Source organism: Oryzias latipes, chromosome 15 (assembly GCF_053564925.1).
Source record: "Oryzias latipes strain Hd-rR chromosome 15, Olatipes_Hd-rR_3.1".
NCBI lineage: Eukaryota > Metazoa > Chordata > Actinopteri > Beloniformes > Adrianichthyidae > Oryzias > Oryzias latipes.
The window spans coordinates 30838181-30909648 of record NC_136251.1 but is presented as its reverse complement, the minus strand read 5'-3'; the positions used below and the strand labels follow the sequence as shown (position 1 = coordinate 30909648).

General features: G+C 42.2%; 3 protein-coding genes and 1 long non-coding RNA gene across 18 annotated transcripts in view; 1 reads left to right on the top strand and 3 right to left on the bottom strand.

The window, feature by feature from the left end:
* Positions 1 to 13127: 13127 nt before the first annotated feature.
* Positions 13128 to 13975, bottom strand: LOC144984080 (uncharacterized). Of its 2 annotated transcripts, XR_013647718.1 has the most exons (4): positions 13884 to 13970; positions 13659 to 13761; positions 13346 to 13459; positions 13128 to 13265 (listed from the first exon to the last, which is right to left on the bottom strand). It is a non-coding gene; the product is annotated as an uncharacterized LOC144984080 (long non-coding RNA). The 2 variants fall into 2 exon arrangements; XR_013647717.1 differs by lacking the exon at positions 13659 to 13761 and having other exon boundaries at positions 13884 to 13975.
* Positions 13976 to 23771: 9796 nt separating this feature from the next.
* npas4l (neuronal PAS domain protein 4 like) lies at positions 23772 to 27711 on the bottom strand. Of its 4 annotated transcripts, none has more exons than XM_078931563.1 (9): positions 27446 to 27710; positions 26839 to 27002; positions 26610 to 26755; positions 26440 to 26539; positions 26108 to 26357; positions 25924 to 26033; positions 25627 to 25762; positions 24489 to 25561; positions 23772 to 24401 (listed from the first exon to the last, which is right to left on the bottom strand). In XM_078931563.1, the coding sequence occupies exons 1-9, from the start codon at positions 27604 to 27606 to the stop codon at positions 24373 to 24375; spliced, it is 2169 nt and encodes a 722-aa protein (XP_078787689.1). In that variant the 5' UTR covers positions 27607 to 27710; the 3' UTR covers positions 23772 to 24372. The 4 variants fall into 4 exon arrangements, with proteins under 4 accessions (XP_078787689.1, XP_078787688.1, XP_004077618.1 ...); XM_078931562.1 differs by having other exon boundaries at positions 23772 to 24404; positions 27446 to 27709; XM_004077570.5 differs by lacking the exon at positions 27446 to 27710 and having other exon boundaries at positions 23772 to 24404; positions 26839 to 27246.
* Positions 27712 to 31787: 4076 nt separating this feature from the next.
* klhdc3 (kelch domain containing 3) lies at positions 31788 to 56590 on the bottom strand. 5 transcript variants are annotated; one of them, XR_002291894.3, is made up of 12 exons: positions 56456 to 56590; positions 52518 to 52759; positions 51769 to 51945; positions 51521 to 51636; positions 51368 to 51439; positions 49907 to 50120; positions 49735 to 49821; positions 47789 to 47897; positions 38774 to 38838; positions 35995 to 36068; positions 35320 to 35398; positions 31788 to 33517 (listed from the first exon to the last, which is right to left on the bottom strand). XR_002291894.3 is itself a non-coding variant. In XM_004077487.5 (11 exons), exons 2-11 carry the CDS (start codon positions 52669 to 52671, stop codon positions 33451 to 33453), a joined length of 1149 nt encoding a protein of 382 aa, XP_004077535.1. In that variant the 5' UTR covers positions 52672 to 52759; positions 56456 to 56590; the 3' UTR covers positions 31788 to 33450. The 5 variants fall into 5 exon arrangements, 3 of the variants coding, with proteins under 3 accessions (XP_004077535.1, XP_011483024.1, XP_020565435.1); XM_004077487.5 differs by lacking the exon at positions 38774 to 38838; XM_011484722.4 differs by lacking the exon at positions 38774 to 38838 and having other exon boundaries at positions 52518 to 52779; positions 56456 to 56587.
* A 14681-nt stretch (positions 56591 to 71271) lies between these two features.
* The window catches only part of mymx (myomixer), a 30517-nt gene continuing 30320 nt past the window's right edge, over positions 71272 to 71468 (top strand). For all 7 annotated transcript variants that reach the window (XM_078931555.1, XM_078931558.1, XM_078931553.1 and 4 more), the window contains exon 1: positions 71272 to 71468. This exon is cut by the window's right edge and continues 1153 nt beyond it. The gene's annotated coding sequence lies outside the window, so the exon portion shown is untranslated.

Genomic DNA, 71468 nt, shown 5'->3' with positions numbered 1-71468 from the left:
AAAAGGGAAAGAATTTTAAGAGGGCGAAGAGGAAATGAACACTCAGATCAATGTTTATTTCTATAAATGTCTTTGGTATTTGAGGATTACCTTTTTTATAACACAAACGCCCTCCAGTTCAGATGTAATGTGTTCCCAGATTCATGGAATAACCAAAAGATCACAGGGATCCCATCATTGTGCGAGTAGACGGCCACCAGGCCCCGGGAGCCCACACCCAAAGGAGTCATGGATGGAGGGATAGAGGATGAGGATGCCACCCACAGTTTTTTGGAATGACTGATTTTAGAATATGGGAAGTGTGTGGACGCTTCCTGTTTGCTGGGATGTCCAATCACCCCCACCACCACCAAACCATCCAAGATGGATTTGAGAAACAACCCAAAGAAAACAGAAGAACTGGAGGAGGAACCTAAAGTGCGCAGGAGGAACAAGTCTCCAATGGGAAACCAAAGCCTTCCTAAGTCACATGCACCCATACCAGGAGATGACCCAAGCAGGTTTTGCAGGTTCTTTGGTTGTCCGGGTCTGTGGAGCGTCATACAGGAGCGGCTGTGTCTTGCAAGCTTGAACAACCATCCGTGCACCATTGTCCTGCCTGTGATAAATGTATCATGAAGTATTTGTGAGGATAATGGAAGTTGAACGCACTTATGACGATTACTTTACGTGCTTTATAAGTATTCACTGCGACCTGTTGCTTGCACCATCCCCGTAAAAAAAAGGGGCATGAACATTTTCTCTCTATGGATTGAAAGCGGTGTACCACCTTGACATTTTGTGGAGGTCAAATGTAAGTCCTGCACAAGTTTGACCCTTTTTCAGCTGCAGACAGCCTGTATCCACCCACAAGGGCATCCAAACAGGTACAATTCCAAACCCAAAGACAAATTGTGTATAAAAAAACAAATAAAAGGCAAGAAGACGCGAAAGCATTTTAGGATTACATGTGAGGAAAAACTACAAGGAAGTGTCAGAGGAGCAGAGGATCACACATTTCAGACCAGACGAGAGAAATGAACGATGGCGAAAGGGGAAGGGAGAATGGCATATCCTGAATAACAGAAGCTGCTGGAGGTCTGGCAGCACAGCAATGTCCAAGTGTGTCATGGCCGACCCCCTCCACCAACACCTAATGAAATGTCAACTAGGGGGCAACGTCCAGGCAGTCCCCAGTTTTGGAGAGTTTATTTTTCTTCAACAATCTTTGCTTTAAGACATTTTTAGTTATCCAGGATTTTTTCTCTGTTGGCCTCCAACATTCCTTCTGATGAAACCTCACCAAGATGTTTTAGTGACTCCAGATTTTTGCCATAGAAACAAGTAACAATTTGTATTTTCTTTCAGAAGGAATGACATTTTTTACACTCCGGCAACTTGGCAGCAAACAAAAACTATCAATAGAATCCTGGAGGTTTGTTACTCTAACCTGGCACAGCACAGATAACCTCCATAGGTACACATGGAACAAATGCACTTCTGGTCATTGGGGGTTATTGAGCGATGAATCTAAAAACCAAACAAAAAACATGAATATCAGGCAAAAAGCTCAACACTTTGATTATAATTATTCTGATAAAAACGGGCTGAACAAAATCTTCTGAGCTAAATGTCTGCACGAAACATTTTTTCTAAATAATCGTCTGTTATTGTGTTGGAGTACGCCCGCTTTTTGTTTGAAAGGTCACTGATTCCAGTGGCATTTGTAGGAGGTTTTGTAATGTGGCCAGCAGATGCACAGCAAGCTGCAGAAACACAGCATGGTACATGTCTGCTAATTGACCTGCCCCCCCTCCCTCCATCATGCCCTGCACTTCTATCCAATCAGGTTTTGTTTTTGGTCTTCGGCTGCACACCTCATTTTTTAAATGTTAGTAAAAAAATAAAATGCTTCAACATCATCAGGAGTTTTCCATGCTTTTAATCAATCTTTTGATTTGATTCTGGCTTCATCATCTGTCTAACACTTTGGGATTTTGAGCATCCACACAGACTAGAGGTTGTATGTCTTTAGATACCATCCTTTAAGGTTACAGATCCACTGAAGTTCTGAAATTACCTTTACAGTGAAGCTAATATCGGCCAGTCTGTTATTCTTAATTTCCTGCCAAATAAAAGGCAGGAAATTCATTCATTTGAGACAAAGGAGCTTTTATCTGTAGAGCATTCTTCATGCTCAGAAACAACTGAAAATGTTTTACTGAGGAGGAAACACACGAGTGCGGCCAAGCAGCACTGCAGCCTGAAACACGTGAAGACAGAAATACGAACAATTGAAACAAAGGTGGCTGGTTTTAGGGTTTAATGCAGATACATTTGGAGGGATTAGAGTTTATGATGAAGTTGGTTCTGTTTGACCATTTTCTGCAGATTTTACTGCCTTTAAAATCTGGTGGCTGCCAAATCAATCCTTACAGATGTCCTTCTTTCACAGTCTTTGATATTTTTCAAAGAACAAAAATAAAACAAATTCTTTCTGAATCCTAGTTTCTCCTGCAGAAGTCCCGGTTTGGGAATTTTTCCCTGTTTGTTTTTTCTTTGTTGGTTTGTTCATAAAACCACACAGATAAAGTGTTCCCGGCACACATTCACAGACAGAAATTACAGTCAAAACTAAGCATTTCCCAAAGTGAAGCCTTTTAAACAGGTGGCTGTGATGAGTGAAAACACCTGAGCTCATTAGAAGACTGATCACACCTGTAAGGATTAAGGAAAACTCTTGTCTTCATGAGAAAACTTGAACGTTCTGCTGAGGAATTATGTTTATCTACAAAGTTTTTTTAAGTTTATGATGTAAAGAGAAAGTTATGTGTCTTTATGATTTTAAATGCACCATTTTACCTTTAAATGTTCTAAAAGTTAGAGAAAAACAGTCAATCTACTGAAATTAACTCTGGATTTTATTTATAAATTATTTAAACCGAAGTAAATATAGTTTTATAAAAAAGGAAAAACACTTTTTAACCTGTTCTGACTTTCTGTAAATGCTTTTGAGTTCTAAATTAGGTTTATATTTGACATGCTTTGGGGTATATATATTTTTATATACATAAAAAAGACATATATATATATATATATATAGATAGATAGATAGATAGATAGATAGATAGATAGATAGATAGATAGATAGATAGATAAAGATATATATATATATATATATATATATATATACATATATATATATATATATGTATATATATATATATATACACATATATATATATATGTATATATATACACACACATATACAAATATACACACACACACACACACACACACACATATATATATATATATATATATATATATATATATATATATATATATATATATATATATATATATATATATATATATATATATATATATATATATATATATATGACCAGACGATCTGGCAATCTGGCAGTCTTGTGCAGCATAGATGCTGCACAAGACTGATGATACTGATACTGAGAAGAATACGAAGAAGCCAGAACATAATACTTGCTGTACTACTCATAAAACAAGAGCAACGCACACAAGAAGAGAGAAGAAGAAGTTGTTGGGTAAGGCCGTGGTTGCAGTGCAGAGTAATGCTCTGACTGTATATAGAGAGTTTATATATCCCTGGGCGACCATCCATATCAAGTGCCACCGGCCACCGTCCGAGATGTTTACACATTGTCCAATCAGAGCTTCCATCCGGCTGCCACCACCACGATTCGTGCCACCAGACCTATTGTGCAGTGGCAGTTACATTTGTGACTGTAGTATTAGTAGCTGGTAAATATATTTGGAATGTATGATTATTAATCTGACAGAGCCTCACTGCATGCTACGAGTTCATGTATTTCTACTCTTTTACAAAACCACCTGGATTTTGGTCTTCAAATGAGAGTCGTTGTCCTTTCAGTGTGAATGAACAGCAGAAACTTGTCCTGAGGTATTTCTTTTCTACTGTGTTGGTCCAAGGAAGAAGATTTGACATCTAAATGTTTTTAGCAAACACATTTTTAGGGTGGTGATTAACAAAACCTTCCTAAGGCTAATGACATGATGGTGAAACTTCTTCAGACAAAAAATCTAAATCTATATTTACGCCCTGCAATCAGCACTTATTAGGACTCATAAGGTCCTGATTTGAGCTGTTTGACAATAAAAGTGTCATTCTTCAGTTGGGTTTCTTTAGAGTTTAGACCATGTGTAGTTTCCGTTTCAGTGTTTTTTTCTCTCGTTACACAAGAGCAGAGAATCTGTGTTGTACAGTACGAGTTTTTGTCGGGTCTGCTGCAGTCTGTTCTTGTTTGTGCATCAATTTAAGATTTGACAATGTATGATGCCTGTGGTGACAAACAATTCATTTAGTTCTAAAACAATCTGTACCTCACGACCAAACAGTGGTGATGTGTACAGTATGTGGCATTTACTTGAACAGCACCTTTCTACCTTCCTTTAAGGCCCAAAGCACTTCACAGTCACTGTCCCATTCACACACTGATGGCGGCCCCACTGACTAACACTGGCGCCAACATAAAACCACCAGAAGCAACGTGGGGTTCGGTGTCTTGCCCAAGGACCCTTTGACACATGGGCAGGAAAGAAAGGAACCAAACCTTTAGATCTTCTGATCAGAGGTTGACCGCTCTACCGCTGCACCTCAGCCATGTCTGTAACTATCAGAGTTTGAGTTCACAGGGTTTTCTTTGGCTTCGCTTACTGTTTGTGGGGCCTTCTGACACAGCGTGTTTTAGTAATGACACGGTCTTCGAAGTGAACCACTTCACACTCGAATGAAATTGACCCGATCATTGAACAGCTATCAACATTAGAAGAAACAGATCCATCAATCATTGTGGATTTCTGAGAAACTCCAACCGTTTATGAGCCATGATGTTTGATTTCATAGCTGGACACTTAAACTTTGGATGGACTTTTGACAAGTCCATGTTAGGGCATCGATTAAGGACGAGGAGGTCGTTGGACCTCGCGCATGAACAGACACATCATCATTATCTCATAAGTGACTGAGCTGTGCCCTCATCATCACCCAGCTCACCTCGTTTGCATTCTGGGAGCGGGATTTTCCTATTAGGGAAAGTTAATAACTAGCTAATACGCTGAAATTTCAACCTCAGCAAAAAACGGCAGCTCAGCACTTTAAACGCACCAACATGCCATGAAGGAAGCCCGAGTGCACCCGTCTAATTCCTCACCCTTTCTAAATCCCTCCCTAATCTGCAACGTTTTGATTAAACGTAATTAATACTTGATTCTTTTTGCCAAGTGAAGGGTGCAGAGTAATTGCATCAATTTTACCACAAGGACCAGGGTGAAGTGTCTTCCTTCCTCAATGGAGCAGTTCACTTGGTGGATGTCACTTCTGGTGCGTAGTGACTCACCGCCCATAGTGGAGCCCAAAGAGATGAATAAAGTGCTGCAGCTGAACACCCAGAGCACTGTAACCAGGCTTTATTGCATATAAGTAGCATTTTTCTGTCCATCAACGGTGACAGCAGAGATAAAGAAAGAGCCCGTGACCTTTCATGTGGACAGACACGGTCTAACTGCTGCTGATCAATAGCAAAGCAGAAAGCACGGACCGCTGCACAACTTGCTCGGGGAAGCACACACACACACACACACATCTTTACCACCCACTAAAGCTGTCAGTCATGTTGGGTCTCATCCAGTCGTGGTGCTGAGACTGAAAGGCCATGCGCTGCAGGAGAGCACGAGTCCGCTCAGATTCGGAGGGAGATGTCTACATTATGGCTCAAATAAAATGACATCACGCTCAGAGAAGAAACGCGAGACGCGAAATAAAATCCAGAAACGTAATTAGTTTCACTTAAGCAGAAGTTCGAATGAGGGCGTTTTAAACCAATCATGCTCTGTAGTTAACTCAAATTAAAACTTTTCTCATAAAGCTCATTAGATCTTTATCACTTTACATGAAACTAGAAAGCAGCAGTACTTAACAACCCAATGATAACACAAACAGAGTGACACAGACACACAAATGCGTCACAAAAGACATTACAGGTAAGAGCAGAGAAAATACTGTCACTCTGATGTAAACTTGAACAATTTTCATTAGGCCTGTGTATTGGTCTGTACATAACACAATACATATTTCACGATGTGATATAAATCCAGATAAATCCCACGACAGTAACAGAGACAATATATACAACTTTTTGAAAGAGCATGGAACTATGACTATGAAAACACTTTGAATATATTTCACATGAATAAAACGGTATGACATACATTAGGGGTGTAATGATAAATCGATAAGTCAATGAATTGATTTATGTTCTATGAGCCGACCAGATCAATCTGCCAGAATCAATTGCTAATTGAATCAAATCAACATAAACCATGAAATAAATCGTTCCAAAGAAAAGATTTATCCAAACTAGATAAATCAATGATCGATTTTGGAAGATACTATTTGGATTGGGGTAAGGTAGGTGTATTTTACTATCAGATAAAAAGGACCAAGTGCATCAGCGGACAACACGCATGTGATGTCAGTCCATCATTCCAGTCCAATGTGTGGACAGACTTTGAATAAAGTCATGTGACCATCCAGTGTTGGATGTGGAAAAACAACAGTGGTGATCTTTAGGAAACTAAGATGTGAATGGATTTGACATTCATTCTAGTTAACTTGTTGGTTTGGACACAGATTTCATTTAACTTGATGATCTGGAAGAAATCCAAGAATCTGGAAAACTGTTCAGTAGCAGGAATTTCTCACTGCTGGAAGTTTGGATGAAGAGGATCTGGATCCACTTTAGCTCAGAGAATCGGTTCAAATCATTGTAAAAACAAGTTTTTACACCCCAAAACACATTTTATTTAATTATCTTAATGTTAAGCACTATCACTGTATGTCACATTAAATTTGCTTTCACCAAAATAATTCCCAAAGGTTTTTGTTTGGATAAATGTGAATATTTTCTGATAGTCTGCAGTGCTGCATCTCTGTTTTCACACACGCTAAACTAGACACGTCGTTCACCGCTCATCACCTTGACGGCGGTCTGTCTTTGGGTGGTCTTTCTTCTGAGCGTTGCTCTGATCCATCAGCTGAATTCGAATCTTTTCCTGTGAAGTTCAGACTTCAGCTTTGCCTTTTTGACTGAAGCACCGCTCAACGTTAAGGCCACACCCATTCATATATGAGCCCGCCTACAATCGCTGGAAGGGTGAAATGTTTGCACAGCAGAACCAAATACAGTACAAGTGCATGATATGTCTGTAATGAAGCACTGAAATCTGTGTTCTTATACGGTACCAGTAGTTCTGTACCACCGCAAAAGTACCAACTTGGCACAGAGTTTCGGTACACATTCCTGGTTAAAACTGAGTCATTAGCTCAACAAACATGTTGAAGTGCAACACAAACACAAGATGCTAAATATATCTTATCAATAATGTAATAATAAATCATTTTTGCAACATTTGAATCGATACAAACATTCACAAATGAAAGATTGCAATATTTCACTGAATACATTTTTTCCTAGTGAAAAACACAAAACAAGCTGGAATTTAAGCTAAATGTGAATAGATTAACATATAATTCACATAATAAATGATAATAAGTTAGTTTATTGTAAAATGCATTCATTCAAAAATGACTTTTTAAGTAGGGCCATGCAATCAATTGTGTCAAGTGAAGTATCAGCAAAAAATTGTAGTTATGTAGCAAACACTTTTCTACAGATAGCTTTAATATAACCCACAGCTGAAAGGGATAACGGTTTAGATGCCTTGCCAAAGGACCCAATGGTAGTCAAGGCTGAAATCCTGACTTAGTTGCTCTAAAACAGCATTTGTAATATTATGTGAGAATAAGATTTTACAATCTAAGGAAAAAATTTAAATCAATGTGTTGTTTATCGTTTTTTCAAAAAAATGCAATGGAAAAGGATTTTTAACAGGAAATAACGTCATTGACGCTCCTCCTGAAAGAAGAAACTCGATGCTTTGCATTACTAGAGCTTTGTTATATTTTCATTTGGACCTTTTTTTCCAATAAAAATGTTACTATTCATAGAAAGAAAGAGAGAAAATGTTTGAGTAGACAAACAGTTTATGGTCATTATTTGTGTTTACTTGTTTTTACCGTCATTGAGGGATTTCTGTTTGTTCACTATTCAGCGATCAAACCCTAATTTATTTTTATATATAAATATATATATATATATATGGTTGGTGCACAAAAGACCACAAACAAAAAAGAGAATCTATTGTGTGGAAATGAAATGGAATCTTAGTTTTATGTATTTTAGTTGGTTTTCTCGGTTCTTCATGCTCCGTTTTCAGGCTTTGTGTTCTTCCTCTAACAGTCACTGCGGTTCAGGTTCTAATCATCCACAGCTGTCTGTCATTACTCAGTGATCCACAGTACATTTAAGAGTCTGGTCTTCACTTCTGCTTTGTTAGGTCATCTGTGTTTTGGCCCCTTTGCTGCGCCTGTAGTTCAAGATGATTTGTGTTAAATTGTCTGCTTGCCCCCCCCCCATATCAAATGTCAATGTCAAATATTTCTTTTACCAGCCTTCACTAATTGAGCAGCAGACGTTTTATTTTACATAATCTTTCCTAAAGGTTTTTGAAGGTTTGGCATTTTGTCCCAACTGATCTAGCAGAATTCAATTCCATTTTAAAATGACTTTTATTTGAAATTTTTAGGTTAAATGTCCCGTTTGATCAGCAGAACTGTCAACCTGAAATCACCTCCTTAATGCTGGGGCATTGCAGAGCGAGACATGGGAATGACGACCTCCAATGACAAATATTGTGTTTAATCAGTGGAGTTCCTCAACTTGGTTGCCTGTAATGTTGTTTTCGGTCCAGCAGGAGTCAGGATTGAGTGACACAGTATCGATTCAGTTTGGGCAACATGCCGAAATGCTTCACGAGGCTTCATCTTCCCATCACTGGTGTTTGGCTTTTCTTTTCTTCCTTTCTTTTGGTATCCAAATCTACAACTCTAATGCCCTGAAAATCTCCCAGAAGTCTCTGCAAAAACCAAAATTCATCACTAGATGCAAATGTAGACCACAATGCATTGCATTTGAAAAATGTATCATTTGAAAGTAATTGAACAATTTTTTTTTTTTAATCACCTTTGGTTTCATCATCAGAAGACAGTGGATTCATAAAGTGTTTGGAAAATGGTCAAATTTGCAGTCTTTTTTTATTTTATTTATTTAGTGGTGAATGTGTGTACGACTGGCGTAAAAGTGTCTGGCTAATATCTGGGCGCCATCTTGTTTGCAGGCAGGTCCATCCATTTACTGCACAACATTACTTTGCTCCAAATGCATCCATGGGGTTTGATTATTGGAGGGTTTTGGATCCTTCTCATTGAAGCATCAACAAACAGAGCTGGAACAGGGACTGATTTGCTTCAGAATGAGGTGAAACAATGTTTCGCATTGTAAAATATGTCCTTTGGAGCAAAATCTGTTTAATTTAAAGACATTCAGAAATCCTTCTCCTACACATCCATATTCAGCTGAGGATCTGTTTTCATGATGGAGAGGATGAAACAACAGTCCACTTCCAGGCAGAGCGCTCTCTTGTCCTGTGGGTGTCTCATTAGTGGTATAAGTCATCCAGTGAATCTGAATTCCATGCGATGGGAGGCGTCTCCCCAGTTGGCACAAGTAGAGGACACCTTCAGCGGCTTCATGACTATAAATCATACTCGTATCAACGCCTTAGCGCTCCGAACTCCCATTAAACGCGTGAACTAAGCACACATGTTTCAAAAACTCCAGCTTAGGTGAAGTCACCTGGGAGAATGGGAGCCTGGCTCATACAGTCATCTGAAGAGAGGAAATGTGGGCTTTGGTTCTTACACTGTGGCTGCAGGAACTCTCATCCATTCAACAGAGACTGATTGCTGAGGGGGAAATAGGGTTTATTCAATTTGAATCAACTACTTTCATGTTCAGAAATCCTAGGAGATCACGTTTGATTATCTGGAGGAAACCATTATTGATTTGTGTTTGTGAGAGCACGAAGCGGTTGTGTGTGTGTGTGTGTGTGTGTGTGTGTGTGTGTCAACAGAGTGTGTGCAGCCAGGGACTGCAGAGTCATTCTTCTTTTCACACAGCAGGAACAGTGTGGGAAGACGTGCACAACCAGAGCATCCCTGCAGACCAGAGGTCGCCCAGCTCCCAGTCAGCACATTCGTCTGTGCAGAAGAGGAGTTAATCGATGAGCAGGCGACGCCAAATCCTCACCTGGGCGGCAGTACCTCCTGTTATGCTACGTACACACCGGGCAAGAGGTATGCATTCAAGAACGTGCTGAGCCACATCCGTGTATTGAAAAAAGACTACACGTCACCACACGACCTGAGTCCCTGGTTGGTCAGAGTCCAACTGGTTTAACTTTCAGCGCGCGTTCAACGGCTGCGTTCTCAAACGTGGGAGTTTGGAACACAAAAGCCTGAAACGTGCAATTATACGCGTTTTCATTGGAAGTGGTCGCTTGAACGCACGTTACCAATGGTGGTGTGAACGTAGCTTTATTGTACCTTGTACAGCCAGTAGCTAAAGCCTTTTTCCCAACTGCCTATGCAGGTGGTAAAACTGTACGCTACACGCAGGCGGCCCCGCACAAAATATCAAGGATCACTCAGTAAACCAGTAGAGCCCCAGCAATGAGCTCGCTGTGGGCAACAGCTCATAGTGAACACTTTTACAACAACTGATCTATCGTGTCTTACTAACAACTACAGCAGAGATCACCAGCCTTTTAGGGACGAGGGCTCTTTTATGGGGTCTAAGTGGTACGAAGGGCGACTTGGGACCTGTTTACAAATGTCCCAAAAAACAAAACCACACACGAGTCATGATGATGACGACTAGTGGGGGCCCTTGGGCAAGACCCTTAACGCTACTGCCTCTCGAGCGCGGTTAGGCTGCAGCTCACCGCTCCCCCAGGGGATGGGTCAAATGTGGAGAAAAATTTCCCCATTGTGGGATAAATAAGGTATCAATTATCTACGGTGGCCCTGAAGTGCAAACCATTCAACAAATCACTCGATACAAAAACATTTTTAAGATCACAGCCACAATTTAAAAAGCAGTATTACATTTTAGAAAACAAAACAAAATTTCAGAAACCAAAACATAAAAAAGAAAAAAGAAAAAAAGATTTCAGAAAACAAAATTAATTTCCAGGAAAAAAAAGAAATATTACAAAATGAAAACATTTCAGAAAAAAAAATAATTTCCAGAAAACAAAATGAAATACAAAAAAATGAAAAACATTTCAGAAAAAAATGAAATATTAAAAAATGAAAAACATTTCAGAAAAAAAATGAAATATTAAAAAATGAAAAACATTTCAGAACACAGAATGAATTTCCAGAAAACAAAACGAAATCTTCAAAAATGAAAAACATTTCCAAACCGGAAGAAGCAGGTACTATGGGACAACGCTGATTGGATGATGATGTTTGTCAATCATTTGAACTGAAAAGTATTTTAAATGAAGCGATGACGGATTTTATCGTCCAAACAACAATGTACTATAATAATCCACGTATCTACCATTTACATATTAAATCAAAAATGCAGCAAACAGATAATGAAGGTTTAAATTATTTTTTTAATATTTCGTCTGAAGCAGAACGGTCACCCGGAAGTAGTTTGTGTGGATGACGTCCGTTCTGCAGGTAAACAGAGAAAGGGACGGTAAAACGTTAACATAAACGTTAATCTTTGAATATTTAGCGGATGTGATGACAGAACGCACGCAGAAATATCAACACCAACCAGGTTTACAAATGTTTCGATATGTCGTGAGAGGATTCTGTCTAAAGCAGCAGCTGCGAAGAAACGGGTGTTAAAGACGGCGCACATCATCAGGAAATGCAGTCCCGCCATCCACAGATAAGGTATGGAGGCACATTTGTTTGATCTAATACATGTAGCGTTAAACGTGATTTCTAGGTGGGTGTTTACAGACAGATCCAAGATCCTTCAGTCATACGTTAATGACAGGTTACCTCATCAGCTGGAGAGGGGGGTCACGTGGGCAGGATTCTCAGACAGGTGTACCAGCAGCATAAATCAGCAAAGCTGTCAGGTAAACTGCAGCAGTTTGTGTCTCAGAATAACATTTATGAATGCTTCTTATTCACACTATTAAGATCTGTGACTTTAGATTGTGTCAGTGCACAGAAACATGACAGTAAATGACTGGATGGGCACATCATCAGACACGTCCAGGTGTGTAACTAAAGGTGGCAAAGTCTGTAGTCTAAAAAGATTCTTTAAAAAAAAAACATTTTAGTCTTTCAGGCAGAGGAGGAATACAAAGTGTTTTAGAATGTATTTTTATAAGACTGAAATAATGTATTTTATTCTGAGTTTGGTGTTTTGACCCCTCCCTAATGAATTTCTGGTTTAACCCATTTTCTCCTCATTTTGATGAACTCAACTTTTTCCTGAATGAAAGATGAACGGCAGCTGATGTTTTTCTGTCAGGGATTTTTAATTTATTAATTTATTTCTGTCAGGGATTTCAATGGAGCTGGAGTCCAGTGCAGAGGAAGCTGCAAGCATGTACGAGCAGGAACTGGCGTCTCTTACCTGTGCATCTTCCTCTGGATGTGATGCTGAGCAGCAATGTGGACAAACCTTTCCTGACATTACTCTTTTTGATATAGTTGTTAAGCACAAACAGACTTTTCCCAGATGCATTTCTTCCTCTAATAAATGTGACTGACAGGTACGCTGAGTAAATGCTGAATGTAAACGGAACATTTGATTGACTGCATGAAGAAGCCCTTAAAGGAAAATCCACAACTGTTTCTGTTACTGAATAACGTATTCATGTTAAGTTTTCAATAAATATACTGCATTGCTATGAAACAAATTTGTTTATTTTCATATCCATTATTACAATCCTCACGTCAGCATTCAGTTTTTTCATTGACAAAAAAACATTTCGAAACAACAGCTTTGAAAATCAAACATCATCTTTGTTAATAAAGCTTTAAAACCTAAAATGGTAAACTTGGAAAAACTCCTAAATGAAGCAAGCCTAATATGAACATTTTAAACTGGAGTTTGGCTTAAAGGAACATTAAGTTGTTTGGAGTTGTACACGTGTTTGATGCGATTCCTCATAGATCATCAGCCCGACGCTAAAGCCAGGAATTGTGCTTCGTTTTTCACTCCCCACTGCATCATTTACAACTAATCAGGCTTATGCAGCAGGTTAAAGACGTTTTTTAAAGGACCTGCAATTTAAAAAAAAAATTAGATATTAAGGTTAAATAATATTTATTGATTACATTTCACATAAATCATGGTGACTTGCCTGTACACTGCACAATGATATGAATGACTTTAGTCTTCTTGTATTCCCATGTAGAGCTGCCATCTGTTCTTCTGCAGCACAAACCTTTCTGGAACTTCGCTTTGAAAACTTCACCTGCAGAAATATCACATGTTAATTCAATTAAGTATTTTATAAACTTTTAAAGTTCATTTTTAAGTTTCAGTATATGTATATGTATGGTTCAAAAATATACAATACACTTTAATATTATTTCCCATAAGAACTTGTTTACTGATTTCAATCTTAAAGTCGATTTTTAGCAACACTGATGCCATATAATTACTGTAATTACTGTATAAATCACAGAATCAGGCTGGCTCGGAGCTTTTTCTCTCATGTTGTCACCGAAAACGGGAACGGCTATCATGTGAAGACGGTTCGTCTCCATCGGGTTCCTTTTGCGCATGCGCAAGATAAAAAGAAATTATCTTTTCAAAGCAGCACTTTAACATCCTAAAATTAACATCCCTAGAGACATGTGACTGACAAAAGAAAAGATCACAGACTTGATTCTTACCTGAAGATGATTGACAGCGTGAACCTCGCAGCCGTAGACATTAGCGCACAGCGTTCAAAGTAAAAGTGCTCACAAACTACTTCCGGGTGACCGTGTGTCAGGCGAAATGTTAAAAAAATAATTTTAAAGTTCATTAACAGTTTGCTGCATTTTTTATTTGATATATAAATGGGAAATACGTGGATTATTATAGTACATTGTTGTTTGGACAATAAAATCCAGCATCGCTTCATTTAAAATACTTTTCAGTTCAAATGATTGACAAAAATCATCATCCAATCAGCGTTGTCCCATAGTACCTGCCTCTTCCGGTTTGGAAATGTTTTTCATTTTTGAAGATTTCGTTTTGTTTTCTGGAAATTCATTCTGTGTTCTGAAATGTTTTTCATTTTTTAAAATTTCATTTTTTTTCTGAAATGTTTTTCATTTTTTAATATTTCATTTTTTTTCTGGAAATTATTTTTTTTTTCTGAAATGTTTTCATTTTTTAATATTTCTTTTTTTTCCTGGAAATTAATTTTGTTTTCTGAAATTTTTTTTTTTGTCATTTTTGTTTTTCAAGTTTTGGTTTCTGAAATTTTGTTTTGTTTTCTAAAATGTAATGCTGCTTTTTAATTTTTTTTTTTTTTTTTTAATTGTTGTTGTGTTCTTAAAAATGTTTTTGTATCGAGTGATTTGTTGAATGCTTTGCACTTCAGGGCCACCGTAATTATCAATGATGATAAATAGGAATAGTTATTTTAACACTATGAATTGATTGCTCACATTAATAGTAACCATTCTACACAATTCCACAACAAGAAAAACATGTCTAAACATGAAACACGGATTTATTTCTGTTTATTGACTCAAACATTTGAAAGTTGTGAGGGAAACGGTTGTACTGGTGGTACAAAAAGATCACTTCTAACATTTTTTAAGACGAGGAAATCATGAATCGTCTTGTCAGAACAAGTTTTTGAGTTTTTTTAAACACTGAATGCATGGAAAGTTTTACATTAGTGCAACATTTTCAGTTTGCCGTTACTTTTATCGATGGCCTGTGATTTTTTTTTTTTCTGAGCATAGACTATATAGGGGACAGGCCGACATAGAGGCACAACTGGCTTTCATGTTCCTTATCAAAAAATGTGCAGCCATAAATTGGTCACTTTCTGAGATTTTTTTTTACAGGTTTTGTGAAAAAAGTCTGGAATTCAATGGTACGTGTGTGCGGAAGCATGGCTACTGATCCTATGCAATTTGTTCCAAACATGAATGAAACTTTCTCAAATCATGGCAGAGCATGGTCCTCGCGGGCACTGCGTTGGTGACCCCTGAACTAGCTAGTGTGTGGCGTTGGGACGCTGTACGACAGCATCACCTGTACGTCATAAGTGCATGTAACCTCCATTAGCCTTACGAATACTTCACAATACACTTACCATGCACAACGATGGTACGTTCGGTTTTTGTCCCTTGAGGCTCAACGGAACTAAAATTCACATCTGCACTTCCCTTAAGACGCAGCCGCTCCTCCCTACGACCCTCCATGGACCGGGACAACCCAACAACCTGTATGGGTGCTTGTGACAAAGACTTAAGTAGCAAAAAAGAAAATGAATTGGCTTGATATGAGAGAAAATAAGAACAAAATGTGTTTTCACCACATTAAAGATTTGGCTCGTTAAAGTTTTTTAGAAGCAATTGAAGAAAATGGAAATAAATTTGGTGCGAGTTAAAAGTCTGTCTGATGGTCCGTTTTCTTCCAGTCTCTTCATCTCATCACATAGATCATAATAAGCATACCCACCAGCATATCTCTGTTCAGCATTAGGTGCTTTAATAAAACCACATCCTGCTCATAACACCGTAGATAATCTATGATAATATCACAGGAGAAGCCTGGCTCTGCCTGTTTACCTTTTACTTATAGACATCTGTGCACTGTACAGTTTCCATGGCAATGTTCTTTGAAGTTATTTGTGTTTTAAGGCAGGAACACTTGTGACTTCATCGTGAAGATGAGGAGCTGAAAAGATGTGGTAGGTAAAATGCATGATGGATGGAAGATTGTACCTTGAGTTTTCACGCTATTAACCAGCATTTCTCCTGAGGGAAGGCTGTCTTTTATTTTTTATTTTATTTTTTAGAAGTGCTTCTTTTACACCTCTTTCAAACCGTCCTTTGATTTTGGCCAGAGATGGGATCGATCTGCAGGAACGAGAGTGCACACACGCCAAACGGCCTGTTTGACGCTAAAATAAAGGAGTAAAACTTGTTTAGCGTAACATTTTTTACATTTGACTCCAAGAGTTTTTAATGCAGCAAATCACTTTTGAGTCATCAAGGTCTCGAGTCACAACCACTCTGAACAAGGCTGCAGCAACACACCTAACCATCTCCTCTCTGAGTGGCATCTTTAGTCAGACGCTTCCATCAGCAGAATATTCATAAACAGAGATGCAGACCTTTGAGATCTAGAAGGAGCTGGTGTCCTGCAGTATCCGTGCAGGTCAAACGAGCCGTGAAGACGTCTGTAAGACGGTCGCAAGCAAAACTAGACTGCTTAAGTATGAACTAAACCTCGGTCTGAAGGAAGTATAACCCTTGTGCTATCTTGTGGGCTCCAGATGACCCCACCCTTGCATTGACGTGTTCTCCCTACCTTGACAAAGGTGGATAAAAGTGAAGAGGATTTCATGTAATCCAGTGAAGATCACAAATCATTGAAGAAAAAAGGTTCAGCGCACTGTCTAGTGGGTCTAGATGACCCAACTCCCAACGTTAAAGGGCCTCCAAGGCATGGAGTGGGGTCATCTGGACCCCATAAGATGGTACAAGGGATAAACCGGGCTTAAGGCTAAGTTCACACCAGGCATGCATTGCACATTTAAAAATGCACCGAATGCAGGTTCTTGAACGCACCATTGGCCCATAGTATTCAGACTGGACTGTCGCTACCTGATACCAGCGCATGTAGCTGCAGTCGGAAGAGGCTTGGTGTGAAATGTCGAAGCCGAGCAAACCTGGGGAATCTCGCCCCAGGCTTTTTCCTTCACAGCTCTATTCCGATCTATAAGACTTGGTGTCATAGAATTCCGTCGGGGCACAAACCACAATTACTTATTTCTCCTTGAAGTTTTCGAACGTCTGTGGATTAAAAGGAACGCTCCATACCTTTACTTTCAAATCAAGTCCCTAGCCGCGCGTTTGATGCGTAGAGCCAGAAAACTGATTAAAAAAACAAATCCCTCCAAACAAATCTAGGAGTTTTTAATGCGTGAGCCTGAAACGTGTATCCACGTGCGTTTACGTAGACGCTTACGTCGCCGATGCAGATCGTTTGTGATACCCTGAAAAACCATATCTTGTACAAAAAGGTCTGGACATGTAAATAATTCCCCCTTGTGTTCCTTTCAGGGGTCACAACAGTGAATCTGCTTCCTCCATCCAACACTGTCCTCTGCATCCTCTACACCACATGTGTCAGAGTCGAGGCCCGCGGGCCACATTCAGGCCGCCGTGCGACTTCATCCGGCCTGCAAGATCATTTTATATCAGTGCTACGAGTAGCGCTGATGACATACATTCCCTGCAGATCCCACAATGCAATGCTTCCGCTTCAGCCTGGTCAACACTTCCGCTAAGCCTGAACAATGCCGGAGAGAGAAAAAGTTGATTCTGAAAACGGTCTTCAAAAGTGGAATAAATGTTTCTGATATTCCTGGTAAACGCGTTTGTCTCACTTGTGGAGCGAATGTGGCTTCAATGAAAGAATGTAATCGAAGACGCTATGAGACAAACTTCAAATACAGAGTTTGCACGGCGCTTTGGTGACTTTGAAGAACAAAAAAGGAATTTTGAGTTGCTTTGTAACCCGTTTTGCCCTGTATGTGGAAACTGCACCTGTGCAGATTCCGATGGAGCTGATTGGTCAAACACGGCCCTGCAGGACCTGAACGGTTTATCCTCCATTCCTGCAGAAAGGCCACAGCTCCGTCTACATGCAGCTCCAGCTTTATGCATGTTTGGTTGTGTGAGAAGCTCTTCTTCAGTGATGAAGACTAACTAAGCAGCACACAGGTGTCGTCTCACTGATGATCACCTGCAGTCCATCCTGAGAACGTCACACCAAACACAAACCATCCAAAAAATGATGCCAGACGTCCAGCTCTGATAAAATGACACACGAGCAAAGAAAAAGAATTTGATTTATTGCCGAAAAGCCTAAATTTGATTTATATTTGCAGGTTTTGTTTGTTTTGTGATGCAGCATATTCCTATTTTGAATGTGTGTAATTGTTAAAGGGTGGAGAGCAAAATATTTTGGTATATTTAAAATTATTTTTATATAAAATGACAAAAAAGTAAAACATTTTTTTTTCTTTCTGACTTGTCATTTTGACAGGATATACTTTTATAAAGAGAAAAATATAAGTTCATTAACGTTTAAGTTGATTTATTCTGGAATAAGATTTTCCATCTTTTGTTTTTGTTTTTTATGTTAAAAAAATTAATAGTTGCATTTTCCTTCAGCATATTTTAGATTTTGACCCCCTCAGCATCAACCTTGACACCCCTGCTCTTCTCAAACACCAGCTACCTCTATGTCTTTAAAAATACATAAAATAACCTTTTTTAAATCTTTCTAAGAATCTTGAAAATCAGCCAAACTACACTGGAGATTCCCAAAACTGAGAGACTTTCTTTTTACTGCAAAGAGCTTTGTCTTCTCTCAGCCCCCCCCACTCACTGACCCCCAGCAGGCCGGGCTTCTTCAAAGAGCCATGAAGCTGCAAGAGTTTTGTCAGACTGAAGTTTCTTTAGTCTCCTGTCTGAAGGACTTCTGCTCCTGCTGTGGTGTCAGTGCACTTTTCTGCACTCAGCACGTCACGCTTTGCAAAATAAACACGAATCTAAAGAAGCCTCAGTTCTCCAGCAGAGAATCCAGAAAGGCAGTGAAGAAAAAAGAGTCTAAAGTGTAACGGCGTCTTTCTGACAAGGACTGTCGAGTTTACCATCCAAAATTCCTTTTGAAATGAAAGAGGGAAAAAAAAACAAGTAAAAGATTGGAGTGGAAGAAAGTGTTTATGCATGAGCTGAGGATTCGTGCCCTTTGATTGAGGTGCAGAATCAGAATTATTGATGAGGGCTAAAGCCAGGCTAACTGTGTGTTGAAAGCATGATTTGTGATGAATTTTAAAAACCTGTTCAGCTCTCACACGGAGAAAGGCCAACTTCATTTTACACTTTTGTCTGTCAAGTAGGTCTTAACATTTCAAAGAGTGTGAACATCCTTACACGCTCTGTAGACGGAGCAAATGTGAGAACGTGTAAAATCAGTGGAGACTCACGGCGGTGAATAAATCAACTGTTTTGTCCTGTTTTTATGAAGTAGAATCTGGCTTTGCTGCAGAAAACACAAAAGAAAAGTGCAGCAGATTCTGTTGACCTGTTCTACTTTTGAATGTGTTGCATTGTGCTGTAAAAAGTCATTTGAAATTTGAGTTAAAATGTATTTTCAGGAGAAAGGACAAATCTAAATACTTTGTCAACTGTTTTTCAGTACAAAGACTTTGGTTGCCGGCTGAGAAAAGACGGTGATCATTTCTGTAGATCTGGACGAGTCCTCAACCGTCTGATGGAGAGTCGGGCTGCAACGAGTCATTTTCACAACCATTCCATTCATATCGCAGTTTGTGGTTGATGATCCGGTTTAGTCAATATTAGTTCATTCTGAACGATCCGATTCTCTGACTTATCCCTTGTGCTATCCTATGGGGTCAAGATGACCATTGACGTGTTCTCCCTACCATGACAAAGGTGGAAAGATTTCATGTAATCCATGGACACCAGTGAAGATCACAAATCATTGAAGAAAAAAGGTTCAGGACACTGTCTAGTGGGTCTAGATGACCCAACTCCCAATGTTTAAGTGCCTAGGATAGCACAAGGGTTACAACCTTCTTGAGCTCTTCTTGAGAAGAAGTGGCCAGCACTGAACTTCCTGAGAACAGTGGTTTGGCTCGGATGGATTGTATTGCTACTCATAAAAATCACTTTTTAAATCAGTTTTTTTTGACAACCTGAAGTTTCAGTCTGCCGTTGGTCATCCCGGTGTTAAATCATTTAAGGGGGTAAAGAGTCGGTGCTGAAGCAGAAAATCCAAAAGCATTGTTTCTTTTTTTTTTTTACTGCGGACGTGTTATTAAAAGCAGAAATGACTGGGAAGACTTCACATTTGTGCCATTGAAACCTGTAATGTAAAATCAATAGTTAATTCAAAGACATATCAATACATTTTCACACTCCAAGTACTTCAAAACCGTTCATTTCCTGCAGTAATACTTCCACAAACATCACACTTTACTTCACATCTTTTTGAGTTGTTTTTTTTTTTGTGTTTCTTCCAATGACTGGCGTTCCAAACAGGAAGTACTCGCCAAAATCCCACAGACGTCTATAGAGAAATAAACAGGTGTTGCTCAGTCATTCTATTGGTCAGAAGAACCGTTCTGGTTCTGATACCTTTTTTTTCTTTTACATCTTCTTAATAATCATAATTTCTTTCTGTAGATAAAGTTATTCATGTTATAAACTGACCAATCAGATGCCTCAATGAAAGTAGGTGGAGCCTGCTGGCCCTCCACGTCCAACGACAGATTTCGTGGAGCCCTATATCAAGAGTGGCAAGAGTGGTTGCCATAGAAACAATGCGGTACAAAACCTTCACCCAATCACCGAAAAATATAGAGAAATGACTTTTATTTTCTCATTTAATAGTTATCAATGCTTTAATAGGAATAATCGATACCAAATTTGGTGATGTACCGGCATCTGTGTTCCAATACTTTGGTATCAATACTCCCATTAGTACTGGAGAGTAATTTCTTTAAGTTTGAGGAAAGTAAAAGCATAGTAAAAATATTTTTCAGTGAATTTAACAACTTGGTGTGAAAACAAACTGTTTGTACAGAAACGTCTTTACGATGCGTTTTAATGTGTTTGACAGGTAAACTTTGATGACACAGTCGAATGAAAGCCTTCATTTCTCAGTGAAGTTCCTCTTTTTCACCAAACTCTTCCATGCACAACACAATGATTGTCTCTTTTTGTGTGTTTCTGACCTTGTTAGTTTATTTTCTGTACTTTCACTCAGTTTCAACTCGTTCCTCCGTTCAAATGGATGAAAAAGGCTGCGCTTAAAACTAGTCTGTTTGATTAAAAACTTTCATCAGCATCTTTTCTTTCTTTTGCACTCGTTTATAAATATTGATGAATGAATTCACCTGTTTTGAAGCCGTAATTACCTCTGACATCATTAAGTTACTTTCATTTCCCTGCATGAGAAACATCCCCTCTTGTTTATTTGTGTTGACCCCTGGGGTTGTGCAGAAATAGAGTGATAAACATGTTAATGAGGCGTGCCCTATATACATCTGCAATATGCACAGCACATATTTGGAAAAGTGAAGCAATCAGTTCAGGACTTCAGATATGGCATGGTGGGAAAATCCAACCGAATCTGGAGGAGGGTTGGCGTCGTTCTCCGTGTAGCGGCACAGAACATTGATTCTCAACGCTGCAGGGTAAACATATGCCACTTAATAAACACGTTTATTTTTGTGTGGCTGGAACCGGAGCTGTTGGTTTTGCACAAAAAGAAGTTAGAGCCGTGAAACGGCATTGTTGCGAATCCCAGCAGCACGCACGCGGGGGCCCGCCTCAGTGGGACGCCTGCATCTCCTGCCAGGAAAAACCAATAGAGAGAAATGGAGAAAAAGAAATCCAACCTCCAATTACCAGAAAGCTCCAGAGCGAGGACGCCGCTCGCATTCCTCTCACTGGCTGGTTGGCCTCTCTGCAGAGAATACCAACAGGATGTGTTGGCTTTTGACGGCGGTGCTGAATCACAGACGTGGAGGAGCCTCCTGGAGGAGTAAGCTGCAGTCTATTTTAGTTTTTCAGCCTTTACCCCACTTTCTGTGTCGGAGAGTGCTGACTTCACCAGAACCGGTCAGGTGATGCGCCTCCTTTGAAAAATGGGCCAACATGGAAATGTGAGACCAGCCAAACAAGGGAGGGCTATTTCTACACCGAGACGGGGAGATAAGACGCCACTTTCTGTGCGGGATTATCTCACGGAGCGGCAGGCTCGGCTTTACAAACAATGGCGGCTCAGGTCTCCTTGTGACGGCGTGCAATGCCTCGCTGTGACCTTGGCGGCTATCGGCTTCCGTCTGCCAAAGCAGTGGAATCCCATCCTCAGCAGCTTCATCTGTGTCCCAATAAACACATACCAGAAGATAAGCTCCAAGCCAAAGCCTCAGGCCAGGCTCCAGCAACGATAAAGAGCTGATGAATAAACGAAGACGCAGCAGCGGCACCACCTGAGACCCGGCGGTGCAGAAATCTGTCAGGGTTTCAGCGTGGAGAGGTTTTTCTTTGCAAGCAAATGAGGTAATCATCTGTGAGGCGGGGAGAAAGGAGCCGCTTGTGGGAGGCGAGGCTTTGAAAAGAATCTCATCCACCAACTGCTCTGTTCAACAGACATTATTCCCCGTCCTTCAGCCCCCCGAGAAAGCTCTTTGGGAGCTACTGGAGGGAGTCAGATGACAGCTCTTACCTGTGTGTCTCTTTCCTCACGTTGACAGTGCTGCACGCCCAACACGGCTCTCAAAATATGAACCCTAAGTTGTTTTTTTCCATCCAGCAGTTTGCCTTTCATCACTGATGCAGACCAGTTCGATTTGAAAAGAAATGCAGGATAAACTGTTCATTTCTTAATTAAATTACTATTGTTTCCAGTCCACGCTGCAGGTGGACAGTATTTGTGAGGACTTACTGCACCTTCAACAGGCTCTTAATGAGGTCTGCATGGATGACTGCAGACTTCTGGACAGCGACCCAAACACCGACTCAATCATGTCCCTTTTTTTTGTATTACGGCACACTTTTCATCAAGCTTGTTTGACTGTCAGCATGCAGCATTTCTGTCCCCGCTAAAGGAGCTTTAGCCCCATCTAGTGGCTGTTTTTGGTCTTGCACATTTGCAGCACGGGGCTCTGCGCCGCACAGGCAGCACCTGCAGCAAATCCGTGGTGCTGCTTCGGAGGTTTTTGTTCCATATTCATGCAAGTGTTTGGTGCAACTCTGCATTTCAGCCACCGGGACCATCCGTCTCATTTAGCTCACTTATCCAAATATTCATCTGTCTATTGATTCTGCACGTCTGGCCAACTCGTAATGGATTCTTTGGTGTTCAGTTTCATCTCACTTATGGGTTTGATATGCAAAAACTTCTGTGCACAGAGGAGCTCCAGCTCTCTGACAGGAAGACCCGTTAAAAATCCTTCCCTGTCGTGGCTTCATGGAGCATTTTAAAGCTGCACAGTCAATATTTTCCACCTCTGACAGCTCAAGCTATTAATGTGATGTTAAAACTGTCATTATGAGGGATGAATTCGGGGAGAATGAAATCCTCCGTGCTCTCCAGAGTGTTCAGGTTGTTGTTTTGTTTTTATGACCTGCAGTTTTTATTGTTTTTGGTTCGTTCCCATCCCTCTAGCCGGTTTACAGCCACAGCAGGCGTCCCTGATAAGCCCCCCCCCCCCACCCGGCAGCAAACAGAAGGCAAATGGACTCAAAAAAAATCCTGTGTGAACATGCTGGAGCTTTTCATACTGGAGAGGCAAATGTTCCCCGAACAGGAGCACAAAGATGCTTCGTGTTCACACCAGATGTTTGCTTGTAAAAAGGTTTGGGATAAAATCACATCAGACTTCAGTTTTGTTGCTTGAAGAAAATGTTTTTGCAGAAAAAAAAGGGTTGATTTTTATTTTTTTGGCACAGGATAAAGAAAGCAGAGATGTTGCAGGATTTCTTGCAGAATCAAAAACAAAAACCTTTTTAAAAATGTATATCAAGACAAAATTTATTGATTATTTACAATAAAAGAACAGAAAAAGCAGACGCGTGTTTCCGTACCAATGAGGACACCGAATAGCATCACATGTTGCAGCGATGGACGTCAATGTGTTCAAATAAATAAAATATTGAATTCAATTCAGACGTAGAGATTCGGTTTTAGCACTGAGGTAGATAATTGTACAATCATTTGTCTTATCGCTGACTCATGCTTCCACCTTTATCACTAACAAATCATCAAATGAAAGTAGCAAAGAAAAAGTCTTCATTTAAGGTTTTAAGGCACCAAAAAACTCTTAGGTCAAAGTTTCTCCAGTTGATCATTTTCAGGCATCTTTTTTTTGCAGTAGAACTTTGATAAAGTGCTCCAAATCGTTGACACTAATACTGAAAATAATATAGCTTCATCTCATTTATCTTTCATTTGACGTCAGCAAAGGCGTAGAAGGAACACCGAATGGGTCTGGAGTCTCTACTTTCAGCCATCCCTTCCTCTGGGCTTCATCTCCTTCTAGAATCCAGCATAACTCTCCTGACAATATGTCATACGAGTGGCGGCACAGTAAGTCACAGACTTATTTCAGAACAAGGTTTCTCCTGCAGGTCCACCTGCTGGGAAGCAGAAGCAGAACATCTGCGGTCAAACCGGCACATTTTGGTAAATGCAGGAAGTGTCGACATGAAGGGAGACGGTACCTTGATGGAAGCGACTCTGCAAACAGTGGTTGAGTTGATGCAACTCAGTGTCTTGGTGAAAACCTAGAGGGTCCTTGGCGGCCCCCCCAGAGGTGAGCTGCTCTGCAGGAACCCTCAGCGCCTCCGGCCCGGTGCACCGGCTCAGTGAGCAGAGCGGGTGTCTGGAGATGGCGCCGTGGCAGCCGTTTTTCACAGGAACCATGTCGAGGATGCTGTCAACAAGGCTGTCATCACTTAGCAGCTCGCACCTCGGAAGCAGGGGCGAGGGGGGAGGCCGGCCGGGGTGCCAGTCGCAGGCGGACGGCGGCGTGACGGCGTTCTGGTGCCGGCTGAAGCTGCTGGCCAGAGAGGAGATCTGCTGAGCAAGAACGCTGATCTCTGCTCGCTCCTGCTCATCATACTGATCTGACTCCGCAGACTGGAGCGGAGGAAGAAGACTGGAGGGAAAAGTCAACTCCTGCAGGACAACACTGCCCCCTTGTGGATTCTCCAGGAGGTCCAGCTCATGCGGATGCAGGGATGCACTTTCTGCCGGACTCTCGCACATCTCAGACACAAACAGACAGTCTGGAACTAACCGGGCGTCGGACGTGCACGGCTGGAAACCGTAAAGCGAGGATGAGGCTGAGGAGAGCGGCGAGCGTTCTCCAAAAGTAGGCGGGTCAAAGGCGGTCGGCGACTGGTGACTGCTGAGCCGTGCGTCTGGGTGAGAGTAGAAGGAGGCGGAGCCCTCTGGGGAGGACAGCAGCTGATCTGTGCATTCATGAGCCTCCATCAGGAGGTCGCGGTGGAGCTCCCCCAGCTGCAGAGGGGAGCTGGAGGAGGCGGGGCTGTAGAGAACTGGGCTCTCTGAGGAGCTGCTGTCCTGGGAGGAGGTGCACAGCATGCAGTACATGTCCTGCTCCGACTCCCACCTCGCTCTGGCGTCCGGCTCGTCTGTGGCGCTCTGCCTCTTCGTCCTGTGTCTTTCTCCATGAGGTCCATTTTGGGTCAAATCAAAGGAATTTGGCGACGATGACGACCCGACGGCATCACAGCTGATTTTCTTCTGCAGGAACGTTGCTTCTGTTGGACTAAAAGGAAACCCAGTGAGGTCACGCTGAGAGCAGCCGCTCTGGTTTGCTCCACAGCTTCATACCTGACGATGAAGTTGGAGCAGCTGATCTGCTGGTTCTCGGGGTCCCTGTTGGCTCGGATGTAGACCCAGATCCAGGACAGGTCGGCGCACTGGAGCCTCACCACCACCTCCACCTGGAGGCCTTCATCTGCCTGAACTGAAAAACCAGACTGATGACACACTGCACTCCAGAAAACAAAAAGGGATCGTTTCATCATTTAATGTCAAGGCTCAAATGTAAGCTTAACAAAATCCCTCTAATATTTACTCATTTGAGAATCGAACACCAGGAAAGTCTGTGTCTGTAAGGAAACCTACTCAGTTTAGTGTGGGAGTTTGCTGCAGGGGACAGATCTTCAGGATGCATCAGACTGTACCATGATTGGCCCCTCATCTCATCCGCCGAACGCCCCAGAAAGAAAAGCACACTAAAAAATAAAAACTCTGTCAGAAAAAAGAAGGAAGGGCTTCCCGTTTGTGTCAGAGGAGCCTGCAGACGTACCTGTGGGACAGCTGAGCGAAGCTCATGTCCAGCCTGTGAGAGCTGCTGAAGCTGCTGCAGGACTGAGACGCCGCGCCGCTCAGACGGTTCACCGTGGGAGTGCAGAGCGCCACGAAGAGCAGCTCGCCGCCAGGAAAAGCTACAGATGGAGGGAGGAGCTGGAAGCTCCCTCTGACCAGCATGGAGCAGCAGCTGCCGTGCTGCACCTTGAAGGCCTTGGAGGTCTGCATGCAGCAAACGAAGCTCCTCTCTGCAGAGTTCAGGGGAAAGTTCCGACTCTCAGACGGTCTGCTCCTCATGCGGACACGAACACGTTTTCTGAAAAGGCCTACCTGCTGATGAGCTGCTTCCAACATCCAGGTGTGCCTGGACAGCCTCCACATCGGAGCGCTCCACCATGTCGTAGATTGTGTCTCCCTGCAGCAGGTCAAGCTGGGAAAGGCGGAGCTCGTGTTAGACGCCGTTTCACCACAACCTGCTGGGATCTGGTTCCGACTCTCACCATGGAGAAACCCAGATGTTCGTCCACGTTCTCCGACACGCACACCAGCCGGCCTTCAGCGGTCGTGACCAAGATGAAGCCAGGCAGCGCCGCCAAAAAGGCCTCACACGGCAGGGAGCAGTGCGCCTCCCCCCCAGAGGGGAGCCCTTCAAGATCAATTCAGGCTCCTTGAGTTTGTTGGACAAATGGACTCTGAATAAATACGCATGACTAAGAGGTGAAAGCTTACCCTGGAAGAGACCAGACTTCCTGATGTAGGTACAGATGGCAGCCATGGAGTGAAGGTAGGACAGACGCTCCTGGTCCTCCTGGGAAATGGGGAGCAGAGCGCGCATATTCCTGATCTCATGGTTGATGTGGTCTCGCCGGGCTTTGGACGCTCCCTTGGTGGATCTGTGGGACACCATGGTCACTCGGGTGAGAGGTGGGGTAAACGGAGACGACAAACAAGTCAACAGCCCGGCTGGTTTTCAGAAATCTGATCCAAATCCATCTTCTTCCTTTAGATCCAAAGAAATGAGGACAAGGGATGACTTAATTGGGCTGAACTGATGCGGGGGTTGCTATGGAAACGGCCGATAGGAGAGTCAGCAGCAGCTTCGTCTGGGCCTCTCGCCTGCGTGGTCAGTGTCTGTCTGGCTCCATCCTCAGAAAGCCCGGGCTTTTTATAGCCGCCGCTTCAGCGTGGGCGTCACACACAGAGGGAGGCGGGGCTTCTGAGACCGGGTCCCACGTCACACAGTGAGGATGAGGTCGGCTCATCAGCTCCTCATCCCGTGTTTACAAAAACTCAGCCGCGGACTCCCAGAGGAGCAGAGAGGAGGAGCATCCCTCACCTGAGCTTCCTGCAGGGCGCGCGCCGCTCCTCCCGCCGCAGGTGGGACGTGCACGGAGCCCTGGCGTGACATGTGCACGAGCTGCACCACAGAGGCAGGCTGGGACCTGGCGGCGGGAAAAACCATGCATCATCCAAAGTAAACCAGTCAGACTGCTGCATAAATGAGTTGAGCGCGTGACCTCATGGACCTACCAGCGCGCGCGCGCTCCTCCTCATGTAGCCCCAAAGCCGACAGACAGCGGCGGCCACGCGGGGCAGAGAAAAGCCCCCAGGAGGGCAGTGCGACCCGTATCCAAAGCGTCCCCTTCGGATTTAGTGGAAACGCGCTATAAATAACCCGGGTTACATCGGAGTTTCAGTCCACAGGGTCTCAAATTAAAAACTACATTTCTGGCCTCAGATCCTAAATAAATGCAGAAACTCCACAGCTTTCATCCCTCCATAAACTGACGGACAAGTTGAAGATCTGAATTTCAATAGTAATAATCAATTCTTGATTGATTCAAAACTTTAAAAAACTTACAGGTTTTATGTCATTAAGTTTATTCCTGCCTTTCCATGACAGGTCCGCCTTCTTAACATAGACACAGGTGTGTTTGACACATCCCATGCATGGATGTGTCAAAACATTTCAAAGTTCGGTCTGGGTTTCCTTCTCCATTCATCTTTTTGACCCTTTAGGCCCGGATCAGGACCAGACTATTCTCAGCTCTCCTCAGTCCAAACAAATCCCCCAGAACTCTCGGATCCTCAGGTTCTGCTCTTTCCACACTTGTTGAAACTCAACAAAAAACAAAGAGAATTTTGGATATGCTCACTTGACTTTTGATCATTTTTGTTTTTGCATGTGGAGCAGTGGTTAGCACTCTCAGGCCCTGGTTCAAATCCAGACTAGGTAACCTTCTGTGTGCAGTTTGCAGGTTCTCCCGGCCTGTGTGGGTTTTGTCCAGGCGCTCCGGCGTCCTCCCACAGTCCAAAGACATGCTTCACCTGGGTAATTGGTTTTTCTAAGCTGTCCCCATAGGTGTGCATGTGGGAGTGACATGTACCCCATGTACCCTGGGACCCTGAAAGGGGGTAAAGGATGGAGTTTTAGGACATTTTATTGTTTTAACATATACCTTTATGTCAAGCACTTTGGTTCTAAATGTGTTATTGAACGGTGCTCTACAAATAAAGGGATGATGGGGGAAAAAAAGCTGCACAGAAAGTAAAGCAAGAGACAAACCTCTAAATCTTTCCAGTATTTTAAATATATTTTCTGTCTGATCTTAAAGGACTGATGGAGCAGAGACGGTCTGCAGCATTCCTCATGCGGCAGGAAATGCATGCCAACAGTCCTGAATGAGGATTCCTGCTTCCCTCCAGATATCCTCTAGTGATGCAAGAAGTGTTGCATAAATGAACACGGACCGACGATCAGAAAGATCTTTGCTTTTTGAAGCGGCAGCTCAGAGGACACTGATGCTTCACGGGTCTGATCTGCTGCACAGGAGTCCGAGTCCCTGGGGGGTCGGATGAGGGCAGAAGCATTAGTTTAAAAAGAAATTTTCAAAAGAGAATTTTTGAATTTTTCAAAGTGCTAATGTAGACATTTTGTTGCTCTCAAAAAAACAATTCTTTAGATTTATTTAAAAGCGTTGCATCAAGCGGTTGCATGCAACCACAACGAGCAATTGCTCCAAAGCAAATCCCATGAGGATAAATAGTCTTAGTTCACAGTAAGAACAGAATGTTGGCCGTTCGTTAAGAACTGAGGGAGTGTTATGATTTATTTATTATAGGCCCAATATTTTATCCAGGAAACCTGGTACTTTATTTTGAAAAACACGATATTGATGCATTTTTATGTCTTTATCACAAAAGAAACTCTGTAAAATCAACGACAAACTGTTGATGTTTGTTTTCTTTCTACTGTCAGGCCTAAACAGTGGGGTCCTTAATGATTTCAGATTCAAAGGCAACCATTAAACACAATCCCACTTTAGACTTCAGTTATTGACTTTTTTTTTTGGATTTCCGAGCAGCTTTGGGAGTTTGTCTTCAAAAGACTTTAACTGTCAGCCCAGGCTTCCTCTGAATTGGTCTCTTTGCAGATGAATAGATGATGTTCATGGCCATTGCTTGGCTCAAAGGCTGCTACCATGACACAGTCACACCAGGGTTTAGGACTTTCTCCTCCAGCAGCTTCCACGGGTTGTAGAAGAACAGCTGGAACGTCTAACCTGGACGAGCTGGTGCTCCTTTAACTCATCTTTTGTCGCCTCCGCCGGCCTGGGGCCTCCTTTGCCCCGGGAGAGGAGAACTAGAACTTGAGTGGGTGAGAGAACCGTGCAGATATGGCAGGACAAGACAAAACAAATCACTTTGGACAAATCCTTGGTCTGATTCTCAAGTGCTCCTGGGATCATTAGGGTCCTGAGGGGAAATTAGAGAGCAATTTGGCTGAGCGTCTGCCCGCATTAGCGCCTGCCCCGCTGGCCGAGGCAGACAGAGGGTACCGGCTCAGCAGCCCTGCTTCCTGTATGGGCTGGGACCGAGCAGGACCAGGCGGGACGGGGTGTCTCTGCTGCCTGACTCTCCGTCTGTGGTCTGCACTTAACTTTTCAGATAACACGGCCTTTATAGCACACGGCTGGTGACAGACGGGATCAAACTGCCGGGCCTCTGCGAGGACAGAGGCTGAGGTTCAGGGTTAGCCCGGGACCCCCACCACCACAGCAGCCACACATAAACACGGAGAAGACCAGCAAAGGGGATGGAGTCGCATCAAGACCTGCAGGTCCAGGACACGAGTCTGGACAGGTCCTCTTCATGTCCGTCCAGTCTTCATGAAGGACAAGTTTCTAGAATTAACCAGAGAAATATGACGCGACTGAAATGGTAAAAGCGTCACCTGAGCCTTTCCGTTGGTTTCAGTAGCAGTTCTGCAGGACGTGACGGGAAAAGTCCATCCAAGCCAAACCACCTTCTCAGGAAGTTCAGTGTTGGCCACTTCTTCTAAGAGCTCAGGAAGGTTGTAACCCTCTTGCTATCCTAGGCACTTTAACGTTGGGAGTTGGGTCATCTAGACCCACTAGACAGTGCTCTGAACCTTTTTTCTTCAATGATTTGTGATCTTCACTGGTGTCCATGGATTACATGAAATCTTTCCACCTTTATCCACCTTTGTTATGGTAGGGAGAACACGTCAATGGAAGGGGCGGGGGGGGTCATCTAGGAGGGTTAAACATAGATTACAGAAAAAGAAAAGAACAGTAGTTTATTTATTTATTAAGGTTTTTTCTTTTGGAAAAATGTGTTTTTTTGGCACCGCTGTGCTTTTAACACGCTCAAAGCAGCCGAATGATTCTACATCAGCGGCACTAAACCCTTTTTAAAAAGGTTCTTATTTTCCAATTATTTTAGGCACAAAACGGTTTTATTTCAAAGCATCTTTAATGCTTCAAGCCTCACTGAGAAACAAAAAGCTACATTTTGGGTCAGTAAACAAACGGTTTTACAGAAACCTAATGACTAAACGGAGAATTCGAATCAAATGACTGCTGTTGGAGTACAGAGATAGAAGGTCAAATTAATAAAATGTACTTAAGCATGTTTAGTAAAGGTTTTATTGGTCACAGCAGATGTTCATCCTTTGCTCGGTCAGTATAGAATTGCACCGAAAACCTTTTCCTCTGTCGGTCACTTTTACATCAGGCCTTTTTAGAAGCATCAGGATTCTAATTCCCAGTGGAGAACTGGAGCTTTTCTAACAAACAGAACAGACTTAAATATGATCATAGCTTTTACAAATATTCTTCCGAATCTCAAAATCTCACCAGAGACTCATAGTTTCACTTGAAGGTCTTTTAGCCAATAAAGTCGCCTGTTTTCATTGAATTGTGGAATTCAAACATGAAACCATCTTTACATTCAAACTCCTAAAGCTTCAGTTACTTTTCTAAGCTAAATAACTGATGCTTTAGCTCCATGGTAATGGAGAAATGCTGGACCCCCCCATCACATAGTAATAACCCTTGTTCTATCCTAGGCACTTAAACATTGGGAGTGGGGTCATCTAGACCCACTAGACAGTGCTCTGAACCTTTTTACTTCAATGATTTGTGATCTTCACTGGTGTCCATGGATTACATGAAATCTTTCCACCTTTATCCACCTTTGTCATGGTAGGGAGAACATGGCAATGGAAGGGGGGGGGGGTCATCTAAGATAGCACAAGGGTTAAAGCAGCAGATAACTGCTGCTCCGCCCAAAAGTCGGATTTAAAATATAAAAACAGAAGGTAAAGCAATCGGAAGCAGCTTCGCTGATCGATAACGGACGCCGTCGCAGCCGCATTCAGATGTTGCAGGTTTTTTATTGATACAGCATAAAAAGAATATTGCACAGAAAGTCCGGACCAACTTTATTCAACAGAACTCCCCTTTGGGTGATGTCATCAGTAGCCCAAACGCCTTCAAAAGAAACAGAAACCAGAGAAGAATCCATGAAGTCACGGATGCATTCGTCTGCCTTCCTCTACAGATGTGGTTTTTGGTTCTCGTGAACGTGAAGCTGCAGAAACTCGTCATGGGGATCAAGAACTGAAAATCCACGGAGAGCTTTAGGAAGAGGATCTTTCTGAAGCCAGTCGGTGAGGATCTGCTTTCTGCTAAACATTCTCTCTGCGAGGAGGAAAATCCTGAACGGTCCTCACCAGAGCTCCTACTTCTGGGGTCAAACTCCTGAGTCAAAAGTCTCTGATGTGCCAAAAGGCCGGATGTGCAGCGGTCGGCGCCCGCCGCCATGAACGCATCACTTCCCCTCCCTCTGTTTAGTAAACACTGATCAGTGATGAGATCCTGATGTTCGGGAGGAGTCCTGCTGACTGTTCCAGAGAGTGGAAGGACATTTGGGTCCCCAAAGCTGACTGCAGGCCAAGTTCACGAGTATGTGGTTCGAATCCCAGAGAGTGGTCTGCTCTGAAAAGTCCCCCGGTCTCATCTGGGTTTCTGTTTTGGGTTCAGATCCGCTCTCGTCTCTAAAGCCCAGAAGGATCAAAGCAACAAAAAAAAACCCCTTTAGCTTCCATCTGACTGCATCCAGAGTCTCTGAGGGAAACGTTTCAAATCAAAGCTGCCAGTGCAAAGTCCTGAAGGTCACAATTTCTATAAAATGCAACAACGGTCGTTTTTAACAGCATCTTTACCTGAAAAAACTTCCACATTTGGGGTTTTATGAGACACCAGCCCTTAAGAACATCTTCAGCTTTAGTTTTCTTGGAGCAGACGCGTAACCAAAGCCGTTTCTTCAGTCGTTCAGCCAGTAAACGGGCTCTGTGGGATTGTCTATTATAAAATGATTACATGTGATGGATTTTCTAACTAAAGGAGCTAAACTTGGGCACACTTCACACTCTCCTCCACATTTGCTATTTTTGGCACTGACAGTAAAACTCGCAGCGTGACAAAAGTGATGAAGCTGCAGCGTTCTGCATCGGAGGAACCGTCTCCGTGGTGTTCAGGTGTTCAAAATGTGGGAGGGGCCACAGATCCGGTGACGGGTGCTCCAGGGAGGTAGATGGCCTCGAGTCTTTGACAAGGCAGGCAGCGAGTCGCCGTAAAGTCCAGAGCAGCGGCGTGTCTTCCATGATGGGATGAGGTTCTGGGAGGTTTTAGGGATGGGGATCAAACACAGACCAGTCTCTGCAGCAGAAGATGGACAACAGTCTTCATGGAGGTGGACATCTTGATGATTCTCCTTGAGAGCTTTGGCTTCACGTCCCGCCTCGTCTCTGATTATCCTAGGCTGATTAGATCTCTGCAGAGGCTGGAAAGAGCGGTTTTGATGTAGGAACCACCTTCAGGCGTGGCGAGGGGCCACGGAGGAAGTCGTGACGTTTGGTCAGCGAGACGTTTTGATGTGAAGGACGTTGGACAGAAAATGAGACCCGGAGCAGCGGCGGACAGTCGCCCTTAAAGTTCATTTGCCTAAAAACCAAAGAGACCTGCTTTGACTTTGTCACCCGTGTGAGGAGAAGATGGGTCTGCTGATGTTGCTGTTGGTCGTCATGGCAGCCAGCTCCCACCTGGAGTAACAGACAAAAGAATCATTTAGCAGATGTTCCTCCGGTTTGGTCTTTGATTGGAATGTTCACATCACAGAGAAACAGACGGAAATATCTGAGGAGTGATCTGCGGCTGGGACCCCCCTCCCCCTCCCTCCACGCGTGCACGTGAAGAGCCGAGGACGAGCTCTGTAACGTGATCGTGAGGAGCGGGAGCTGACGAGCGGCGGTGGGGCTGACCTGATGACAGGTCAGAGGTCGAGCTCCAGATTGTTATCTCTGGATCTGGTTTCACACTCACTCCCTCTTTGCTGCTTTGAGCCCTCTTTGTGTTGGGGGGGGGATTGGCGTCGGAGCTGGGCAGCACTGAGGGGGCAGAGGGAGTTAACCAGAGTCCTGTGACCCCCTCCTGAAAACCCTCCGAGGGTTAAAAACACAACTGCAAACATCACAGCAGGGGGGGGCGCAAGGTGGCGGTGGCGGTCTGAGAGGGATGAGGTTAAGAGGAGTAATTAGTATCAAGTTCCGTCAGACTGACGTGTAAAGAAATACTTTCGGTTTGAAACACACTTTAACTCCAGGAATGGAACCCGCAACTAAACGGCATCAGAGGGAGGAAGTTAAAGAGCCGCTGTGGTGAAAATCCGGGTTTCTCCTGTTTTCGTGGCATTTCTCTCATGATGGAGGACATCGATAAAGTAAATTAAACTTAAAACGGCACAGAAATCATTGTGAATCAGGAGCAGACGAGGAAAAGATTGTATTTTTGATGTTAAAAATAAACGCTGGGCGGGGCCACAAACTGCCCCGCCCCCTTCTGATGCATCCATCAACGTCCTTGTTTTCCTGGTCTGGGCTGGAATCTGGATCAGAACTGGACGGATGGATAGATCTGAGGTAGTTCGCCGTTTTTGTTGCACCGCTGATGTTAGGAGGTCGGGGGTGTGAGGGGCTGTAAGCTAATGGGAGAGCATGTAAACAGAGAGCTCTCAGGGGAGGAACGGCTTCCACGCCATCTGTCCCGCCCAAAACTCAGAGGTCACAGCTTTAAAACTGCTTATTTTTGTGACAGAAACTCAGATCATTTTTTTTTTCTACTAAATGCCGCATTTAAAAGAGATTCATTTGAAATGCAAACAAAAAATGCTGAGGATTCCTGCAGTTCTCCTTTAATGGTCACTTTCTCTTTAATTTAAGCAGAAGCGCTGCAGTAACTGTTGACGAGTGAGGACCTTTTGAACTCGTGGAAACAGGAAAAACCCCATAAAGGTGCAGCGAAGCTGCAATCCTGAGATACATTTGGAGAAGTTGGGAAGAAAACAAAATCCTGGAGGAACTGGGAAAAGCTGATCAGAAAAAAGCTCTTCATAAAACTGGATTTGAAAAGTTCAAGCGACCATCGACGACTCGGTGATGTTTTCTTTTTCTGTTTTTACTACTATGACTTTGACAGCAGGTGTAGTGACATGTTTATAAGGAAAACACTGAAAGCAGGATGAATGCTGTGGTTTACTCCTCGGCTGAAGCTTCCAGCCTCTTCCTGTTTGGCTCTTCCCTTCTTTGCATCACACAGCATCATCTCTGCAATTTCCTCACATTCTTCTGTGTTCGAGTCTATTAGCTCAGCCAGGACAACAATAAAGGCATTACATTAGGACACTAGCTAAATGGGACATAATGAGCCATAATTAGCTTTTTTTTTCTCAAATGAGCTCAGATTTGTGACGCAAACAAAGACATTTGTGATGCAAAGAGAATAAAGAAGCATAATGTATCAGTTGTGTGACAAAGTGGATGTAATGACAGGAGGATGTTTGTCTGACCTGATATCATGTGGGAGTCCTGACTGCTCCAGACTGTACTGAATAACAGCTATTTTGCATAACGTCTTCAAATTAGGGCCTGAAAGAGAAGAAAACACGGTGAGTCATCGTCACTAATTATACCCATGAGAAGAAAATCAATTTTTAGCCGTGGGAATTCAAAAAGGCTCCCGAGCAGATCAGACCTGAGGATGCTTACATGAGAAGGTTTTTTACCACAGAAAATGGATTATTGGGATCTAAAAGTGATTCCTGTGGATAGTTTTTTTGTTTTCACAAACACAGAGATGCAGGGCCAATAATCTCCTTAAGAGACCTGCTCTCTAATAATACCTACAAGCTTCCTCTTCATTGTCTTCGTCATGGCTGTTCCACCATATGTTCAGGGATGAGCCGTGGGGGCACATGTGACATATGCCACAGGGGATGCCACAGGGTACTGCCAGTCCCAGTGAAAACCCACCTACACAAACCGTAACTCCCCCCTGCTGACAGGATACGACCATATTAGGTCCTCCATCCAACGGATGCACCCTCTGCTTAGTGACTGCTGATTTACTCACAGCAGCTAAAGTTTAGTTTTGCTTTTAAAAAAAGGTTTGTTTTCTTTGCATCCTGAGCTGTGATCTGCAGAAAAAGCTTAAAAACAGTTAAAAAATGAAATGAAGTACTTACAGAAATCTAAAATATACAAGTCTGAATGATCTATGAGGTTAAATTCGTCTCCCATTCCTTGCTCTGGACAGGGGCTGGCAAAAACAAACAAACAAAAAAAACTTTATGAGGTAGCTTGTTCTGTTTGCTTGGAGGAGAAAGAGCCACACAGCATTTAACATTCCTGCTGAACACAACAGTACAGCATGAATTGAATTTACAGCATCGTCTTATTCTTTCATCTCTAAGCTCTGCTGTCAGTTTTCTGGCAGCTCACCCGGCGCCCCGCTCCCCTTATCAGAGACCGGCATGATTTGAGCTCACAGGAAATGAGCGCTGCAGCCAGACAGCAAGCTGGCCGCCACTGATAGTCGCTACGACCCGAGCAGCCACTGATATCGCTGCACATCTGTTTCCTGCTGCACCTGTGTCCCACCTGGAGAATTCTTCATTTGACTTGAAACTGGAATCCTGGCAGTCCTGTTGTATTCATGGGAGTGGAGCTGCTTTGACACTTGCCAGTTAAACTAAACATCTTTAAAGACCCAGTCTGACAAAAAGCCAGCGTTTGCCGTTTTTAATTCATTTCTGTGTGCGGTTAATTAATCCTGACCTGTAATTAATTCTTCTATTGTAATCTTCCTCATAAAACCTCATTTTGAGCTGTTCTCATTTAAATGTGTGACAGTCAAAGATCAAAGCACGACTAAAATAGCATCTTTATGAAGTTTTCCGTGAAGACAGACGTCCAACCTTTACTTTTACACCAACACGGGCTATTTTTTCAATCTCAAACCTTTCGAGAAAAAAAGAAAAAACAGGTCCAGAGTGTTCAAATGAAACATCCGAAACCGGGAGCCAAACTTTTTTTGGAGCAACCCAAAACATTTTGAGCACAAAGCGGAATTGTGTGACACATTCCTGATGTGTCCGTGGTTTTGGAGGTGAATTTCTAATGAAATCCTTCTGCTCTGCAGAAGCTATGTCCTAAAATGGGCTTTTTATTTATTTATTTTTTCAATTTTAGCAACAACAAAAATCCGTTTGAGTAAAAGACAACCAGGAACGCTTTGAAAATAGAACAGGAGATGGCCGGAGTGGGACATACAAGAAGCACGTTTCATTAAATGCATGAACATCCTGTCCAAAGTTTGATAACCACTGATTAAACCTGACAACTAAATCCAATTGCTATTTTATCAATGATGTAAATACAAAAAACCTTGCTTGCCATTTTGCCATATCTTTTTCTAATTTAGTACTTTTTTGTAGTTTATTTCCACTTAAGAAAACAATCCAATCGAGTGTCCCGTCAGCCGTCCATCTTTACTCCTCCTTCCTGCCGTCCTCTCCATCGCATCTCCCTTTCACTGCATGTTCAGGATGTTGTAAGGGTTTTACGTTGCTAATCTTCCCTAAACAAACACGGTGCCGACCTGAAGCAGGCAGCAGAGGTGCTGAGCACGAGCGCAGCCGTCCCAGGGGGCCAGCTGGGGAAGTCATTACGCCCCTTGGCCCCAGGAGGTGAGCCACCTCGGCTTATAGTAGAGCCTTCATCGGAGTACCTTCAACTTTAATGCTAAAACTTTACTGTCAAAGCAAGAAACAGGAAGTTACCCCTGGAAAACCAAGAACAACTTCCTTCTGGGCTTTCAAAGTTCATTTGACCATTTCCTGTTTGTTTGTTCACCTTGGGTAGCAGTAATTAACAGTGGCCAAACAAATACATTAAGAAACATTTTTAAAAAGTCAAATTTAGAAAATGGAAAAAATGTAAAATGAAAAACGAAACATCAGCCAAATTCGACCCTGTTGGTTCTCCAGGGTTAGAGTCTTAATAAAGACCATTAAAAGGAGGATCTTCTAATCTAACTTTGATTTTTTTAAATTAAAAACATTAATTAATTAATTAAGAAGTTAGAAAAATCTGTTTCAAATGATTTTTACTATAGTTTGGATCAAAATAGCTCTACAAATGAAATCTGCTGGATAAACGAGCTGATGTTTTTGATGAGAGTGAAACCGCGACGACAAAAAAAGCAATCCAGACAAATAAATCTCCACTTGAGGTTGTGAAACCAACAGTTTCCACTTCCACACAAACTAAGCTGAAAGTTCTCAGAATGACGCTCCCGTAGAAACCAGACTTTTACTTTGAAGGAATTCCTGTGATGATAACGCTACACGTTCATCGTCCCATGTTAAAACCATTTTCTTACTTTCTAGAAAATATTTTAGCCCTAAAACTGCAGACAGTGAACCCGTTTTAGCAGAAAAAAGTATTCAACTGGTTAATGGAAGTGACCAGATGGGTTTATTGAAATGTCTGGGTTACTGTTGACTGGAGGAGCTCCTGTGCAGGATCCCACGGAGAGAGGGAATGGACTGATGTGTGAAAAGGTGCTGATAAGAGGATGCTTCACAAGGAGCAAAATGAAGAGTTTTCTCTCATGGATAATGTCCACCGGGGTGTGAAAGTCAGCAAGGCACTAGAGAAGGGTGATGCTTTATTGGTTCCACAAAGGAGGAAAGGCTGAAGTGGACTCTAACGCCACCAGAAGCAGCGCGGGGATGGTGGGAGGCCGAGGATGGAAGCGGGAACGTCGCAGTGTGCGACTTTATGTGGGATCCTGGGGTTTGAGGGGCCACTTTGTTACTTGATCAGCAAAGTATCACTGCGTGTGTGAAAGTGCTCCTCCCCCAGAACAGCAGAAGAGCTGCCCTAAGTGATGCCGCTCCCCCCACTAAAAAAAACACTGGATGCTATTTCAAACAACACTCAATGAGGGCGTCTAATCACCTAATTGCCAGCAATGGACGGTCTGCTCCGTCTTATCTCCAAACTGGAGAACCGCAGCCCTGGAACTGATGGAAAAACAGGAGTGATGGAGAAACAAAGACTAAAACAAAGTCATAAACTACACATTTTCCAATCATCGGCCCTACATTCTCTTCTTGTTCAGGTTCTGCATTGAGCATATCCTCATCCTTAAAGTAGTGATACGATCTGCATCCTTTTCCTTTCTCCGCTTTCTGAGCTGAAATGCTCCAGCTGAAACCTATAACTCACAGGAACTCATTACGTCCTACAACTTCCTGTAAGGTAGCTTATCACCATGGCCAGCCGTGCATTGAATCGCTTCAGGTGGACTCGTATATCATATTGTTAAGTAGTGTACTAACCGGAAAAACAGTGCTTGGAGAAAATCCTCTTTAGCATCTTTGACACATGAAATCCATCCATTAATCCAGCAGATGAACTGTTTATTTAGGTCTAATTCACTCTGTTGAACTTCTTCTGAACAAAGTGTTGTCCATCAGCAATGGGACTCTTTTCTTTAAAGTAAACTTGTGAGTTTGTTAGATATAAAAAGACCAGCTTGAATCAAATGTTTTTGATGTTTTCAACACGTTCTTGTAGCATTTTTCTGATGATGGACATGTATGAAGAAAATTAAGCCCAAAATTGCATTTCTGAGTATTTCTTTATATCTACGTCTTTGTTTTCCTGGTCTGAGCTGGAATCTGGATTCAAACTGCAGGGCTGGATGGATCTGATATTGATCCCAGTTTGTGATGCATCGGTTTTTAGATTTTGTCTAAAAACGGCATCATCATAATTAACACTTTAAAATGATCAGAGCTCAGTTCTCAAATCCTTAACAACAACTCTAACCAAAAATGTGGTCCTGTACAATAATAGCAGGTTATGGTTGTTTGTGAAGAGGGAACATGTCCATCACCAAACACACTTCTCAGATCTCCAAGTCTCACATTTTTGGCACATTTGAGGCCAAGCACCAAATTTAAACCGACCAAAGCAATATAAGCTATTCCTTAACCATGCAAAAGTACCTCCATGGAGTTTCCTATTGAAATCAACAGTTTCCCCTTCATCTGACTGAACCTTTTCAGCAGCAGTTAAGATTCCAGCCAACATTTGAGAACGAAGTTATCACAGGTCTGTAGATGTCATTCCATTTTGTTGCTTTAATCTCTACTGTCTCCATCGTCTTACCAAGCTATCTGTGCCCCCTCCTGGGCAGTGACTGGATACTTACTGGATTAAGACCTGCAGCTGTCCAGACCTAAACCCCATGCAGAGGACGAGACGCAACTACCGTTGGCTCCCCGGGTGCCTGGCTTCAGATTAGACAGAAGAGATGACGGCGTCTAACAAAGCATCACAAACTTCTGCTGGGCGATGATGAAACAGAATAAATCCAGTAGAAGACGATATATGCTTTCCGTTTGTCTTTAAATGTTTCACCTCATTTAACAAGACATTATCAGAAGGAGGATTTAATGTGCAGCTAAAGGCTGTCAGATGCATTCGGATAAATGAATGACTTCTGTTACAGCTCAGTCTTTAACAGCAGATGCAGAAATGCATCAAGGTCAATTGAGAACAACGAAGAACCGAAACACTAAGGGGCTCATGAATCATCTGTCCTGTGTCTGTCGTGAGTTTCTGTTGCTAGACAATTGTTTCAGAAACTGCTAATTTGGTCAAACTTTGCACTTCTTTTGTGTTGAAATGCCACGCTTGTTGTCAGTGAAGGCCATTGTTCTAACACACCAACAGACAGCTCGCTACTGGTCCAGACGGTCTGACGTTGTGCTACAGAGGACCCACCAATCATGAAGATGTTTTGGTTTCACTGACGGCGCTTTATCGATAATTTACAACTCACAAAGAGTCTCCTATGCGGGCTGTTTATTTGAGCTGCTGCTTGACACTCAACGCAGTGACACCCCCATGTATACAGCCTGCTGGCGGGTGAAGAGGGGTTAAGATGCAGATGAAATAGTATCAGGAGCCTGTCTTTGAAGAGTAAATCACTAAGTTACTGAGCGGGCCCAAGGTCTTGTCCCGCCACGTGCGGGATGCCCCATATCCTGTTCGGGTCGCCTTCACTGTTTGACAGATTTATCTTTGACATACTAACACAAAGACACACACTCACAGACACTCACACAATTGACAAAGGAAACTTCTGCAGCCTGCCCTTTGACCCTGACAGTCCAACGTGTGCCATCAAAATCTGGAAAGTTGTTTACAGCGTCTTTCCATGGACTCAGTTCTCAAGTAGCTTGTTCTTTAGATTTTATAAGCTTCAGTTAGCAAGTTGACACAATCTAAGCTTAAGCTCTGAATTTCAGAGTTCAAAAATTCCCACTAATAGAAAGGCATTTCCTTTTTCCGCCAGCTTGAGCTAAATCCAAAATTTTGACTGTTAGACTTTACGACTAGAGGCCACGCCCACCTGCAGCCTCCTAATGGCTGTCTTTCCATCATTGATATGGTACTACATCGTCTGACATGAGACACTGAGGCACCCGCCTTCTGACCCTCCTAATGCCAAACTAAATCAGTGAACAGTGATGACCTTCTCTGACTCGACAGATTTTTGTTTTGAAACCACCCAGATTAAATATCATGGTGAGATTCTGGTGGATTAAACTGGCCTGAGATGTTTTGGCTACCACTGAGATTACCTACTATGTGGTCTCCTTCTAGCTCCTCGTGCTCCTGTACCTGACCAAGTACCTCGTCTCTGGCCCGTATATAATACTGCTCCTTCACCTGGCTGTGGATTCTACCTCTGGCTCGTCTCGCGCCCCCGACTGTCCCCCCCAACTCCATCTGGATGGAGCTCATCTGCTGGACTTTAAATATGTAGTTGTAGAGTTAGACAAGTTAATTCTTCTCTAAGTTCTGCTAAATCGCCTGTCCGTCCTGGGGGAGGATCGCTCCTTCATGTGGACACCCCTGAGGTTTCTTCGTTTTTTTCCGGAATCCAGTGTTTTTAGGAGTTTTTCCTTACCGCGAAGGGGGGTCTAAGGGCAGGGATGCCAGTTTAGTTTACCGGTAATCTGTTTAGTTAGTTCAGTTTCATATTTTCTTATTGAATTCTATGCACTCATGATGCTTTTGATTTTGTTTCACTTTTTCAATTACCGTTACAAAGCCCATCCAGACGACTGTTGTAGTGAATTTGGGCTACAAATAAAATTGAAATTGAAAATGGCTCAAGCTGTGGAGAAGACACATGTGCTAAGCACAGCATTCAGTCTAACCGATAATTAAGCAGCGTTACCTCATCTATTCAGAAGTCTAGGACTTTCCAGGTGAATGAAACGGAAGGTAAACTGCGCTTCTTTGAAACCTTCTGGTGTCTAATGATAGAAATGGTGTCAGCATGCCGTCTGTCCTCGCTGGGATTAGCCAGTCACTGTGTGCAAATGGAAAATGTGTTCAAGTTGGCATTAGTGCATCCACCTGACGTCAGCTTGGCCAGAGGGTCTGTGAATCATTGAGTCACGTGAGAAAACTCAGGCAAATGCAACCAAAATGGCCACTTCACCAGAGGGGGGCAGGACCAAAACAACCGCTCCACATCCAGGCCTCGGTGCAGAGAACGTGCAGGCCCAATTTATTCAGAATGGAAGGAAGACAGACTTTTCAAAAGCAAGGCAGTGTAATATTTTAGGACCTGGCAAATTACTTGAAAAGGCGCCAAAGCACAGAGCACTGTAACCCCTCCCAAAGGACAAAAAAAACGTATTTTAGCTTCAGCTGTGACTGAGCTGAAACAGAGCCAACACATTAAGCCTCCGTGATGATTTCCACCTTAAGTAAAGCTGCTGAGGATGTAAATCTAAAGAACCACCACCGTTTGGTAGAAACGGCCTTTAGAAGGTGTCTTCATGCCAACGGCAGCCTTGACTTTTGTCAGTTAGAGGCCTTGATGGTTAACAGTCTGGTCTTCTCGAGTGGTTTTTCAAATACAGCCAGCTGACGGACACATGAGAACTGTAAAGAATCAACAGCCTTTGGTTAGTGACTCGCTAGCTTTAAAACAATCGGAGCACATGGCCAAATCACCAAACACATATTTTTCTTTACTAATCTACAGACAAACAACAAACAGACACGAGTGTTTGGATGTGACAACGCCCGTCCTTCTGTACCCTCAGGGCTGCTCTGGGGTACTGGCCCTGATTTTACAGTTTAAACACCCTAGTTTGGACATTTTCAGATTCGTCTGGTTTCACAATTACTGAATAAGAAATATATTATCACTAAAAGGTTGGTTCTAACTGAGGCAATCTTTGTTAGTCCATAAAGGTAAATCTGCGGTCAACATGTCAATAAAACTGTAAATCTGACTGATGATTTCACCTGAAACCTTCATGAATTAAATATCCATTCATTTCTATTTTTATTCCAAAACCAGTTTTGTGTGGATTTGAAAGGACACACTGTGGCTGTGGGAGGAGCTACTGTCCAAAGTTTTCTGCCTCATCGCCACATGGAAGCGTTGACTATACATCTTCAATCTCATATCAATTCAGCGTCTGGACGCCACGGATGAGGCTGAGAGATCAGATTTTTTTATTTTGAAGAGTTCTCCAAAAGCATCAGTAATTACGTCTCCATGTCTGGGTTCATGAGATCATTCAATGATTCTCCCAGCACAGTGAGCTTCACCGGGACTGACGGACGCTTTCAGTGCTCCTTCTGTCTCTCTGCATTAGTCCGAGGAGGAAATAATTCAAAACAAAATGAACGATTAGATTCTCCACCCTCTGATCGCGTCATTGAACACGTCACAGGCCAAAGATAAGTTCTTAATTGGTTGACACAATGCGTCTTCTTCATCAAAGTTCAGATTTCTGAACTCTGGAGGCGCTGCGTTAGCCAAATTGCCCCACGACGCTCAAATCGGGCTGCTGCCAGACCGACGCACTACGCCTAACGTTAAAATCACGCCGCAGGACCTCAGATTGTGTCTGTATAGTGTCTTAACAGTGAAACTACGTAGATGCCTCTGCCACACCACCAATGGCATTTGGTGTGAGCTCCATTAATCCAAGGCAATGAAAGAGAACATTTGGTTAAAAAAATAACGCTTTTTTATATTAAACTAACAAAATTACATTTTTATGGCTGAGAGAACTTCAAGAAACTCCAATAAAAGAAAGCCGATCCACGTAATTTATCAATAAATCCTGATTTTTCTAAATAAAAATGAATTTTTGACTTAAGTTTTTAAAAATGGTCACATTTGTTGACAGTAAATGACTAAACTTCCTTGACAATAGTTATGAAATGAAGTAATCATGCTAAATAATCAGTGCAGATCGGTGTTTTTAAGAACCGTGGAAACATCTTTAATGATGAAAACCCAAACGTTGAAAAGGTTTCCTACGTTTACGTTGAACGACACGCTTGGATCACTTTACAAGCTTTTCCGAGCTCCCGGGGATTCATCCACGTTCTCGCCGACCGCCCAGATCCCCAGCCTACAACCCCCCCATGATTTATTTTAAATGTGAAGCAGCGTTTCCATAAATCTGTTTGAGGTCTTAAAAATATACAGGATCCACCTAAAGACTGCCTGGAATCGCGGTTGAAGGTCAGTGCAGGTGGAACTGGTCATGCGTGGGTCGTCCTTCGTGGGGGGGGTGAGCAGGTCTCAGTAAATGAGTGTAACAGAGGCACTGAAGGTGGATCAAGTATCCCCCCTGTGGGAAAGGACGCTCCCCGAGGTCATAAATCAGAGGTGGGGCAGAATTTCACGCCTCTTCACCGTTCGGCAGGCCTGTTTATACTGACGCAAGTGGCACTCAGAGACTGTCACCAACACCCCGGCTGTCATTAACTCACACACAGAATCCACTCATTTACCTCAAAGAAGTGAAAAGTGGCACCGTAAACCCAAACGGGCTCAAAGTTTTCTTTTAATTAAACACAACAAAGCTTTGTTCCTCTGAAACTACGCTCATTTTATGAACTCCGCACATCAGTATGTTGAGGATTTACGCCTCAAAACCTAAATTCAGTTGAAAGCTGAAGCTCTCGGAGAGCAGAGGCCCTCTGCAGCATAAAACGTTCAAGCTCCGGTAATAAATCCCTCCTGGATGAATTCCAGAAAGTAAAACAAGCATCATAAAGTAGAAATAAATATCAACAGACAGGGCGCTCTGTTCTGGATCAGCCTGATGGGACGGCTAACGAGGTAAACCAAACGGAGAGTATAAATTTAAACACAATTTCCTCAGAGAGCCCAACAGAATGAAGACCCCCGCAAGAAACACAAGCAAGTGTCCAGCTAATAATTCACGGCGGTCCGTGAAAGCATCCGTCAGCTGCACCCAGACAGACGGCCATAACTTCTCAGCCGGGTTAACCGCTCTCGTGCCGTTGGGTCAAGTAAAAACAACCGGACAAACGGTAATGCGTAGCTTTCAAACAGCGATCTTTAAAGAGACGACATTTTATTTTCATGAAGCTCAGCAGAATAGGGCTCTGGTTTGAGGCGCACAGAAACAGTCCAGGGAAGATTTCCAGGCTCAATAAGTCTTTAAGTAAATGTTTACAACTGACAGGAAGTGTCTCTATTGGTTTGTCTTAAAGAAAACAACAACCTACAATAGCATTTCAATGAGAAAAAACACATTTCTATATTTATGAATGTGATTTAGAGGAGAGACAGCTGCACAGGGACCGTCTACAAAGAGCAAAGCTCTGGATACAAACCCTCATCATATTTATGCTACAACAATTTTAGAAGAAAGTCCTTTTTACGTATTTTGATGGAGACTTTATCAAAAATGTTCAATAGTTCTTAAGCTACAGTCAAAGTAATTATCATCTATTATTATTGATTAACAGTTAACTGTTTTATCTAGGTTATAGTTGCCCAATTATTATGTAATTGTTCAAGTAGAAGTTCACTGTTTAGTGTTCAATGATAAAAAAATAATAAAATGAAAATAGGGGAAAACCTGGATCTGTTTATTAAACTTGTTCATTTCAAACTTTGATTCAGTGAAGAAAAAGAAACATTTCGTCAAATATAACATTCATTTTGCAGCAAAAACAAACTTCTAGAACTGGTTTTCTTGTGAATATACCTTTAGTTAATGTTTAACTGCGCAAGATTCTTTAAAAACTAAACAAACAAATCCAGCGTCAGGCTCTGAAACAGGATGCAGGAGAAACAGTTTGATTTTTTTCTTGCTGTCCTCTTCATCACATTAACAACACTCCCCTTCAGCATCTTTGCTCTCTGCTCCCAACAGGAAATCATGACTCTTTAAAGCCCATCCTGAGAAACTCCACAATGAATAACACAAGTACATGTCATCTGCTTTCTTTTACAGCTTTTCTCCTTTATTCTCCTACAGCCATAAGAAAATCTGACTCTCTCTCAGGAATCAAAGAAAAACTATGGAGTTTGGTTGGATCGGTGTCATGGAGGATGCCAGGAGACAGAAGCAGCTCTTTATCTGCAGCTTTCTGATGAACCATCAGGTTCTCCCTGATAACAGCAGTTCTGTTGATAACAGCAGCTCAGGACTTAACTTTAGATCATGCCAACACTGGAGGCTACCACATTACTCCACCGGCTACCGGCCTCTTCATCCACAGCAAAGCGGCGCCTAACCAGCCGCTGCCTCCAGCCTATCACTGCTGTCCAACAGCCAACAAAGGGGGGGGGTCCTCGCAGACCGCCGTCTGCGGCGGCCAGAGCGCAAAGACCGGCTGAGGATCATAAATGCTGCAAGATCGATTTTCAGAATCCTGTGTCACTTTTATGTATAAAGAAATGGAATTTACTGTCCATAAAGGATGGATGCAGAAAGATCTTATGAAAGGATTTCTCCTTCGGTCTCTGGTGTTTTCAGCCACCCGGCTGGGCAGAAATTCATTCTCTGAAGAAAAGTCGCAGCATTTCAACGAGGATCATGTCTGGAGTTTGACAAATGATTTTGTTTTTCAGTTGCAGACTGGAGAGCTGAATAAATGCGCCTAACTCGGTTTGTGTGGGGCCAGAAAACCTGGAACCTGATCAGGTGAGCGGCTGGGACGTCCGCTGAGCGGAGAATGAAGACTTCATCCTCATCAATAGATGGAATGAGGCCGAAAAACAACAGAATAAAAACACCCTCTGTTTTATAAAGGAGGTGACACTTGCTAATAAAGAGTTCATCGATTTCATTTGATCAGAAGCACGAGGCCGCCACTTCCTGTGTCAACTCCTACGGGGCCATGGGGGGGTGGGGGCTCACTTTTCACACTCTCTTTGCATGTTGGCTTTGTAAATGTTGTTTTTTAGGAAATAATGACTGACGCGCTGTGCTATGATTTGACTCTGATTTTCCTAATCGTATAACCGGGCCTCGCATTCAAATGTAATTTTAAATTAAGAAAAAAACCTTTATTAGTCCTGCAAGGGGAAGAAATTAGCTGCAGCAGATCGTTGCAGTCAATAAAGTAATAAAAGTCGGCGTAGAGAGCCTTTGAACTGGCAGCAGGGAGAAACGACCTCTGCCCCCTCAGTCCGGTCCGGTCTGCTCTCAAACCCATGATGCTTTCCACAACATTAAGCAGAAAGTTCAACGCTGAATTTGGAATGTGAGCATGTTTCTGAAAATGCTTTTCAAATGGAACCAAAGCAGATTTTTGAATCTGTAACAACTGAACGCTTTGGCCAAAGATTTTGTGTTTTACCAACTGAAAATGTGTTTTAAAAAGCTCCGTTTTCTAATATACAGCTATTATGAATCCTACAAAATGCAAAACTCTGCATTCTGAGTGTAACTGCTTTGTGTATCTAATAAAAAAATAAATAAATAATGTCAAGAGCGAAAACATACGTTAGGATTAAAAGAGGACAAAAATACATAGATTCAGAATGAACATGATCGTGTAAGAAAGGACTCAAGTAGTAAACCTAAAACCGATTCCTGGTTTTCCTTTGAGCAAAGATTAAGCCCTAAAAGGTCAAATATTAGACTTTACCTGGTTCCTCCAAACAGGATGATTCGATCTCCAACCATACAACAACACTGTCGCCTCCGTGAGCACGGACCTTTGCCTTTCGGCTCGATTTTCTTCCACATGAAGGCCTCTGTGGGGACAGGAGGCAAAAAGAGACGACGCGTGAGCTTTACAGGCAGATCAGCCCTGCATGAAGACAACAGGAGGGCCAAAATGAAACTCCTGAAACCAGAAACCAAGACGCACAGCTCTGTGAGAACGTCCGTTTCACACGCAACTTGACCAAAATGTGATGTCCACACAAGCGGACGCCAGGTCTTAAAATCCCAATGCCAAAGCGTTCCCAGCGGTCTCTTAATTATGATGATGCTGTGTTTAGCAACATGAAAAAACCTGTCGTTTCCCAGGACATAGTCTCTGCAGAGCGGCAGGAGTTCAGTGGAAATTTGCCTCTGGGTTGTGGGCAGTACTGTTGGCGCGGAAATGACCCTCTAACGATGTCCCATCAGTCCCAGATGCCATGAGAAAATCTGCCTGAATGGCCCTAATTTAATGGTTTGGTTCAATTATAAACTCATTTTAAATGTATATATTATTATTAAAAAACTGATAATTGATAAATGCTTTATTTATTGTTATTTCAATCTTATTAAATGTCTTCTTTTGCTCTTAATTGTAAAAATAGTACTTCCATTTTCTCTTTAGGCTGCTGACTTTTGTTCTTTTTTTTCTTTGCTCATTTTCTTTTATTTCTTTTATTTTGTTAGCATATGCTTATATTTTGAAAGCACTTGCTGTTATAACATATTGAATGAAAAATATACTGTTGATTACTTGACTCCAAATCAAGAGGAAGAAACATATTTTATTAAAAAGGAGAGTTCAGACTGAAAAGTGATTTAAGATGCTGTTCCCCTAAAGCTTCATGAACCGAAAGGTGTTTGACACAATTAAAACAAAGTGGAAACTGGGTTGTAAAGATAGAAATATAGGAAAAACCTGGTTTAAGTTTAGTCGAGTCAATTAAAAAAGTCTGACTTGTTGTTTAAAGCATGCAGGGTCAAGTGCCGCCTCAGTTTCAAACTGCTTCTCCTTAGAAACGCAGCGTTATAACTCCAATAGAGGTGCTGCCATCTAGTGGACTGTTGTTGAAACAGCAGATTTATTCAACAGAAACTTATCAATACAAAAATGAAGAGCTGTATAAAAACAAAACCATTAAGAAAACTGAGCATCTTAATGGGAGGATGAACTGTAATGACTATTTTGTTAAACATCAGACCAACTTTGGACAAGAGTTTGTCGACAGCTCCATACAGGCGACATAACAGAACTAGACGGTTTTGTTGCTCTGTAGGAGTGGATTGCGTGTAAATAAATATCGGTGGGTCTGCAGCTTTAGTGTCTCACAAACATTTTAGGTTCAACAAGTGAATAAGGGTTCTTCAGATTCGGAGTGAAAATAATGTCACACCCTACTTGAAGACTCAATCTAATGAAAAATCCTGTTTCTGGTGTTTTTAATCTTGTTCTTGTAGCATTTTTCTAATGATAAAGAAAATTCAGCTTAGAATTGCATTTCTGTGTATTCCTTTATTGAAATCGTTGTGAATCAGGAGCAGATGAAAAAAAGTCACCTGAAAAAGATCATATTTGTTATGTAGAAAAGATGCTGGGCGGGGCCACAAGCTCCCTGCTCCGCCCCTTTCTGATACGTCCACTTATAAACAAATAGATCCACGAACGTCTTTGTTTTCCTCGTCTGAGCTGGACTCTGGATCTAAACTAGACGTCTGGACGGCTACGATGTTGCTGCTGTGAGCGGCTGTAAGCTAGCGGGAGAGCGTGTTAGAAGAGAGCTCACCTATGGATGACGGGAAGGGAAGGTGGGGCTGCTCTAGGCCAAAACATCCCACACGTTCATGCTACGTAACTGAACCAAACGGCTGCTTTTAAAAGTGAATCACCTGGATTGAATTTCCAGAGATCGTTGAAGTGCCGGTCCAGACGGGCGTTGTATCCTCCGAAAATGTAGAGCTCCCCTTTGTAGCAAACTGAACAGAAAGCAGCCAATGATCACGTCATCAACGACACACGCTGGCGCTGGATGTTTCGGAAGAACACGCGTGTGCGTCTTACATGCCGAGTGACTCCTGCGTCCCTCTGGAGAGGGCTGCGTGGTGGGGGTGCTCAGCCAGCAGTTGGTCTCCGTGTCGAACACTTTGATCTTGTTGCAGTAAATCTCATTGTTGGAGTGGAAAGGGCCGAAGCGGTCCGCCCTCCCTCCGAAAACAAACATTTTTGCTCCTATGATGGTGGCTGAGTGGAAGTCTCTCCATCGAGCTGGAGAACCCTGAGAAGAGGCAGAACGTCACGAGAGCGTCAGGTTTCTAAGGAGAACGAACGAAAGGGCATCAACTCAAAAATACAACCCAAATCTGTTCATCCTCCTTTCATGGGACAGTTTCCTACCATCATACACGACTTCACAGCGAGCACAAAAATCCTGTTCTACCCATTGGCATAATAACATCAGGTACACAGCACCCCCTAGTGTACATCTTTAGGAATTTATTATTTCAACTTTCACTAAACTAGGGATGGGGAAACATTCAAAGCTGTTGTTAAAGGTGATTTATTTTGGGGAGAATCTGGGTTCAATTTTCCCAGCATTCCCCTCTCCAGCAAAGAGGAGCTTTTTATTGATTGATTTTTTCCAAAAACAAACATTTTTCTGCGTTTTCTGGAACTGATTCGGCTTTGTGACTTCAGACTTGGAGCATCAAACCAGAATCAAAATCCGCTCGAAGGCCATCGTTACCAAAAGTGGGAGTACGCTGAATTTGTTTCAACAGCAGAAACAGAAACTCTGTCGAGTGTGAGAAATGTGCTCCTCTTCACGAGACGCTCAAGCAGCAGCTCCAAAAACATTTTCACAGCTTTGTATTCAGTTTTAGGTTCAGGCCAACTTCTAAATGAGATGTTAAAATAAAAGTTTTTGTTAAAAAATCCTGTCGTGTGTCATTTTTGTTAAAGACAGTAAAGGGGGGGGGATTCAAATTGGAGATCGAATTTGATGTGGGGGAAAAAAATCAGATTTTTTTTTTGGGGGGGGAGGGGTATATCGTGACTCTACAACTATTTTTTTCCAAACATGAGACGCAAAAACCAGCAGAAAAATGTGAAAATCTTCTGATCTTTAGCCTCCAAAGCCTCATAAGCAGGAAGGCGAGATTCATTTTTTTCATTTTGATTTTGAGCAAAGAACAAAAAAAATCAATTGTTATTATGAACCTAAAAATTCCAATAACTGGGCTTTGAACCCAAACCCTGAAGCAGCTTATTGTTTGAGTCTGTTGCTGAGTTTCATAAGCTGCACCAGAAGGCGGAGCTTCCAGAACAAACCAGTCTGACCTCATTTGTAGAAGTATTTCCAAACGCACAATAATCCACCTCAGGTTTAAGTCCAGCTTTGCTTTGTGCAGGAATTGTTAGACTAGTAGATGCTGTACACTTTTATTCACCGCCACGCCCAAGGACACTCTGGCACAGTTTCTGATGGACCGCTCCACCTCAGCGCCACACCTGCTTAGAACTTACTTTGGCATTTATCAATGACCAAACCATGGCGGTGGTGTCCAGCTTGTGAATATCATTGGAGAAGCAGTCAGCCTAAAAACAGCAGACGAGTCTGGTTAAACCCAACCCTAGAATTCCATTCAAACTTCAACGTAAAGCAGAGCGGGGACTCACCAGCTGCTCATAACCTCCAAATATATACATGGACTTTCCCAAGACGCAGGCCGAGTGGCCGTCTCTGGCTCCAGGAACGGTCCCTGAAACCTTGGGCGTGTACCATCTGTGTGTGTCTACGTCAAATGGGGGAGTAAAACAACCGTCACAGAGAAGCAGGTGTTCCAGCTCCCCACACAGGTGCACCTGAGAGGAAACGCAGCCTCAAACCGTCACCTGACAGCTCTGCTAGATGAGGGTCTACTTACTGACATCAAAGGCATACAGCACATTGCAGGCCCCCTCTGTGTCGTTCCGCCCGCCCCAGAGGAAGATGGTGTCTTCCAACAGCACAGCTGTGTGGCCATAACGCATGTAGGGCACCTCGCGGGCACGCTGGTGCGCTACGGTCTTCACTGGAGGCAATTTAGTCCAACGCAGCGACACTGAAATAGAGAGCCAACGTTTGGAATTAGATCCAATTCAATCACGTCCTAAAAGTCATTTTAAACTTATAAAACCTTTTTGTTTCTGTCTAAGACCGTTTCTAATTTGAAAAATGGTCCCTAAATAGTAAAGACGGAAAAGTTTAGGAATGTAAAAATGATTAAAAAGCAGATTTGAAGAAGCAGATCTGGTCTTTTATAACCGCTTCTACGCCATCAACAGCTGATGGGACGGAGCTCCCAGAAGAACCGGAAAACCCTTCAGCAGGTGGTCGACCGCACAAACGACGCAAAACGACTAACTCTGGGTTTTCACCAGAGAATCGGGTCAGAGCGTTTCAGCACCTGCGTCGGTCCAACGGAACAAAGCAAAACGCAACGGCACAAACATGGTGGAATGGAACAAATGTTGACAATAAAGGGAATCAACTAAACATTTTTTCACACCAGACAGGCTTTAAACTGGCTTTGTTACTAAAAGTCTCAAAACTTAACAAGCATAATTACATTTGCTGTCAAAACTATATAAATACTTTAATTCTAACATTCATGCATTTTTGTTTAGCACCTACCGGTATTAAAGACATGCACATCAATTTGACGAAGTGTCTCATAGTCCTCCCCGGAGCAGTAGCCTCCAAAGGAGTACACCTTGTGACCCACGGCCACAGCAGCATGGTTGACTCGCCGCGGCCCTCCTTCAAGGTGCACCGACCAGCGCAACATTCCACGCGCGAGCACCTCTGAGACGGCGAGTCCTTAGACCATCACTCTGTCACCCGCTTGGACGTCATCGGGTCCATGCCATCGAAACCTGGTACAGAAGCAGCAGCGCTGTGTTAGACGACAGGAGGGCAAGCCGTGAGGGCCAATCCGGGAAAGGACAAAATGTGCAGCTGACAAAGTCAGCTCTGCAGTTTCAGGCTAGCTCCAGTATCTAAACTGGGAGAGTATTTTAAGAGGTGATTAGACCTACACCTACCAAACATCATTCTTTCTGTTCACTCCCTCCACCCTCCCACTGCTGGCACCGCCCACAAAAATGTAGGTTTTCCCAAAGCGACAACAACAGAAGAAACAAATACACACGAGTTATACCAGGGGTCTGCAACCCTCAATACGTTAAGAGACATTTTGTACCAAAGACTTATTTCATTCAGTATAACACTGACTTATTTTTATGTTGTTGCTATTTTAATAAACTATTGTTTTTTGTTTGTTTGTTTTCGGCAAAAATAAAACAGAGAAAAAGCCTTTTTTTCTACAAATGAAATGGTGTTTACCATTTAACATACATGACTTCCTTTCAAAATAAAAGACACTCCTGCGTCACATAGGATCATCTCAATGCAGAAAAATTAGTGGTTTGCCGTGTGATGTCAGCAGTGTTTAAAAAACAAAGAGTTTATGTGCATCTCAACCCGAAACTTACCAAAAGAAATTCATCAGAGGTAATCAGAGGACCATAGCAAATTAACTGAACCATAAGGCGAACGTAAAATCCTTTCATGTGTTCAAAAATAGAAAATCTGCATTATAAACCAGTGCGCTTTAATTCTGGTTGTGTTCACTGACCTCCAACTCATTTTATGTGAAAATGATCTGTCAAAGTGTTTTCCTTGGACTTGTCATTTACGGTACATATTTTCCCTTAACTGTTTGTGAATAAGTTTGATACAGTTTGAGTTAATATTATTATTATCATTTTTTACTACTGACTTACTAGTTATTTTTTGTAATTAAAATCTTTATTTGTATTTAACCAGAGAGCCACAAAGTGGAGTAAAACAGCCAAATGTGGCTCCAGAGCTCCAGGGGGGATATTCCAGGAAGCATGTTTAAACTACCCTGACTTTAACCCTGAACTCTGGCTGAAATCCGCCTGAACTTTCTTACTCTGGGTATGTCGGTTTTAAAAGACCGGATATAAAGGGTAACTCCGACATTTTCAACAAGACGTGGCAGCCTTATCTGGATCACCTTCCTCGAGAATTATCTGATATACTTTGTAAAGGAGGCTCCTTGGTATATAAAAATAAATAAGCCTGTAACTCAAAAAAAAAAATAAAAAGACCGGTTATGAGTTAGTGTAATTACACTCGACTTGGTAACCCTGGGTTAATGCACGTGCACAGCAGGTACATAAAGACATTCTCAATGGATCGCCGATTTCTGGAGTCACCATGGAAGCGCGTGGAGAAAAAAAAGAGAACGCTACACTTCAGTGAGACGGAGTCTGAGATTATAATGACGCCGTATGAAGATTATACGTCCATCAAAAAAGTAATAGAGAGATTCTGCTTGGAGAAAAAGAACGGACAAAGTAAACGCTCAAGTTTCTATCTCATTTCTATTTTCATTGTGACGCAAATATATATATAACTTATCCAACGTAAATGAATTACTTCCATGGGTAACAAGTAATTTAGTTAAAATTATTCAACCTAATTTCTTACGTCTATCCAACTCAATAATTGTTTTTACAACTCAAATTTACATATTTATCTAACTAAATGTCATATTACTCCAATTCTGTTAAATGTTTTTCCATCTTAATTTATTGTACTTCTTGAACTCTCATTTGTCTGACTTTGAGCCTGCAGAAACACTCATGTTTATAATATTAAAATAAATGATTTAATATGGATTTGCAATATGACAAATGTATGCATTTATCTTGGTCTGACTTTGACTTCAGTTCTTATACTATATTGTTGTACTAAATAAATAAAATAAATAAATAATCTCATCATCCTCTCACTCATGGTGCAGAAAGAATTAAAAATAGTAGGATTACACAACTAGTTAAAACACAGTAAAACAGCTAAACAACTAAACACATTTGGTCAAAAACCCACACTTAAACCCAAATCTGTCCAGACAGGCAAAGGGAATGGTATCCCACAATTCCTTGCGGTGCCGATCTAACAGCAGCACCAAAGTTACACCTACTTAATTGAATTAATTTGAATGAAAGTAAAATAACTGTCTGATAACTACGTGTTATTTTTAAGTTGATTGAACTAAAAAAATGATTTATCTTAACTGAAGCAAATAATTAAGTTAGATCAATGTAAATAGTTTAATTTTCCAACATCCATATGTGGTCTTATATGGTAGAAAAAGTATTATCTGAGCTTCTTCATCCACTAAATCATCTTCAAATGGACACGTCATGCTGCTTCACCTCTCTGTAAACAAACTAAGCTTCAACTAAACCTGCTCCAGACCAGGTTATGTTCAGAGCATGAGTTGCTATGGCAACTTGACATACTCTGAAACATACCTCCATTTTTGGAACAAAAAGCTGATGTTATCTCCTTCCTTAACCTCAAACTGACCGTGGTAACTAGCATAACCTGCTTTCTGGAATTACCCGCGGGTTGCCTGAGTTTTAAATTTAATCTGTATCAGCAGAACAAACAGAATCATGTTATTAGCACAAAAAATGATCTCAAAACAGTTTCTTGTCTATTCCAAGAAAATACAGATTACATTGAATTTTCCTCATCTTGAGAATTTGCATCTTTACTTTTACGCTGAAAAGCATTTAGATAAAAGCAATTACTAATTACTGTTTGCTTATGTCTCTGTCTGTGCGACCTCCAACCTTTGTTTTTCAAAATAAAACCCGCGGCGGAAAACCCGCGAACACAGACCTTACTATTGTTTCAGTGAGGAGAAGCAGGAGCTGGATGAACAGCATGTGTAAACCTTTATTTCACTAACACTTTACCATGTAAACACTGCCTGCCACGTCAAATTCCCACGGAATGACTGCTGGGAGACAAAAAAAAAAAAAAACTGCTAAAAATAAAGAGCTGTTATTAAACCTGCTGCTGCCTTCTCTGAACTAGAGTGAAGGTTCCTTCTTCAGAAAACACCCATCACTAGAACTCCAGGACCTCACACAGACACTGGACACAAATAATATTGATCATGCAGTCTGTCCAAAGAGCAGGACAGTGCTATCTATCAGCTGGCTAGCCGTCACGCAGAACGGCCAGACCACACAATTACTTAACAATGAAAATGGCACATTTACTCTTGCAAAATGTCACACAGACTGGTCTTTTCATCTGTGTCTGAGATGCCCAGATAGTTGGGGGGTGGAGGGGGATCTCAAAAGGGAGGCAAAACCCTGCAGTAGTAGTAGCTAAAAAAAAAGATTGCACCTCACAGAGCTAGCCGCTAACTACAACTTTAATGATAGCTCTGTGATAGCAACAAAAAACAAATAACTCGTTTAGTAACACAATTTGATAATACAGAATGTCACAAATACTTTAAATTAAACAACAATTGCATTTTTTTAAATGTAGATGTGGCTGCTCACAGCTAAGCGAAAGCTAGGCTATTAGCAGCTAGCCACCTAGATTAGCAGCTAGCAAGCTAACGTTAAGTGCTAACAACATAAAACTAGCAAACAAAAAATTTGCTGCTTCTTCTTATCAAGAATGTGAGACATTTTTAAAAATGTATGAGTAGTGTGGCTTTAAAGTTTATCTACCTTTGGCTGGTCCCGCTTGAAGTTAACAGGCAGAACTATCCAGGAAAGCTAAAAGGCAAAGGGAAAAGCACCGCTAGCTCCCCTGCCTGATTTCCGGAATTTCCACAAACATGGCAACCTGAACAACATGGCAACACGAGCAGTGTGCTGATGGTGAGGCAACCTCTCCCTCGTGTTACTTCCAACACAATCTCAGAACTATGGAAGATGGCGGATTTTTATTCATAAAGTTTTGTTTAAATTACATTTTTTACATAGATCACAGTAGTACAAACTTAAAAAAACGACCCTTTCCAAAATAAAACAAGCAGACTTACACACAATTTGTCACAATCACACACAGATCAAGACATCATAAAATCATTTTTAGAATACATTAAAGTGTTGGAATCCAGTCCAGATAGGCATATCTGAGACTTCAGGTCACAAAGCACATGTTCAGGGCTGATAAAGCTGGAATAAATACATAAAAATATTGATAATGATACAGCTAATCAAGAAAAAAACATTGTTCATGATTAAACCAAAAACTAATCAAGATTAAGCACAGTTCATGATTGTGACATTTAGAGCTTCTAGAACAGATACAGGAGAACATCCACAACCTATTATGCAGGAACATCCAATAGGAGTACCACTCAGAGACAAAAGCACCAATCGCATCACTTATTTACAATAAACAGCTGTAAGACTTTAACAATCTTTCCTGTGTCTCCAATTTGTAACTTTGCTCAGCGCTTTGATTTCACTATAATCTTTTGCTGTTAATTCCCATCCCTGCCTGTTTATCCCTTTAGTTAAACCTCCACGGAAAATCTGTAGAGTGCTCTATAAAAATAAAAAACTTAAATAAAACACACTCCGATTGGGTTTCTGTCTCTAGAAGATGCACAAAAGAACCTCCACGCGTTATACAGAACCTTAAACATTTTCACTGAAGGAGAGACATTTTCTTACAAAATAAATAACTAAAACTGCCATTAAAGATATTGGCAGGTCTATTATTTGAGAAAAATGTATTTCTGAATGACAAAAAATATTCTAAAATTCAATTGAGTTAAACAAATGAAAAAGCTTAAAGTTTTTGTTAAAAATCTAAACAATCATTGGAAATCACAAGACAAAATAATAAATAAAAGCATTTATTAACAGTGCTAATTGTGTTAAATATAAGTTAATGAAGAAAAATGTCTTTTTACAAAAATCTTTACTAATCCGTTGGGCGTAATTTAATGTCATATTAAGGAAACTTGTGTTTAGCAATAAGAAAACTCTATACACCCTTTTGATAACCACGGTCCAAAATTACAGAGAATTTTGTTTCCCTGTCAGTCATTCTGTGGATGTTTCTCTAAACTCTCAGGGTCTCATCATGCTAAGAGATAATAAATTCCCTTAATTCCATTTTATCAGACTTAACTGGACTATGATCCCTTTAAATTGGCTGCAAAAGCAAGATGGCATCTTTTATGAGGTCATCAGGAGGAGCAGCAGAATTCCAACCAGCAGAAAAATCATTAGGATAAGTACCGCCTACTAAAAGACCGTCTTAAAGCCAACTGTGAAAATAAAAAGTCTACGTTGCAAAATATTGTTAGAAAAACAAACTATGTATTCAACAAAGGCTCTGGTTCAAACTTATATTAAGGCAAAAAAGTGAAAACTTTCCACATCAATCATCACACACTGAGTCTAAAATGAAATTTATTTTATAGCAACGATTAAAGATCACTATGGAGTTTATTATGTGACTCAGAGTTTCAGTAAATAGAAAAAATCTTTAAATGAGCTGAACTGCATCAAATCAACAGTTTCTGTTGCGCGTACAGTACTTGACGTGCACCAGCAGGTGGCACTGTGGGACCGCTGACATCAACAGACTGTCAGATCTGAAACCTTTTTTAATGCAAAAGTGTACTCCAGCATTTATATCATTGGTTGGATGACAAGGATAGATTAGGGATTATGCTGTTTGAGGAGCACTTTGGCAGAGAACATGATAATCTGGGACACTGCTGCTTATTTGGTAGCCATTTTTATCAGACATGTTAGGACAAAAGTCTGCAGAACCCCTGAAATGTGGGATTGGAGCTCTGTTTTTTCACATTTTCAGTCATTGCTGATCTCAGGAAATGAAACCAAAGACTGAATGTGAACTTTAATGACGTTTGCTGTTTAGTCAGATGTGATGTGCAACAAATTCACTCCAACCCCATAAAAGTCTCATTTCTCACGCCATGAAGCTTTAGGAACCAGATTGAAGGGAGCTGAACTGCTCGGTTCAGTCCTGCACGTGAAAGCTTAGCCTGGTAAAAGAATCCAGGCTCAGTGGATCCGCGGAGCAGCTGCTGCGTGTCTGCTGTATGGCTGTCCGCCGCTGGTACACCCAGGCTTTGATGGATTCATGACCCGTCAGCATTCCGATCCTCTGTCAGCTGCACCTCCTGCACAATGGTGGTGTTGTAGTTGTAGCTGGACAAACGACAGCTGCCTTCATCTGCTGCGCTGGCAGGCGATCAGACAGACCTTAATGATGAAATACAGATACTCAGGTTATTATATTAGAGAGTGTTCCAATGACTCAGTTATATCTCCTGCCACTTATTGATATCTGTCAAATATCCTCAGCTGGAGTCAAACCTCTGCTACCTTGTGCTCTGGCATGAGATGACAAAATCTTTCAGTCTGATAAGCAGTTGCACTCATCAGGGGTCTGCAACCTTTAAAGCTAAAAAAGGCCTCTTGGACCAGTTTCTTACAGACCAAAACCCGGAAAGTCCCACTTTCTCCATTTAGAAAAATATTCTTATTTTAAGTAATTTTTTTTATAAAATGCTTAAAATAATTCAATTATAACATTGTGATTTTTCTGTTATTTTGCTTTTGACAGCAACACATGTAAGTTCCTTTCAAAATAAAATAGACCAAAATAAGATCTTTGCAACTTTAAGAATTTTGCTTCTGAAGAGGAACTATAGGATAAAAATAGTTGTTTAAACGTATTCTAAGGGTAAACAACTCTGACAATTGGTCAAACCTTTTGCTTTTCTGACATGTATATTTGGAGAAATGGACTCCAACCACGACGCAGAACTAAAGGAGCCACGTGTGGTTCCGGAGCCTCGGGTTCCAGACTCCTGATTCAGATGAAGCTTGTGTTTGGAAAATGTCCAGGAATTTTGGAGCAGCTTTAATTTATGAGTAAAATGTCATCAGCTGATGGTAATTATGAAAAGTGTTTCTGAGCTTGTGCCTTCACACCTGTTTATATGAGACCTGTTTAATATTAGAAGATATTTTATGCCAGAAAGGATCATAACTAAACCTTCTTTATTTACCACACATTTGACTTTGAATTTAAATCTGCAGAAAAAGAAGCCTCCAGTCTTCTGGAAGCAAAACGTCAGACTCGCTCTGATCGACGTGGAGTTTTTTTTTACCCCCACAGCATTTGCACAGATTGCGTCACGCCGGTGCCTTTGCTAAACCTCTTTGGACACATGTGCTTAGGGATGCATTTTGTTGATTTTACAGCCAACACATGCGCTGTGCTGTGACACGGAGAACAGGAGTCGCCCAACTGCAGAATGAGCCTGAAAGCCAACAACTGTCCCACCCAACTGTTGTTGGGGATTCTGGGGCAGGCAGCTGATGGAAGAGCTTTGCAATGCTTTGCGGCAGAGAAAAATACAGCCTCTGCCTGAAATTGGCTGATTTGGTCGACTCTTTTTCTTTCTAACCGTTGCGTAGAAAACTCTCAAATGTGCTGTTATTATGAAAAAAGAAACCAACTTTGTGCTAAACAAAGCAGGAAAGGGAAAGAAGTGTTTGTTGATGTACATTAGAAAAGAAAAACCACCAACCTTGGTTTGGCCAATTTTGTGGCGTTATTTCAGCCTACGGCTGTTCTGTCTCCAATTACATCATTAAACTGGACAGAAAATGTTAGTTTGCTTTACATTATCGTGCACTCACTGCTGAGTTTGCCACGCTGGTCATTGGTGTGCAGGACGGCCTGGAGACATTGCTCAGAAAAAAAACCAATTTCAAGCCGACACAGGAACAAAAGCTCTGCTCGCAGAGATGTTTTCAAGTCCAGCTTTCACTTCCGCTACAGTTGGATGAGGTCAACAGAATCGAAGGCCCCACAATGATGTCATAGAGCATGATCTAACTCTGTGGCCAGATGACTGAATCATAGGCTTCAGTTTAAATTGGGAGTTGTTAACTGAACAGAGCTTCTCTATGTGAGTTTCTAGGGGAAGCTGAATGGAATGCGCCTTTGGTCATTTTCCCGCCTCTGGTTTATTTGAATTTGTCAAAGTCGGCATTCAAATTGGTGCTTTGTAGCAGTTTTTAGTGGCTAGGCTGCGTTTCCAGTTATTCAATAATCATTACGTTTTATTTATTTCAAGCAAAATGAAGAATTGAATAAGAAAGGTCCATCTAACCCTAACCTTATCCCATCCATCATTCCATCCATCCATCCATCCATTCTTCCATCCATCATTCCATCCATCCATCCATCTAACCCTAACCCTAACCCTATCCCATCCATCCATCCATCCATCCATCCATCCATCCATCTAACCCTAACCCTATCCCATCCATCTATCCATCCATCCATCGTTCCATCCATCCATCCATCTAACCCTAACCCTAACCCTATCCCATCCATCCATCCATCTATCCATCCATCCATCTAACCCTAACTCTAACCCTATCCCATCCATCATTCCATCCATCCATCCATTCTTCCATCCATCGTTCCATCCATCCATCCAGCTAACCCTAAACCTAACCCTATCCCATCCATCCATCCATCTAACCCTAACCCTAACCCTATCCCATCCATCCATCCATCCATCCATCCATCCATCCATCCATCCATCTATCCATCCATCCATCGTTCCATCCATCCATCCATCTAACCCTAACCCTATCCCATCCATCCATCCATCCATCCATCCATCCATCCATCCATCCATCTAACCCTAACCCTATCCCATCCATCATTCCATCCATCCATCCATTCTTCCATCCATCGTTCCATCCATCCATCCATCTAACCCTAAACCTAACCCTATCCCATCCATCCATCCATCCATCCATCCATCCATCCATCCATCCATCCATCCATCCATCTAACCCTAACCCTAACCCTATCCCTATCCCATCCATCCATCCATTCATCTATCCATCCATCCATCCATCCATTGATTCATCCATCCATCCATCCATCTATCCATCCATCCATCTAATCCTAACCCTATCCCATCCATTCATCCATTCATCCATCCATCCATCCATCTAACCCTAACCCCAACCCTAACCCTATCCCATCCATCCATCCATTCATCCATCCATCCATCCATCTAACCCTAACCCTATCCCATCCATCCATCGATTCATCCATTCATCCATCCATCCATCCGTCCATCCATCTAACCCTAACCCTAACCCTATCCCATCCATCCATTGATTCATCCATCCATCTATTCATCCATCCATCCATCTATTCATCCATCCATCTATCTATCCATCCATCCATCTAATCCTAACCCTATCCCATCCATCCATCCATCCATCCACCCATCCATCCATCCATCCATCCATCCATCTAACCCTAACCCTAACCCTATCCCATCCATTCATCCATTCATCCATCCATCCATCCATCCATCCATCCATCCATCTATCCATCCATCCATCCATCTATCCATCCATCCATCTAATACTAACCCTATCCCATCCATCCATCCATCTAACCCTGACCCTATCCCATCCATACATCCATCCATCCACCCATCCATCCATCCATCCATCCATCCATCCATCCATCCATCCATCCATCCATCCATCCATCCCTCCATCCAGCCATTCATCCATCCATCCATCCATCTAATCCTAACCCTATCCCATCCATCCATCCATCCATCCATCCACCCATCCATCCATCCATCCATCCATCCATCCATCCAGCCATTCATCCATCCATCCATCATCTTCCGCTTCTGCGGGACCGGTTCGTGGGGGCAGCAGTCTAAGCAAAGATGCCCAGATTTCCCTCGCCCCGGTCACTTCCTCCAACTCCTCTCCATGTTCCCAGACCGGCCGAGAGACGTGGCACACGTACCTACAGCTGACAGAGTCAAAGCGCAGCAAATGTCCTGAATCTCACTCCAGGTTTTTTTCTTTCACAGCTCTATTCTGACATTTGAAGGACTTTGTCTCCTTTACTTTTGGTTGGACACAAACTCTCCTACACGTTCGATTTTCGAGCGGTTGGCACTTGCGTGTTTTGAAAATGACTCTACCCAAACCGAGTCCCTGTTTAGTCAACGTTCTGCTCATCTAACGTTCATTTTTTACTGCTTATGATCCCCCTTCTAGTTAAAAATAGGGTTGGGTTCGTTTTTCTGTCTTAACTGTACAGCGTGGTGTGACTTTGTTGGAGTGCCAGCTGATTTCTAGCATCGATATGTCATGTCTAGCTCAGACTTGTGTCAGCAATGAGCTCATTCATTCCACAAGCTGGAGATGACAAGAGCAAGCCAAACAATAATGCAGAACGCGCAGGTAGGTCCAGCTTGTTATGCAAAGGCCTCATGACCACCTATTATGTCTAACCCAAAAAAGGACGGGGGGTTGTGGTTTTCATGTTTGTCTGTCCTGCATTACATCCAGACTCAGCATAATGAGGGTTTTATTGTCGGACAGAATGAATATTGAATGAGCTGGAAACATCTGAAAAGGTTTTTCTAGGTTTATTTATTGGTACTTTTTATATTTACCTCCAATTACAAAATGACATAAAGGTATTACCTCAACCAAAACATCAACATGTTCAGAAATGACTTAAGATGTTGCTTTAGTGCCAAACGTGTTTCCATTTGCCTGAAGCTCAGATCAAACAGTTTTCCTTTCCTTTGTTTGGCTCTGAGGTGCAGCCGTAAAAAGAAAAAGTAAACCTCTTTGGGATGAAATGAGAAATGCTTTGGCCCTCTCACTGCAACCTCAGATAAACTACAGTCCATTTTACAGCCTGTCAGCAGTCAGTAAAAATCTAAGATCATTCTTACCGCAGTTTTAAAAGAAAAGGTTTGTTTGTAGTAAGCTGCCCACAAACCTAACATGTGAAGGTTTTAGAAACAAACACAATAGATTCATTACAAATAGAAGAACAAAATTCATCATTTGGCAGCAATTCCTGTCCACGATGCAAGCTGGTATAGGATCGAGTACTATCTGTCCGTCCGTCTGTCTCTCTATGTCTCTCTCATCTCACCCATTTGGGTGTTTGAAATTTCTTTACTTTATTTGTCTCTACCCCTGGGGGGGCATTTAGCTCCAGCAAAGCCAAACTTCCACAATCCTTCAAACCCCTAATGCTGAGACTCTAGCAGTTGTCCCATTTTTAAAGTTTTTGAAATGACCCGACAGGATTTGAACCCACAACCTATAAGTCTCAGGGCAGACACTCCACCAGTAAGCATGTCTTCTAGAAATGATAAATGGCAAAAACTACACGCTTTTCTAACTTCCTTAAAGGCCCAAAGCATTTTACAGTCACAGTTCCATTCACACACTGATGGCGGCTCCGCTGCTGAAAAACCGGCGCCAACCGTCAATGTTTTTTTCAATAAAGATGTTCTTTTTTATGATTTTTTTTTTTAATTTTTACTTAATCTTGATTAGTTTCCTGGTTCAATGAAGTCATAAATGACTTTCGGGTAAGAAAACTAGCTGTAAAAATAATGTTTCATTAAGTAAATAGTTCTTTAATGTGCCAAAGGTACTATGTGATCATTTATATGGATACAGTTTACTCTGAAAGGCTTAAGAAAAGCAGGACATAGACCCTTCAGAGACTGAACTTTCTGTTACACCGACAACAAAAGTCAAACGTGTGATTTATGTTTTCAGAGAGGGTTAAAAATATGACATTTTTTCTGTCTTCAGCCTTAAATAATGGAAATTTCTCCCGGCTGCAGGGACACAGTTGCCTTGTGAACTTTTTAATGTCACATGATAGCATGACCTCATCCGGACGTTCAGTCTCAATGAGAGCAAAGCAGCATAACAACCCGCATGCTTGTTGTGGCTCCCTCCACAGACTCAGCAGAGTTCTGCTTCTTATTGACTGTTTGCACTGACCCCAAGCCTGAAGTCAGTAGAAATTCTGCTTTCTTTTAGTGCAAATTTCAGCCCCGCTGCACGTAGTACCTTGTGAAAATGAATTTTGGGCATAGTGAACAACCCCTCCCCCCATAAAATGATGACATCACAGCAGGAGAAAACATCTACAACATGGGCAGGACACATTGTCTGATTTGTTTGGGTGTAAAACCTCATCTGAAATCTAGTATTGGTGAACCAAACAAAGTCTGCTTCGCCTGGAAACAAATGTCTTGTGTGGAAGTGAACTCTGGTGTGATTCAGCAACGCTGAGAGTGCAAATGGACCGTTCATCAGAACACGGAGCAAAAGCAAACCTAAGAAAGCTCTCTGTGTTTTGGTGAAAAACGTCCGTATTCCAGAGTGATGTCTTTTTGGCAAAAGTTTCATTGGAAAGGAGAAGCTGTTGAGACAGTTGTTGTTGTTTTGGGTAAAACATCCCCCTAAGAAACAGCTCTTACAAATGTGTAATGTATCCGGATAGTTTGGTCCACTCAGTTCCAGTCATCCATCTTCACAACCCGCTGTTTCTCTTTCTGGGTCGTGGGGTTGCTGGAGCCTATCCCAGTTACCGTTGTGTGAAGGCGTGGCTCACCCTGGACAAGTTGCCAGTCCATCGCAGGGCAACACACACACACGTGCACGATTTACAACCCCTGTTTTTGACTGTGGGAGGAAGTCGGGGAACGTCCACGCATGGGGAGGACGTGCTCCACAGAGGGAGAACCCAGCTGGGATTTGAACCACCTTATCGCTGTGAGTTAGAAGTGCTTACCACTACCCCACCGGGCAGCCTGGGGTCCATCAAGTTATGGAAGCAAACCAAACCAATGAAAGGAATAGAAATTCCAGCATTCCTGACCCATCCAACCGGGTCTATCGGACCCTCCTGGTGTAAAGGCGTCCTAAAAATAACGTGCCGTCAAAAATGAATTGTTGTTGAACTGCAGCTGTTGAATTGACAGTTAAACTCATCTTTTGTGTAAACCCCAACTGGCAGCCGGCTGGGACTTCTTTCAGACGCCGTTTCAGCGCAGAACAGTTAAAGTTTTAGCTAATTAGCCGTCATTTAGTCATCAGTACATGGTCATGTTTTTTTCAAATGTATGATTCACCGTGTTCCAGGCTTAGCTTCAGGACCAATCCGTTTTTTTATGTGTTCTGAAAGGAGTGAACCGGTTAAAACTTGCTTCTGTTGCTTTATGACTTGAAACGCGGTTATGTCACATGACAACGCCTGATTCTGCACTGAGACAAACCTTGAAGAGTTTCGCTGTGTTTGATGCCTGACAAGCCATGTGAAACTGCATATCTGTGTGACTTTCATATTTTCTTTTCTGACTATGATCGACAGCAGAAACTCAGACTTTTCTGCACCGAAAGCTGACCAAGAAGCTACTGAGACTTTCAGATGACAACGTGGAAAAGAACAGAACCCCCCCTTTTGTTTTTTCTGCTCCTATCAGAGGTGCTTCCTGCGAGTTTTGGGGTCCAATAAAATGTTAGTGGCCAAATGGTCCTTCTTTTGGTCACTGGATCAGTCCATGTAAGTCTGTGTGACATTTTTTACCTTCAATGAAATTCCAACATTCTTACCTGAAGTCTTAGAAATTCAACACCTGACTTTCATCCGTCAATCTCCAAGTTAAAAAAACAGACTTTATTTTCTATTAAATCGACTCAAAAAGACTAGTTTGACTCTTTTTGCAGACCAGTTCACAGATATGGTAGTAAAACGTGTACAGGAAGAGGTCAAAGGTCAAAGCCTCATGAAGGTGCAGAAGTCAACAAGGGCAGCGTATTTTGGAGCCATTGCTGTGTTTTTAAATGCACTGAATTCTTGTAGAATGGATCTATACCGGGGGTGTCCAAATCCAGGCCTCAAGGGTCGGCTTCCTGACTGTCTTCCAGAAATCCTGCTGCTGATTTCCTGGATCAGGTGTGTTTAGCCAATAAGGAGCCTCAATGGCAGGATGGTTGGAAAACATGTAGGACACCGGCCCTTGAGGCCTGGATTTGGGGACCCCAGGTGTATACTGTCAGCAGCGTCCATTTAGACAAACTTCTTTGCCAACATTTGCACCCAAATTTCAATTGAATCGGTTCGGTTAGTTCAAAAGGGGCCCAAGTCCAAGAGGTTTGTTTTTCCAGGAAAGGATTTTAATTGCATAGCTTAAAGGGAGGCTAAACCAAATAATTGATACTTTACCCAGATTTAGCACCAGTTCATAGCTTACAAATGGTATAATATGAAGCACCTCACTTTTTTAATTTTAGAGGACTAGCAAACTAAAGTCTCTGGACTTCTTGAATTAAACAGGGGTGCTGCCATATTGGATAACTAGTGCTGCCATTTATGGGATAAAGCTAAACCCATGCAAGAGAGGCCCAAGTCCAGGAATTTGCATTAATGCATTTTAAATGTCAAGCATAGTCAAAACATTACAACAGACTTGGGACTTGGGCCCCTTTTGAACTAACCGATTCAATTATTTACTAAAAACAGACTATTCAATCTATATTTGCAAATATAATGAACATCGAATTAGACTGTTTTTGCAGAGGATTCTGGGAAATTTCTAGGACACTGGATTTTGGAATTTGTAGATACTGACAGCTTTAAAAAATGGCGGCAGCTGAATGCAGCTGCTGCTGACCCTATAGGCGATGCTTGGAGCTGTCATTCCCAAATAGTAAAATAAGATAGCAGTAGTCATTATTAGTTTACATATATTGTAATAATGTTATGGGTTGTAAATAGAGTCTATGATGTTTGGTGGGGGGTGGGCACTGGGGTGGCGAGCAGGCGCCAGTTGCTCCCATGCATTTTACATCTGCAGTTGTCACTGTCCTTTGAAGTGGCCGGTGCGGTTGACATCACTCCTCAAGTGCATCATTCTTCTAAGTTTCCAACATCTGACGAAGGCAGTCACTATCTGGGGTTGGTGGTGGAGCGCAGCAGCTTTATGTCATCATCTGGAAAAGGCCATAATATCAGCTTTCAGGCCAGAAGCAGTGTGTCGTCAACATCAGGACACACGCAAAGGTGGGCGGTGCACAGAAAAAGCCATCAGATCAAAGCGACACCTAAAATGATCTGCAACAGATGCAGGGAAGCGCCGTTTTAACACGAGGACTGACTGAGAACTGTGGGACAACAGGAAGGTCTTCAGAGGTAAACATCATGAGGAAGGTGGCAGAAGTCTGACTGCTGCTCCAGATCTAATCATCTGTTTCTCAGCATAAACATGTGAACAAACTTCATTTATTTAGTTGTTACGGTAAAATTTGATATCTTTTAAAAAACTAAACTGGATGCCTTTATTTTTAAATATCTAGGCTTTTTTGTGTGTTTTTGTATACTCCCATTATGAAAATTACTAATTTATTTCCTGCAATAATGACTACATTAACGTAATAATGATTGCATATACATTATAAAGGTGCAAACCCCGTTTGACCAAAAACACCTACCACTGCTGTCAATGATGTCAGAGGGACAAAAACATCTATTTTCCACCGTCGATGCAACTGTTTGTGCATGTTGTTTGTAGTTTAGTTAAGTCAATGAGGAAAGGCTCATTTATTCCTGAAGACCTTTTTGTGGAATTCAATTCAATTGTATTTGTGTAGCCCAAATTCACAACAACAGTCGTCTCAATGGGCTTCGATTGTAAGGTAAACATACAATCAAAAAGCATCATAAATGCATAAAATTTCATAGGATAATACTGAACTTTAGCCAAACAGACTAAACTAAACTGGGCATCCCTTAGACCCTCCTTTGAATTTTTTCGAATTCTTTAATTCAAAGCACTTTGAATTGTACAAAGACAATTCAAAGTGCTTCACATAAAACATTAAAAGCATTCAAATAAGGAGAGACATTTAAAAGATACATTAAAGGAAGTTTAAAAATAAATTAAATTGCAATGTTGCTCCTGGAAACTTGTTTAACCCTTGTGCTATCCTAGGCACGTTAACATTGGGAGTGGGGTCATCTAGACCCACTAGACAGTGCTCTGAACCTTTTCTCTTCAATGATTTGTGATCTTCACTGGCGTCCATGGATTACATGAAATCTTTCCACCTTTGTCATGGTAGGGAGAACACGTCAATGGAAGGGGGGGGTCATCCAAAATGGGACAAGGGTTACACAGACGGACATACAGTGGGAGGAGCTCAACGTGGGCGTGGTTAAACGTTGAGCCCCGCCCCCGCTCCGCAGCCTGCAGCCAGGGCTAGTTGGGGACAAACTAATTACACTCAGGGGCCAACGGTACGGTGTAATCATTTCACCACCGGAGGGCAGACAACATTTTCTGCGTCTCTGCGAAAGCAAGGACCGTGACGACGGCGGCAGAAATGGAGGCAGAGCGGGTTCCTTTGAGGAGAAAAGGCTGGATAAAGTCCTGTGCCTGATTTGTAAGCAGGTGAATGAAATGCTCAAATATATATCAATATAAATCATCAGTATGTTACAGTGACGGGGGAGTTTGTAAAAGGAATAAATGATGAAAGTAGCAGACATTGTTTATCCAGAGCGAAAGAAAAAGTTTGAAGAAATAAGTCTGTCAAACGACACAAATACTAGACGAGTAGAAGATCTGGTCAGTAACCTCCAACCTGGTTAAGTGTACAAATGACACTTGGTCATTAAAGTTATTAAAAACAACTTTTTCTGGTTATCCATTTTTTTCCCACTAAAAATTGCCCCCCAGTCTAATATCAAGTTCTTAAAAAACTGTGAGAAGCCCTGGTTTAGAGATTTGTCCTGTCAACAGACAGACTGAAATGGAGCATATTTTAAAAATAAATAGAATTAAAATCTATTTAAGTATGCTCTACCTTTGATTCAATCAATTTGATTAAAAATTGTGTTTTTTTATTTCAACAGCTGATCACAGAACAGCCTCCATGAGCAGAGAATGACTGGAGAACATGGAAAAAACAGCTTGAGTCCAACAGAAGCAGAGAAGTTTTACACAGATTCCCTCCTCCTTCCTGAACCTGTTTCTGCACCCTTTTATGGAAAAGGTTTCCTCATCTCCCACCAGATCTTTAGGAAGTTTGTCTTATTTTTCTTTCCTTCAGGAATCAGCTTTTAAAAAAACCTTCATTTGATGGACTTGTCCTTAAATAGAGTGCTGAAATAATCAACATAATAGACTTAGAAATCATACTTGGCAGCTCAAGGATGCAGATCAAGGTGGGAACATATTTCTCTTGACTGTTATTTTATGTCAAAAACAACTTTAATCAGATATTAGGAGAAAAAACAAAGACACTAACGATGTCTGGAATAAATGCGGCTGGTGACCCTTAAAGACCCACACCAATGAAAACGGTGGAGGACATATATAAAGAATACGGAGCAAATAAAACAGCCACCGCACGATGAAGAGGTAGAATCTTCCAGATTTCATGCCGCCGCCCATTTCTTTTTTTGAAAATCAAAATGGTATCATGACGGTATCATGATGGTATCATGATGGTATCATGACGAAATGGGGCGGGCACAGGGCGGTAACAGCCAGTTCACCGGCCAGCAGCAGCGGCTTGGGCGATGTGTAAATGTCTCCGGACGGCGACCGTCCATATCAAGTGAGGCCTTCAAAAAAGCAGACCATTCTGCACAACCGGTCATCCACAACCCAGATATTCAGCACAGTTTCTAATCTTGTTACTTTACTCATTTCTAGCCAACATGCCTCCAAAATACCCAGCCAGGGCAAAGCCCCAGCGCCAAGGAGGAAGAAGAAGGCCCCAGCAGTCCAGTCAAAATTAAGTTGAATAAACTTAATTCAGTTACATGTAACCAATTGAAGTGAGTCATTTAAGTTGGATCAACTTTTTACTTTTCAGAGTGAGGAACCATCTTAAGTGAAGTTGCGTCCAGCTGTAGTATTTAAATTGAATCACCTTAAATTTATTAGGTTGAACCTAAATACATAACATTAAGTAAGACCAATATGATTCATTTTTGTTCAAGTAAAGCTACCTAATCAGGTGGAAATCCTTTCCATAATGTTTTTATGTTCATTCCATGTGAAGGTTTTTTGAGTGTGCTGGTTCTAATCCATCCTTTTTCTCTGTTGAAGGGTGGTCCCAGCGGCCCTCAGAAACTGTCAAAGTGGTTCCAAATATGGTCACGTCTGTTCAGGTTTGACCTAAAGAAGCTTTCCAAATGAACAGTGCCGGTTTGAGCCCGCGGCGGCTGTGGTGGTGCGGCGTCACTCACCCACCGCTGTGAGGAAATGTCATTTCAAAGTTAGCCAAACCTCTGGAACTCCACCCAGCCTGCCTTTCCAGAACACCACCCAGTCTGCGCAGAATTCATCGGCACAGCGTTGAGGATGACTTCATCTGCGCGTCACGACTGTGGCAGTGGAGCTCAGTGTTTCTAAAACAACACAGATTCTAAAACAGGGACGTTTTCCTGCTTTTCTGAAAGATTTCCTCCTGTTCACGGACCCCTCCACCTGGGGGTTAAGCCAGGGGTCACGGGGGGGGGGGGGGGGGGGGGGGGGTAAGAGCTCCTTTTTAGGGAAACACTTTCACCAGCAGATTCTCATCTGCTCCCTCCCTCCAAATACCTCTCTGCCCCTCTAAAGAATGCCCCCCCTGCCATTCCAGTCATTCAGCCCAACATTTGTCCCCCTGAACTCGGGTATCCTTCAGGAGCCGACAACTGCCCCCGCCATCCGGCCACACTTGTCACGCCAGCAGGTTTAAGGAGTCTTCCAGAGACTGTTTACCCAGCTGTGGGCCGTGACAGCTGCCCCCTCAGACGAGGAGGGTCCAGACCCGACCTCCGAGGCCCATCCTCTCACCT

What these genes read in the sequence shown, in the direction of transcription:
- klhdc3 (XM_004077487.5), bottom strand. Translation starts at nt 52,671, where the DNA reads ATGTTGCGCTGGTCGGTGCACCTTGAAGGAGGGCCGCGGCGAGTCAAC. An exon ending in GGTCATTGATAAATGCCAAA is followed by an intron (nt 50,121 to 51,367) that starts GTAAGTTCTAAG and finishes GCCTCTTCTCAG; the next exon opens with GGTTCTCCAGCTCGATGGAG. An exon ending in TCTCTGGAAATTCAATCCAG is followed by an intron (nt 47,898 to 49,734) that starts GTGATTCACTTT and finishes CTGTCCCCACAG; the next exon opens with AGGCCTTCATGTGGAAGAAA.
- npas4l (XM_078931561.1), bottom strand. Translation starts at nt 27,606, where the DNA reads ATGCAGCAGTCTGACTGGTTTACTTTGGATGATGCATGGTTTTTCCCG. An exon ending in TGGAAGCAGCTCATCAGCAG is followed by an intron (nt 26,358 to 26,439) that starts GTAGGCCTTTTC and finishes TGAACTCTGCAG; the next exon opens with AGAGGAGCTTCGTTTGCTGC. An exon ending in AAACTCCCACACTAAACTGA is followed by an intron (nt 25,763 to 25,923) that starts GTAGGTTTCCTT and finishes CTGGTTTTTCAG; the next exon opens with TTCAGGCAGATGAAGGCCTC.